General features: G+C 34.1%; 3 protein-coding genes across 3 annotated transcripts; all 3 read left to right on the top strand.

Moving 5' to 3' along the window:
- Nucleotides 1–9511: 9511 nt before the first annotated feature.
- LOC134237771 (uncharacterized) lies at nucleotides 9512–13935 on the top strand. Its single transcript, XM_062719914.1, has 3 exons — nucleotides 9512–10651; nucleotides 11672–11714; nucleotides 13035–13935. The coding sequence occupies exons 1-3, from the start codon at nucleotides 9569–9571 to the stop codon at nucleotides 13580–13582; spliced, it is 1674 nt and encodes a 557-aa protein (XP_062575898.1). The 5' UTR covers nucleotides 9512–9568; the 3' UTR covers nucleotides 13583–13935.
- A 20628-nt stretch (nucleotides 13936–34563) lies between these two features.
- Nucleotides 34564–39013, top strand: LOC134237770 (uncharacterized). The gene is made up of 3 exons (XM_062719913.1): nucleotides 34564–35380; nucleotides 38231–38494; nucleotides 38994–39013. The coding sequence occupies exons 1-3, from the start codon at nucleotides 34564–34566 to the stop codon at nucleotides 39011–39013; spliced, it is 1101 nt and encodes a 366-aa protein (XP_062575897.1).
- Nucleotides 39014–41582: 2569 nt separating this feature from the next.
- LOC134237773 (probable serine/threonine-protein kinase pats1) lies at nucleotides 41583–52225 on the top strand (the record flags this gene model as incomplete). Its single annotated transcript, XM_062719915.1, has 4 exons — nucleotides 41583–41616; nucleotides 46267–46824; nucleotides 48512–48609; nucleotides 51005–52225. Coding segments are annotated over exons 1-4 (1911 nt in total), but the record flags the coding sequence as incomplete, so codon positions are not given.
- Between the last annotated feature and the right edge of the window lie 4843 nt (nucleotides 52226–57068).

The following is a 57068-nucleotide window of genomic DNA, read 5'->3' as shown; positions in this document are numbered from 1 at the left end:
AATATGTAGTCCTTGCCTAAAATTGCAGATAATAGTTTAATCAGGCATTAAGATAAAGCATTTTTGTTGATTTTGTGGGGCATTTATGATATTCTTATATGTTGCACAATGGTAGCCTCGGCACAAGTGCAAAACAAAATTATTGTGCATATTTGTTAGATTGATCAATTTATCGTGATCTCTGGTACATATAAATGCTGGGGGCAGGTTTAATATTTACTTCTTAAAAACATTTTACGGGGAATTTAACTAACTAAAATAAGAAGGGTTTTTTCCCACTCTTTATTTCAATTTATACAAAACTGGATAAACATCACACAATTCCCCACAAAATTCAATTGGTGTTCAGTGAAGTTACTTAAGGAATGTTTTTTAGTTTTGTGTGATTGGTGTTATTGGTGTGTGAATCACACAGACTTGTCACGTAGGCATATTTCATGAAGCGCGCTTGATTCTCAAACCAATAATTCACACTAAACTGAAAAACATTCCTTATATTTACATTTTACATGTTTGGAGGCAACTAAAATATACTCAATATTTGAATTTCTCGCTGTCCTATATTATTGCATTTTACTAACGTCGCCGCAGTCTCATTGTGACGTCACAGTAACGCACGTTTCTCCATGTATATTTCTACGCGTGAGTATACACCAAAATGTTTTTCAAATCATTTTCACAGTAAGATTACTAGAAGAACACGGCGAATGTAAATATTACAATTTGAACAGTTTAATTTTTATGTGCAGCCCTATCCTAGCAGCATGGACAAATTTCAACCAAACTTGACACGAAACATCCTATAAAATAAATCAAAAAAGGTCACATCGGCTTTGAAGGTGGGATAATTAAAAATAAATAAAATATGCCATTTTCCAAAGTTTTCATCTCAAGACTCATTTGATCAGATAAAAATTAAGGTATGATTTTTAGCTCACCTGAGCCAAAGGCTCAAATGAGCTTTTCTGATAAAAATTTATCCTTTGTCTGTCGTCTTTGGTGTTGTAAACTTTTCACATTTTCATCTTCTTCTCAAAAGCCATCGGACCAATTTCAACCATACTTGGTACATAGTATATCCTTGGGTAAGGGGGACTCAAATTTGTTCAAAAGAAGGGCCACGCCCTCTTCCAAAGGGAGATAATTATGAATTAGTGAATTAGTGAAAACTTTTTTAAAAAAAATCTTCTTCTCAAGAAACACTGGACCAGGAAAGATGAAACTCATGTGGAATCATCCCCATGTAGTGCAGATTCAAATTTGTTAAAATAATGATCCCCGGGGCAGGGGCCGGACCAAAATGGCCGATCAAAGTTTTACATAGAAATATATAGGAAAAATCTTAAAAATCTTCTTAAGAACCATTGGGACAGGAAAGATGATACTCATGCTGAATCATCCTCAGATAGTGTACATTCAAATTTGTTCAAATCATGACCACCAGGGGTAGGATGGGACAACAATGGCCGATCAAAGTTTTACATAGGAATATGTAGAAAAAATCTTTAAAAATCTTCTTCTCAAGAACCATTGGGACAGGAAAAATGATACTCATGTTGAATCATCCTCAGATAGTGTACATTCAAGTTTGTTCAAATCATGACCACCCGGGGGGAGGGGGGTAGGGTGGGGCCACAATGGCTTATCAAAGTTTTACATAGGAATACGAGGGCTGTTCAATAAATAATGCCCTTTGTGCTCAGAAACAAGCAAAAGAAGCTTTTTAATTATTTAGTTTTCATGATTTAACTTATTAATCTCTTTTTGAAACACATAAATAAAACACATGACCGTAAGATTTTTTATCCAATTTCTGATTGTTTTTAGAACTCATTTGTGAGTATGACCCTTAATATACTGGAAAATGGCAGATCCAATGATTTCCTGGACTTGTTTCTTCCTTCTGAAAGGTGTTTTTTTTCAAGTTTGGAAATAGAATCAAGTCAAAAGGTCAAAGATCTGGCGAATACTGTTAATGTGAAAAAACATTAATTTTCTCTTTATCCCAAATATCCTTTTACTATTCAGGGCGTGTGGATTTGGCCGCTGTCATGAAGAAATTTAATGTAGTGGATTCCTGATTCTGGGTCCTTCCTCTCATGAATCTTTCGATTTTGTGGCAAAAATTTTGCTTTCTAGACTCCTCCAGAAACTAATCTGTCTCCCCGAATACGAATTTGAACAACAATACCACTAATATTAAAGAAATTGGATATAAATCTGTCTTTGTGCTCTTGCAATTCTTTGCACTTGTCAGTCCTTCGCTGTTTTTAGCTCTTCTGAGCCAAAGGCTCAAAGAGCTAATGCTATGGCCATTTGTGAGGTGTGCGTAAACTTTTTAGAATATGGACCATAACTCAAGAACCCCTTGGCCAATCAGTACCAAATTTGTCACAGGGTATCCCTTGGCCCAAGGGCTACCATTTATACTAAAATAAGGGTAGGGACCCTTAAAAAAGGGAGATAATCAGGAAAACAAAAGCAAAAGTACTGGTTGCTAAAAAATCTTCTTCTCCATATCCTCCAGGCAGATTTTCACCAAACTTACATACAAGGATCAGAATATGTCGAAGATTAAAATTTGCACAGGGAATTACCCTGGGGCAAAGGGTGTGGTCTCAAGGTCACTTCAAAGTTGACCTAAATTTACAATTAATGAAAACCTGTATATTTTGCTTACTATAAGGACTAGGATCATCAAATCTTGTAAGTTGATGCATCTTACGACTTCACATCATGTTAACTCAAAAGTAGGTCACAGTGACCTACTTCTTCAATTTTGCTGGGATTTGTTTTCAAATTGATTTGAAGGCATATTTTTGGACACTTTAAGGCCTATGGTCATCAAACTTTGTCAGTTGATGCATCTTGGGTCTTCGAACAATGTCAACATAAAAAAGTCATCATAACCTACTTTTTGAACTTTATGACTTATCCTTTTAAAAACATTAAATCCCATTTTTTCAGACACTGGGAGATTTAGAATCATCAAATTTTGTACTTTGATGCATCTAGGGACCTTAAAACATATTTATGAAAAAGTAGGTCACTGTGACCTACTTTTTAAATTTTGCCAACATTTGTTTTCAAATTGTTAAAAATGCATATTTTGATTACCTACAATCGCAGCACAGTTAAGGTTACAAAAAGGAGGCGGAGCCTAATTTGTACGGGAAAACTTGACTATGACATCATACACAATATACGTCATATAACATTTCTTTAAAATACCACAAAATGAGTTTATCTGTTAATTTAACCAATAAGAAATCATCAAACTACATAAAAACTTACTACAGCGTGTCGTTTTGTCGTTAGTTAAAGCCCACATGACAAGTTATAAACAAGTCAATGATTGCAATACACTTGTCAATATGACGTCATTTCTTACAACGTGACGTAGTTTGTATGCAGTGAGAGACAGATCAAGTAATATTTTCTCAACAAAATATGTACTCTCTAATTACAATGTAAATAAAATGTTATTACAGATATTCCATGGGCCAATAATTTGGATTTAATGTCTTCTTCACTATTTTATTTATATATTTTCTGTACATTACGTATTTAATTGACACTGCCGTATATTTTAATGCAAGTACATCGGAGGGTAATGTGGGGGGTCTTAATAAATTGATCTAGTGCAAGGGCATACAATCTATGGATCAAAGTAAGCTTTTACATTTCAACTATAGAACTATTAAGGTATTTGAAAAGTGCTGCGATCCTGATGAAATCTTAAAACAATTTAATTATATCAATATTTCATGCCACTGACCAGGAAAAAATACAGCATTCGGTCATACAAGTTTAATTTTAACAATTAAATTGCAGAATTTAGGCAGGATCGCAGCACTTTTTAGAAACTACAATATGTGTTGAAAATATTTATATACTTTTTTTGGAAAATTAAATTGGTTATGCCCTTGCACTAGTGATGTTTATGTGTAACATCAATCTTTCAGGTCAGGGTGCTAATATCGCGTGACTGCCGCATCACGTGACTAGTCTAAATATAAAATATAATTGTCTTCGATATATAGTTATTAATCATAATTACAATTATCCGATATAAATAATGTACTAAAAATACGCCATCCCGATTACGAATACATTTTTAAATACAAAATTTAGTCAATATTTCCATTGCGCACCTTAACTGTACTGCGATCATCAAACTTGGTCAGTAGATGCATCTTAGGTCTTTAAAAATGTCGACAAAATGATGACCTACTTTCGACATTATATGGCTATATTTAAGTATCTTAGGTATTTATTGGCTTAGAATCATCAAACTTTGTGACTGGATGCATATTTAGTTTTCGAAGAGTGACGACAAAAAGTAGGTCACGGTGACCTACTTTTGGCATTTTATGGCTTTATTTAAGTATCTCTGGAACTTATTGGCTTAGAATCATCAAACTTTGTGAGTTGATGCATCTTGGGTTTTCGGAGAGTGACGACCAAAAAGTAGGTCATGGTGACATACTTTTGACATTTTATGGCTTTATTTAAGTATCTCTGGTACGTATGGGCTTAGAATCATCAAACTTTGTGAGTTGATGCATCTTGGGTTTTCGGAGAGTGACGACCAAAAAGTAGGTCATGGTGACCTACTTTTGATATTTTGTGGCTTTAATTAAGTATCTCTGGTACTTGTTGACCTAAATTCATCAAACTTTGTCAGTTGATGCATCTTGGGTTTTCGGAGATTGTCGACCAAAAAGTGGGCCACAGTGAACTACTTTTGACATTTTATGGCTATTTTTAAGTATCTCAGGCACTTATTGGCTAAGAATCATCAAACTTTGTCAGTTGAGGCATCTTGGGTTTTCGGAGATTGTCGACCAAAAAGTAGGTCACAGTGACCTACTTTTAAATATATCATAGGTACGTATTAGGGAGAATCATCAAACTTTGTCAGTTTAGGCACCTTGGGTTTTCGGAGAACGTCGACCAAAAATGGTCATGGTTACCTACTTTTGATATTTTATGGCTATATTTCATTATATCTGGTACTTATTGGCTCGGAATCATCAAACTTTGTCAGTTGAGGCATCTTACGGTTTCATTGAATGTTCAACAAGAAGTAGGTCACGGCGACCTACTTTTGAATATCTCAGGTACTCATTGGCTTAGAATCATCAAATTTTGTCAGTTTAGGCATCTTGGGTTTTTGGATAACGTCGACCAAAATGTAGGTCACCGTGACCTACTTTTGACATTTGATGGCTCTATTTAATTATCTCTGGGTACTAATTGGCTTAGAATCATCAAACTTTGTGAGTTGATACATCTTGGGTTTTCAGAGAATGTTGACCAAAAAGTTGGTCATGGTGACCTACTTTTGAATATCTCAAGTACTTATTTAATTAGAATCATCAGTCTTTGAGAATCATCAGTCTTTGTCAATTAATGTATCTTGAGTCCTCAGAAAATTTCAATCAATAGGTAGGTCACTGTGACCTACTTATGGTATTTTATAATTATATTATAATATCTTCAGTCTTAACTGGTTAAATACTATCAAACTTTGTATGTTGATGCATTTTGGGTCTTATGATACTAAAAGAGTAAGAGGCTTCTAATAGAAGTGATAGATTGTACAATTTATCAGAAGAGCGATTCAAGGCCATTGGGCCTCTTGTTATCAAGTACATCTTATGGTAAATTTTGTTTTGATGATTTTAAGCAATAGATTGAAGTTCTATTATCTGTTTGAATATAAAACAAACGTGTATAAAGTTCTACAATTACTGATATTTTATAACAATTGTTAAGATATTCTTACACGCTGTCCTTTTCACTTATTTTTCAAAATATATAATGACCTTTGAGTACTAAGCTTTTTTTTACCGTCAAACGTTTCTTGAAAAAAGTGTAAAGTACCCCCAGTGATGTCTGTTGAATTTGCTTTGTGTCTTAAAGTCAATCAATCAATCATTATTAAATATTATTTGTTTAAATTTTGCAAAGAGTACATCGGTTGTTACAATTTTTTTTGGCAAGAACGGTACCCATTTTTGATACCCATTATATATTTTTTTTATCATCAAAATTCAACTGCTCATTTATCTATAAAACAGACATTGGTTGCTGCAAATGTCACATATTTCAGTGAATATTTCTTTGAGATTCTTAACAAGTTCAACAGCAGCTTTAATGAAGCTTTTATTTTCACTCTAGTGTACTTCTTCTTTTCATTCATTTTAGGGATGGCAATTTGTGACCGGTTAATCGATTAATCGGTCGGAACGTTGCTAATCGGTTAGAAAATCCGTAATCGGTTAGTCAGAAAAAATAAAATATATGTAAATTTGAGCGCAGTTTCCTTAAAATTCCTTCTGTTTTTAATAAAGGAAAGCGCTGCATAGAAGTTTATTTAAGTGTTTTTACACATCTTATAATTCAAAATATTTGGAGGTAATTATAGCTCTCCAGACTGAGATCGAAAGGGGTAATTGGTCACTTCATAAAGTGTTAATTACTGTTTTTAAAAAATCAAGCCGTTACCCAGATAGTCCTGTGGTTTTATTAAAGATACTAAAAACATCACCGTTAAGCACTTTTAATTAAAGTATGTCTATATTTTGCCGTTATCTATTAAATTATATTACTGTAAAGAATGTTGTAAATTTTAAATAAAGTTAGAGTTCAGACATAGTTATATTTATGGTGACAATGCAGAATTAACTTCTTCAACATCTGCGTTGGAAAATTATCCATGTCTTATTTCTCAAGCAAGATTCATGATTTTCTTAATTTTTTCTTGTCTATTAAAATCAAAATAAAATATACTCTTATGTACATAATATCCCCCGATCAAAATAATAAACAGAATGTAACTTCTAATGTCTTTTAAGCCATCTTGTGTGTATGAAAAGAAAATGTCAAAATGTATATCTTGATACGACTAACCGGTTAATCGGTCGGAACGTTTTGCGGTTAACCGATTAGCAATTCCGCAATCGATTGCCATCCCTAATTCATTTATAATGCAGTGTCTCAAATAGCCCTTGTTTTCTAGCTTCTCACAATGAAACTATGTGATGAAAAGTGGTCACATGAACTGTTATAAATTCATTAAAGATTAAATAATGAGAGAAAGTCAAGCTCATAATGTCATATGATATCGGTATTGGTATTATATGTCATACAGTTCATGACATTATTTATTGAACAGCCCTCGTATAAAATCTTTCAAAAATCTTCTCAAGAACCGTAGGGACAGGAAAGTTGAAAGTCCTATTGAGTCTTCCTCAAATAGTGTGCATTCAAGTTTGTTCAAATCATAACCCCCATGGCAGGGGTGGGGCCAAAATGCCGATCAAAGTTTGACATAGAAATATAGAGAAAAAAATCTTTAAAATCTTCTTCTCAAGAACCATTTGGACAGGAAAGATGAAACTCATGTGGAATCATCCTCATGTAGTGTACATTTCATTTCATTCAAATCATGACCCCCGGGGGTAGGATGGGGCCACAATGGCAGATCAAAGTTTTACATAGGAATATATAGAGAACTCTCTCTATAAGTTAAATGCAGAATTGATATGGAGACATTTTCAAGTAGTGTTAGAATTCAAGCCCCCACCCCACCCAAGCCCACCATCTCAGTAAACTTTTCAATTCTGATCTGATTTGTGCATTCTCCTAGTTGATGTGCTCAGGTGAGCGATGTTGCCCATGGGCCTCTTGTATAATAAAGTTTATGTATTTTCCAGTTTGTTCAAATCATGACACCAAGGGTGGGGAAACAGGGGATCCAACTTTTTTAAGGGGATCATTCATAGAAATATATAGGGAAGAAAAGATTTTGTCTTCTGAAGACAGTCATATTTAAAAGCAGATGCTAGTAAAATACATTCAATTTTGTTCAAATCATGACCCTCGGAATTAGGATTGAGCCACAATGAGCACTTACTAGGATTTACATGAAAATACAAGGAGATATAAATTTAAAATACAGTTACTAGTATTCTTTTCAAGGAAACGAGGAAACCTGATTTGTCATATTTATTTGGAATCTTTCTTCGTTGTAAAGGTATGCTATAAATAAAAGTTTTAGATGAAATATTAAGGAAAAAGAACCCTTTGGACCTCTTTCCATATGATGGCTTTAATAATTAAATTGTTCATAGTAGCAGGTCAATATTCTAGAATTTAATGAAGAAGATTTTTTCATGAGAATAAAATGACATTTTGAAAAAAAAATGTAGTAAAGAACAGGCAAATCAATAGATTCACTTGAGTGTTCTGGGCTTTGGCCTCATGTTATATTTATACCCCCCGCAAACGAAGTTTGGGGGGTATATAGGAATCACCTTGTCCGTCTGTCTGTCTGTCCGTCTACTTGTCTGTCTGTCCATCTGTCTGTCCGTCCGTCTGTCTGTGCAATCGTGTCCGGTCCATTATCTTTCTTACAGAGGTCCATTAGAATCTACTACTCCACACTAAGATTGCACATGACCTAAGGGTGTGTATTGACCTTGACCCAAGGTCATTTGGGGAAGTTCAATTGGCAGAAAAATTTGACAATTCGTGTCCGGTCCATATCTTTATTATGGATAAACTTAGGTTTTCATTTCACACAAAGATTGTCCATGACCCAAGGGTGTGTATTGACCTTGACCCAAGGTCATTTGGGGAAGTTCAAGGTCACTGGAAGTTTGAGAAAGTCTCAGGTAGAAAAAATTCACAATTCGTGTCCGGTCCATATCTTTCTTATGGATAAACTTAGTAGGTTCTCATTTCACACAAAGATTGCACTTGAACGAAGGGTGTGTCATGACCTTGACCCAAGGTCATTTGGAGAAGTTTAAGGTCACTGGTAGAAAAATTTCATTATTCGTGTCCGGTCCATATCTTTCTTACGGATAATCTTGGTTAGACTAAGGTTCTCATTTCACTCAAAGATTGCCCATGACCTAAGGGTGTGTCATGACCTTAATTCAAGGTCATTTGAGGAAGTTTATGGTCACTGGAATAAACATTTCATTATTCATGTTCGATACATATCTTTATTATGGAAGAACTTACTTCTGAAAAACCCAGCAGGGGGTATTTTGTCCCGTTTGGACAGTTCTAGTTTAATATATGTTTTGACCCCTCCATTCAAGCCCCAGTGAGGCAGGTTCCATAAAATCCACAATTTCAGTTCCCCTTCACCCATAGATGCCTTGTATAAAAATGGGTTGAAATTGGTTAAGTAGTTGAGAAAAAAAGCTGAAAATGTTCAAAGGTTAATATACAATGCAGGACAGATGACACATGACGACAGATGATAATTGATAGCAATAGGTCACCTGAGTTTGCTCAGGTGACCTAAAATATTGTTAAAAACGTGAATGCTGTTAGAATCATTGGAGTTTTCTGGCTCTTGGGCTTCGTATTACGTTTTAATGTATGACTTTATTTACTTTTTCAGGAGATAGAGAAGTATTTTGAAGAGTTCTGGGAGGCCGTGCCAGCTGAGGACAGGAATTGGTTGAAGGAATCTCTTAAAGAACGTACATATACAGTGGGTCTAGTTAAACTAAATGATAATACCAAAAGACACCTGGATTCCATGACAAAGTCCATAGTTGAACTATTTGCAAATGAGAACAATACAAAAATTGAGTTGCCTTCTTCATGGGCTTTAATGGAGCAGTTATTATATGAAGGAACCTGGAAAGTTTTGCCCCTTAGTGAAATTTGGAAGCTTAATGCATCCCTTCCCCATGAATACCAAATTAAAAGTGATGAGGAAATGTCTATGTTCTTAAAATGTTTCCATGACAATGGCCTTCTTTTATACTATAATGAAGAGAAATTGAGGGAACATGCAGTACATGACATTCAGTGGTTTGCTAAAGCTTTCAGCAAGATTATTGCTGACAAAAACCATATTAATGAAGACTGCAAAACGATATTGATAACAGAATGGAAATCCTTTAACAAAACAGGGGAACTTAAAGATAAAGTGATAGATGCTCTATGGAAAGATGAACCCTCATATCTGGAACACAAAAGTGAAATAATGTCGTACATGGAGAAGCTTCAAATGCTGGTACCTTTGGACACTTTTGAGGCTGTATCGGAAAGCGACATGTCATGGTATGTCCCATGTATGAATAAAAAGCAGTTTAAGTCCGACTTTTGCGAGGGAAGGTGGGAATGCTCCTCCATTTTATGCTTTCGGTTCACTTCTTTTGCCATGTTTGTGTTCTACAGACTGGTAGCATATTGTATGAGTTCTCTAAAATGGAGTGTTTCAAAAGACAAAGACAATGAAGGAAGTCCTTGTCTTTATCAAACGGCAGCAGTGTTTGATCACAATGAACACACGGTCGTTCTTGGCATATGCAATGACGATATACAGTTGCAAGTATTGAGAATCACGCCATTGTCTATAAACAAACACGTATCAAATGAAATTGGAGAATCCATTGAAAAAGCCATAGAAAAACTGACAGAAACATTCATTGGCACAAAAATATTCCACAAAGGATTGAAATGTCAAAAAATTATTTGTGATGAGAAAGATTTATCTTTCACTCTAGCAAGTGAGCTCTCCAATATCAAAACCGAAAAAGAAATACAGTGCAAGTGTCATATTCTGGAGAAACATGTGATAAATGTTCAAAGGACTCTGAGATACTGGGAAAAGGTAATTTTTACTCATATTAATGCCCATGACACACTTAAACTGAAGGGGTATGGAAGAATCATCTTGTCTTTCTATCTAGTGTTTGTCATACGTTTTCGTGAATGTTGCAAGATACCCTCTGAATTAACTGCAGAACTGTAGACCGATAAAAATTCGGATAGATAAAATACACAGAGTGAAGAATTGTTAATATCTTCATTATTTTGTTGCTCACCTCGCGAATAAACTCTTGTATTTTTAGTTCTCCTCTTTAAGAATGTTATCGTGTATTCAGGATACTTTATTTACCATATTATTGTAAGTCAGTTATTTATATACTGCATGAATTGAGGACAGATTTCCCTTTTATTTTGGTTATTTTCCAATCATGACATAGAGCACACAGCAGGTGTGACCCGTCGGCAGGGGATGCTCACTCCTCCATGGCACCCTATCCCACTTCTGATGTTTGGAGATCCGTGTTTGCTCTGCTCCTATATTTATTGTTTTCTGAACTTTTGTAATTAAATACTGTTTGTTATAGTGTTATCTGGATATCCTTCATGCCAAAAGGGGTATCTTCCAGTATAATAAAGTGCCCTTAAGCGAGATATTTTAGCGGGTGGTAATGATGGCTTACTTTGGCATTTTGATGATGGCTTGCTAAAATTTTAGATTTTAAGTAGTCAGTAATCTTTTTACCGTTCATCTGGGGCTGAAACCCTGTGTAAGCTAAAATATATGGTTTCTTATGTTTCTGCATAGTTGATTTCTTCCCATTTATAAATGATAATTTTGTTTTAGAAAAAAGTTATCTTGTCCGACATTAGGTGTCCTCTCACAACAAATTATCAGTAATCATTTTCAAATATAAGAAATTAAATGTACAACTATGCTCTTTCATCATATAATTAGAATACTAAACAAGATGAGTGTGGTTAATTATACCAAAGTTTCAATAAGACAGAAAAATTCTTGTACATGAAAAGCATAATAAGATTTTGAGAATATGATAACAAAAATAATATTTTTATCAAACAGGAACACCAAGAAGAGAATATAATTGTTGAAGAATCCGGTCAAAGTATGTATCAGCATTGATGACTTTCACCATTTTATTTTTCATGATTTTGATATTTTTGGGAAAGGGAACATTTAACTGAAATATGGATATCTCATATATTTTAAATAAGGAATATTATTTGTGGAATATTTATACCCCACGCAACTAGTTGCGGGAGGTATAATGTTTTTGACCCGTCCGTCAGTCAGTCAGTCAGTCAGTCAGTCAGTCCGTCAGTCAGTCAGTCCTCTTTTTTTGTCAGCGCAACTCCTCATAAACCGCTGCACAGAAGTTCGTCAAACTTTGCAGATATTTAGGACACAATGTGTAGATGTGCATATTAACAGGGAATTCCGATTCCATTATTTTTTCCGGGAATTTCTGCACTTTTTAACTTAGGCATTTGGCCATACCTTGAATATAGAGATGAACAGTTTGTCAGCGCAACTCCTCATAAACCGCTGCACAGAATTTCGTCAAACTTTGCAGATATTTAGGACACAATGTGTATATGTGCATATTACCAGGAAATTCCGATTCCATTATTTTTTCCGGGAATTTCCGCTCTTTTTAACTTAGCCATTTGGCCATACCTTGAATATAGAGATGAACAGTTTGTCAGCGCAACTCCTCATAAACCGCTGCACAGAATTTCGTCAAACTTTGCAGATATTTAGGACACAATGTGTATATAGATGTGCATATTACCAGGGAATTCCGATTCCATTATTTTTTCCGGGAATTTCTGCACTTTTTAACTTAGGCATTTGGCCATACCTTGAATATAGAGATGAACAGTTTGTCAGCGCAACTCCTCATAAACCGCTGCACAGAATTTTGTCAAACTTTGCAGATATTTAGGACACAATGTGTAGATGTGCATATTACCAGGAAATTCCGATTCCATTATTTTTTCCGGGAATTTCCGCACTTTTTAACTTAGGCATTTGGCCATACCTTGAATATAGAGATGAACAGTTTGTCAGCACCACTCCTCTTAAACTGTTGTACATAGTTTATTTTATCCCAAAGAGTTTTGCCTATTATTCAAGAAAATTTCTCCCCCCCCAACCACTTCAAATTAATGTTTGGATTTGTATAATGCCAAGAAATTTTGATTCCATCATTTATCTAGAAACTTCATTCCACATTTAAATGTCCTTATATGTAAGACATTTTGATGTGAAGATTTTGTTGCAATTATTGCCCTTTTTGATCTATACTATGTATTTAAAGTGCACTGTGCCTTTCATTATGTGCTTCACCGTCAAGTTTTGGGGGAGCGTGGGGTATGTGAGCTAGCTCACTTTTTCTTTCATTTATAATATCTTTTATTTTTAGCAACTGATTTGATTTTGAATGCGATGTCCAGAAAACTTCATGGGATTCCATCCACCTTCATGCTTGCTCAGATTTTTGAAGTCCATATAAAAGAAACTTCCAATGTTGAAGAGGATAGATTTAGAATTCTCTATAAATGGAAATGCAAAAATTCAGCCCTGGATCACCTAAGAGAGTTGGAGAGAATTTTGCGTGACGCTGGAGACGGTGAAGCAGCCGATTATATTGGGACTTTTCAAGTGTCAGACTTTGAATGTAGTGATATCTCCATACCTGCACAGCCTGTTTCAGAGGCTGACTTCGATATATTAAAGGGAAACCTTTCAAAGGATTACACTCATTTGGTGCGATTTTTAGGTCTGCCGCATGTATGTATAGAACAGCTCGAGGAAGACATGACATTTGTTAAAGAAAGGATACATAAATCATTCATGATATTGAAAGAAAGACGTCCAAATTTAAGCCGTAAGGACATATGTAGAGGTTTGAAGTTCATAGAACGAAGCGATATCATTGATTTGCTGAATAAGCATTGGGAATTTAAATAGGACGCAAAAGATATGGAATCGCATATATATAAAATTCGGTATATTACATTTTGTAAGGACCCATTGCATACCTGTGTAGAGCATTCATAGAGATAATTACTGATGATTAGTTATATCATATACATGTATATAAACATAAACTAGGCGGGACACACAGTCCGTATGCCAGACCATCGACTCCCCAAGAAACTTAACTTAGGTGAACTACTTGAAGGAAAGCTTGCCCCGTGGTGCCCCCCAAAAATGATTCTAGGACATCCTAAAGGCAAACTTCAAGGCATTCAGTGTCAACCATGACTCACTGGAAGTTGCAGCACAAGTCAGGTGTGGGTGGAGAGCCGCAGTTCACATTGGAGGGCGCCAAGAGCTGCGTGCGAAGCTAACACGTCGTCTGCAGCAAAACAAGGCATGCAGGCCAGGAAAGACAGCGCCAAGGACCAGGCAGCTGCCACCATCCCCTGACTTTACTGTCCAAAACAAGTCGTCTACACCTCCAATGTTCAGGTCAACCCCCTCCCATACAAAGAAAAGACAGTGGTCATCGTCCCAACGATAGACGAACAACACCCTGTATACATTATAAACATTACACAATCACAGAAGTTGGTGCTGCAGAAACTGGTGATTTTTTGTCTAAATGAAGAATAACATATTAGATGGTATTCGTGGGATTCGAGCCCTAGAAATAAAAATCCAAAAAAGAATGATTCTGCTTTGAGACTAACGCACTAACCAATATGGTACATGTCTTACGCTGATTGTTGGCATTTAAATCATGCTTGTGATATGACCCTTGACTTAACTCTTTAAAACTTATTGAAATGTATGCAACATACACTTAAATATTCACGTCATAGAAATAGAAATTTAACATTTACCCGCAAGCACCTTAAAGCGTGGTACACGTTTCTCTAAAGTTTAGCCTAAATAATATGACGTTATATTTTAATAAAGAAACTTTTCTTATTTTTTGAAATTTTCGCAAGAATGAAGTAGAATGAAATTGGCACTTAATTAAAGATTAAATGAACTTTTTAAAGTGCGTGTAAATGCGTGATTGCGGGAAAACAGTATATGCGTGATTTTGCTTTAGAAAAAGGAAATGATGTATGCGTGACTGCGGGGAAGGGGGTTAAAGGACTTGAACTATTTCTTGGAAAAATGCGAATATATTGCCATAAAAGTGTACTTTTAAGGTACTATTTGGTCTTTGCTCCATGTCTTTGTAAAAAAATGCATATTTTATTGCAAACTTTTAGGATTATCTTTAAAAAAATGGAACGATTGATTGATTGATTGTATATTGTTTAACGTCCCTCTTGAGATTTTTTCACTCATATGGAGACGTCACCATATGACGGTGAAGGGCTTCAAATTTAGACCTATACTCGGCACTCAGGGCCATTCAGCAGTAAGGGTTCTTTATCGTGCCAGCACCTACCGTGACAAGGGACCTACGTTTTTGAGGTCATATCCGAAAGACCCGTGACATTCACTTCTAGTGCCGAGCGCTTGGCGAAGGAACAGTCACTACCTTTGTTTACGTCTTAGGTATGACGCGGCGCCACGAATGAGAATCGAACCCGGACCTCCCGATCACGAAGAGAACGCTCTACCACTAGGCTACCGTGACCGGTAAAAATGGAACGAAGACCCACTTATATGAAAAATAAATTGTTAATTATGAGAAACTGATAGTTTTTTCAGTGTGTGTGTACTTTTCCATAGGCATACATTTTCAGTCTTTGTGTGATTTTTGTAAACTGTAGAGATTTTGCATTTAAGCATTAGATGAAATATCAAATAATATTAGGATATAATTGAGATTTAATTTTTCACTTCTTATCTGTCGATTTATAGGCACTTCACCCGCCTTATTCTCCAATCTTTTTCGGAAATGGTAAATTTGATAAACCAACATGCCAATATTGTCTCTTTATGTGAAAATTTAATCTGTTTAAAGGACACCTTTTCCCATAACAATGTGAATTCCCTTATAAGAAAATAGAAATAAAGTAATATTTCGTCCTTGCGTTACACTTCATTTTAAGGCCAATTGGAAGTCGATATGTAGTTTCCAAATATTTTTTTGTATATTGTGCTTTATATACTTTTGGTCTTATGAAAATGAAAACAAATGTATCCTTTAGTGTTACTTGAATGTATTTCTTTAAAATTGATACAATGTGAGGAAAAAAACTGCTATAAACTATTTGTTTATTGTTTAGAATGTGTACATAAATTTGACCTGTTTTTTTTTAGTTTTAGATTTTAATATTTTTTCATTTGATTTTTTCATGTTGCTAGATATATCTGTACATAACTCAAATGTTTCGGAGGTCCGTGTTTGTTATTTTGTATTGTTGTATAGACTTTGATGTTGAATACTGTTCGTTATCTCCATATCCTTCATACACAAGCGATATTTGTAAATTTAATTTAGAATTCTAAAGCATATGCTTTTGCTTCATTTTTAGGTCACCTGAGTAAACTCAGGTGACCTATTGCTATCCGTTTTCGTCCGTCGTCGTGCGTCGTGCGTCGTCTGTTAACATTTGAACATTTTCAGCTTCTTCTCTGCAACCACTGAACCAATTTCAACCAAATTTGACACAAAGTATCTATGGGTAAAGGGGAACAAAAATTGTGAATTTCATGATCCCTGCCCCCCTGGGGCCTGAGGGAAGGGACCAAAACTACTAAAATTAATGCAATCTTTAAAAGTCTTCTTCTTTACTCCCAAACATCAAGCAGACAAACTGTTTGCATGATTGTAATAAGCAATGAGTCCTCTACCAAAATTGTGAAATTCATGGCCCTGGGGTCAGGGGTTCTAGTGCTAGGGCGGGGCTAAATAATAAGGGAGTGAAAATGAATTATTTCTTTGAAACTCTTCTTCTCTGCTCATAGGTATTAAATAAACCTAATAAATACATAGTTATAATGAGCAAGAGTGCCTCTACCAAAATTGTGAATTTTATGGCCCCAGGGTCAGGGGTTCTGGTGTTAGGATGGGACTCTATTGATTATATAGTGAAAATACATGAATTCTTTGAAAATCTTCTTCTCTGTTCCTGGGTATTAAATAAACTATCTAAGTACATAGTTATGATGAGCAGGAGTGCCTCTATTAAAATTGTGAATTTTATGGACCCAGGGTCAGGGGTTCAGGTGTAAGGGTGGGGCTCTATTTATTGTATAGTGAAAATACATGAATTCTTTGAAAATCTTCTTCTCTGCTCCTGTGTATTAAATAAACTAACTAAGTGCATAGTTATGATGAGCAAGAGTGCCTCCATCAAAATTGTGAATTTTATGGCCCCAGGGTCAAGGGTTCTGGTGTTGGGGGGGGGGGGCTCATTGATTATATAGTGAAATTACATGAATTCTTTGAAAATTTTCTTCACTGCTCTTAGGTATAAAAATAAACTAACTAAGTGCATAGTTATGATGAGCAAGAGTGCCTCTACAAAATTGTGAATTTTATGGCCCCAGGGTCAGAGGTTCTGGTGTAAGGGTGGGGCTCTATAGATTATAATAGTGAAATTACATGAATTTTTTGAAAATCTTCTTCTCTGCTCCAGTGTATTAAATAAACTAACTAAGTGCATAGTTATGATGAGCAAGAGTGCTTCTATCAAAATTGTGAATTTTATGGCCCCAGCATCAATGGTTCTGGTGTTGGGGGGGGGGGGGACTTTATTGTTTATAAAGTGAAAATACATGCATTCTTCTTCTTCATCCTAGGTATCAAATAAACTAACTAAGTACATAGTCATTGATTATATAGTGAAATTACATGAATTCTTTGAAAATCTTCTTCTCTGCTCGTAGATATTAAATAAACTAACTAAGTGCATAGTTATGATGAGCAAGAGTGTCTCTACAAAAATTGTGAATTTTATGGCCCCAGGGTCAGAGGTTCTGGTGTTAGGATGGGGCTCTATTGATTATATAGTAAAAATACATTTTTTTTTTGAAAATCTTCTTCTCTGCCCCTGGGTATTAAATAAACCAAGTGAGTAAAAAGTTATGATGAGCAAGAGTGCTTCTACCAAAATTGTGAATTTTATTGCCCCAGAGTCAAGGGTTCTGGTGTTGGGGGGGGGGGCTCTATCGATTGTATAGTGAAATTACATGAATTCTTTAAAAATCTTCTCTGCTCCTAGGTATTAAATAAACAAGTTTACTAAGTGCATAGTTATGATGAGCAAGAGTGCTTCTATCAAAATTGTGAATTTTATGGCACCAGCATCAATGGTTCTGGTGTTGGGGGGACTTTATTGTTTTTAAAGTGAAAATACATGCATTCTTCTTTTTCATCCTAGGTATCAAATAAACTAACTAAGTACATAGTGATGATAAGCAGGTGTTCCTCAATTAAGATTGTGAATTTTATGGCCCCAGGGTCAAGGGTTCTGGTGGGGGGGGGGGGGCTATATTGATTATATAGTAAAAATATGTGAATTCCTTGAAAATCTTCTTCACTGCTTCTAGGTATTATATAAACTAACTAAGTGCATAGTTATGATGAGCAAGTGTGCTTCAACCAAGTTTAATGGCCCTATCATCAAGGGTTCTGGTGTTGGGGGGGGCTCTATTGATTATATAGTGAAATTACATGAATTCTTTGAAAATCTTCTTCTCTGCTCTTAGGTATTAAATAAACCAACTAAGTGCATAGTTATGATGAGCAAGAGTGCCTCTACAAAAATTGTGAATTTTATGGCCCCAGGGTCAGGGGTTGTGGTGTTAGGGTGGGGCTCTATTGATTATATAGTGAAAATAGTTATACATTAAATCTTTGAAAATTTTCCTCTCTGTCTCTGGGTATGAAGCAGATAAACTACCTATATAGTTATAATGAGCAAGGGCCCTATTCTTACAGAATTGTGAATTTCAAGGCCCCAGGGTCAGGGGTTGGGGGGGGCTCTGATTATATACTGGAAATGAATTAATTGTTTGAAATCTGGTCCTTTGTATTTATAAAACATTTATTTACTTTTTGATAGGCAATTTTAAGGGTGCCTTTTAAAAATTTGTGCAATCTAGGGTCAGGGGTTTTGTGTCAGAGTGTTAGGGGAACTACTGATTATTGATGAATATTACTGATTAGTTGGAGTGCATTTTTGTTCCCCTACCCTGCATATGGGTATTCAGTAACCAAGCTAAGCGACTGCTAAGTTTATTGTCATGATGATCAATGGTGCTCTTTCAAAATTGTGAATGCCATATAGCATCTGGCTTAAAACATGTTATTGAATCAAACTGGAAAGTTGTTGCTTAATGCTCAGGTGACCTATAAGGCCCGTGGGCCTCTTGTTTGTGCACAATTATCACAATTTTGTTTCTTTTTAGTTTGTTATTTGTAAATGAAAGTATTTATGATTATTGGTCACTTAATTGAGCCCTTCAGTTCTAATCCTTCCTCTCGTTTGTTAAAGGTACTTTGACACAGATTTGAAATTATTATTTTTTTCTATAATGTTTCAACTTATATACTTTAATAGCATTTCACACAAAAATTGATTAAAAAAATATTTCATTTAAGGAATTTCCACCCTCACAATTTTATAGGTTCAAAGTATAAAAACTGTATTTATTTTCATTCAATATACTTTAAACGATCCATTTATTGCAAAAAATGTATAGGTCACCATATTATTTAAGATGCGAAACAAAAATAAACAGAAATGTATGTCAACATAAAAAAATTGGACATTTTTTGTAAACGGTATTAAGAAAAATATGTAAAAACTAGAGCCGAGCTCGTTGCAAAGCAACGAATAGGTCTTCCGTTGGAACTACGGATAAGAAGACGTAACCTTGAGTCTAGGTCAAGCCACATTCTAAAGTTCTACAAGTGAAAAATTAAACCTTTTAAGAGAAGCAACTTGCAATGTTTAGCTAGGAAAAAGACTGTAAAGGAATATATGTGACCTTGAACTTTCCAAGTGACCTTGAACTCTCCAAATGACCTTGATCTAAGCAATGACTAGCTCTCGTTATAAAAATATTATCCATATGTTACCGTCTGGAAAATTTCAAACATTTTACATGTATTTAGATATTCTTTCTGTCCATGCATCCAACCATAAACATCTTATCCTTGGGGACTTTGAACTCGAGTCAAGGTCATGCCCCACCCTGCATTATATCAGCAATGTTTCACTAGTAGAAAAATGGTAGCAAATTTACAGTTTCACTGTCACTAATCGTGACTCGTCCAAATGTCTGGATATGTTCAGCCATGAGTTTTTTTCTGACTATAATCGAGGCAAAATGATTCATTGGGTTCAACACAATGTCGAGACTATATCTCTACTTGTTTGTACTTATAACAAAGGAACCATTTCTATTTTTTGTAAACATGATGACAACACCGTTCATTCAAAAACGATGCACTTAATTATGTATCACATTGAAGTCTACTTGTGTGTCCAGTTATATTGAAATCAAACTAAAACTGTAAGAGGAGTAGCATTTTTAAGGAATTATATACAGAAATTTATATTTTTAGTAACCATAGCAACACCGTTCATCGAAATCAAAAACGGATGCACGATACTTTGTATCTTTGTGAAGGTTACTTATGTGCCAAGCAATATTGAATTCAGACAAAAACTGTTGAAGACGTCGCATTTTAAAGCAATTAAAAACCGATGCACTATACTATGTATCTTAGAGATGTGTACTTGTGTGCCAAGTTATATTTAAATCAGACCAAAACGGTATGAAGAGTAGTATTTTGAAAAATTGTTTATAGACAGACAGACAGCTAGCTAGACAGACGAACGGATGGCAGACACTTTACTATCGCATCCCACGGACAGGTGGGACAGATATTTATATATCGAAATAACCAAATTAAATAAAGACATCATTTTTAAAGCATTAAATCGTAGCAAAAAAGAAAATATCAATGGATGCGACACTTTTCAGACGAGGGAAGAGATATGAACCTCTCATAAATACGGTACACATGTATCAGATCATTGCACGTCGGCAATCTAAAATGACACATATTATTTTTTTTCTTTGTACATGTATAACTTAACCCCCCCCCCCCCCTAATTTCTTAAAAAATGTTTTGTACAATCAAGAAAATCGGTTACTTTTCATAAAGACTACGACGTTTCTTTCATTTTCAAGAACCGTATAATAGCGAGAGTAGCGAGCTCAATAGAATAACGTGTAAGAAAAGAAGTTCGGAATTGTACACACGTCAAGCAAATTTTGTTGTGCAACATTCCCAGAGCTCCTTTACTACCCAATGTCCTTTGCACGAACAAATAATAACACAAGTAACAGCTTTTTAAAAAGCTTGGCTGACTATGTCATCAATATCTATAGAATCTATGAGCATGATAAACTATAAACGTTTACATTTGGGGGGGGGGGGTTAAATTATTTCACTGGAGTAAATTATGGAGATGTTGCAGAAAACATAAACCATATATAATACTGTTTGTATCTCAAATAAAAAATGAAATCATGATCATGTCCCGCTGTAGATTCGGTCCCGGGACGAAAAGATGAACTCCTCTGTCCGCAAGTCTAAAATGGTTTTAGAGGATGACGTAAATAAGGAAAAACATTTGATTCATGCTTGAAAGCATGGCTACATATAAAGGTGGCAACTGAAAATATGATAACTATACAAGAAATTGGGGATCTAACAATTATGATTGACGTGAAGAATATGATTGATAGTATCAAAGATTGTTGGAAACGTGGGAAAAATAATTAAAGCTTTAAATGACCCAACAAACTTGATGGCGATATATGAATGCCATGGTGCGGATTCAGGAAGTTTTTCCCAGAGATGAGGGATCAACATCAAATGTTTTATTACTTTAAATGATGTAACTTCTAACTCACTTCACAATGTCACCAAATTGTTTGTTTTTTTTTTTTTTTCAAAGTTCGACCAGGAAAAAGAACAGACTTTACATAATTCTTGCAGTTTTCATTTTCATTCAATAGAATAGTCCAGAAAAAGGGTGTAAAAACCTACACGTGACATTTTGGCGCAAAATAATAGCGTTACCCCTTACCTAGAAGACAAATGGACTAATCCAGTAGTATAAAAACGCAGAAAAACGGTCATACGGACATATATCAGTATAAGAACTCGCATGAAATTAATATATGCTAGCAAAAGGCTAGAGAAAATAGATACTTCAATGTATTGTATTAGCAATAAATTTATTTTTCTGCTAACAGAATAGATAACTGTTGCTGCTGAAATGCATGTAACAAATCCGATGATTATCAGCATGCACAAAATTTTGCTGGCTAACTGTGACCTCTTCGAACCCTATTGATCCTTAGCGTGACGTTAGGCAATAAAAGGCTTTCAGTTTGAAGAAATATTTCAAAAACTTTCCCGCAATAAATATACAGTTATTACTAGCTTACTCTAAAGTCTTCTATCGTACATATGTACCAGCGTACTCTATTTAGTGGGACCGGTTTTTTCAGTGGGTGGCTCAGTACAACTCGCCTGTCAACTGGTTATTTTTTTTCTGCAGCTATACTGTGTATGAAGTTTGATTATTTTTAAAAATATCTTGGTTAGTTTGTTTGAAACTGAGCTTTGAACTTAGCTAAAGGCAAAGTGTAACGGAAGGAGATAAGGCAGGATGGAAGACGTCCGACATGACAAACATTATATTCCAAGCCATATTCATGGCGGGGCATAGAATGATTATTGGTTTACATAAAAAAAATAGGTTGTGACTTTCTTTCGGAATTCAACACCAGCCTTAATCTACATGTATATAAGCACGTACAAAAACAAATCAACCAACTAACATTCTCGGCTCATGCAGAAGGAAGACATTGTATATTCATTTTAAACATGTTAAAGAGGGGGGGGGGGTACTTATAGTGATGAAAGGAAATTTAACCACGTGTCGGTCCATGAAACATGAAAGATTTTTTTGGAATGTTTGTATACAACAGCGTGGCTTTCTTTGAACTAAATTAGAATTTATTGAAATATTTATAAATAATTCTTTCAGGGACGCCGTAATATATTTGGTAGTCTCTGTAATAACTGTTCGGATATAGTACAAGCCTTTAGATCGCTTAGAAAAAAAATTGACGTGTTGGAAAAAAATACACACAATTTTTTTCCTAAGCGATCTAAAGGCCTGTGGGATATAGTGTCTTTTGAAGGTACAACACCTTTTTCTTTTAATATTACCAAAGGATTTGCTGATCCTTTTTTTCCGTATAGTCGAAATGCACGGGAAAAGTGAAAAAACGTATATAACGTTGGATGTTTCCCCGTGAATTAGAAATGTCACCTCCACTTACAGCTACAATGCATGCGTACATGTAAGTTTAATATTCATAAAACAATATCCACCTCCAGTCGATAAAAACAGGGGGGGGGATTGCAAACCAAGCTAGTGTTTATTCGGCTATCAAAATACATAAGACTTACAATGACTAAATGTACAAGCGATTACGATTGATTTAAACAAGCTGAAATAGAGTGAAATGAAATGATATGAAAGAAACGACATATTTTAAACCCAAATTTCCATTTGTAACTATCGGAGTACACAATGGATTTTCATATATGCCCACTGTTCTCTGCAACCACGTGCTTGTAAACGAACCTTTAGACACAAAGTGACAAAGCTGGATATAACCTGTTTGCTATACCGGTATTACAAATACCTGAACAATAGTATATTGTAAATTACTTTTTATGTTCAATGTTTATTCAATCTTTAAAAAAAATGATACCTCGGTAAATGGAGAAACAAAAGAGTGATCATGGTAAAAATAAAACGTACATGTAAAATATTACCTATCACTATCCATCTCTAATTATAATTATTTGCCGAAGCCACTTCTCAATTACAATTGAAATAAAATACATTAACACAGAATAAAGTTTTTTTTTATTTTGCGAGAACAGGCCAAAGAAAGCGAACACAGTTCAAAATGATTTTATGCACCAGTGTTTGGAATTACGATTAAATATGAAAGATGGGTAAAATAATCTTATTGGATCGCGATGTAATTAAAAACACAGTTTTCTATTAATTGTTAGGTCTTTCTACACAATGGTCTAATACAATCACAAACACTTGCTTTGTTTATTTTGCGAGAACAGGCCAAAGAAAGCGAACACAGTTCAAAATGATTTTATGCACCAGTGTTTGGAATTACGATTAAATATGAAAGATGGGTAAAATAATCTTATTGAAACGCGATGTAATTAAAAACACAGTTTTCTATTAATTGTTAGGTCTTTCTACACAATGGTCTAATACAATCACAAACACTTGCTTTGTTTATGTCCACAGGTGCCCGGTACACTCGTGACCTACATGTAGATCGACAGCGTGGGATTGGCGGCTTTGATTACATAACTGTAAAATATCTCGCTGAACAATGGGATCGTAATATGTATACAACTAAAGATCGTGAATTATTTAAAGTATAAAGTTTAAGATTAATTATATAGTTTGTTACAATGATAAACGTAGAAAGGTAGATTTTATATCTTCCGCTTTAAAAGACGTGTTCACTATAAAACTAATTAAATTTTGTAAAGAAAAATAGACAAAGTAGTTGTAATACATGATTTAATAGTTAATCATAAAACACCTTTAAAACCTTATTTTGAAGAAAATCAACATTAAATACCATAGGGTATATTATTTACAGCAAGTTATACGCATGTTGAGGTCAGATTTACTTGCCGAATTAAAACGCTAAATGTTTACCTGACCTGCTTTCGACTGCATATTATGCAATAACCCCGGTATATTCGAACAAATAAACATTCCTATCAGATCAAAAGGGTGTTAAAGAACAATTTTGCTCGATATATCTAGATCGAAATATTTACCGTTTTTGAGTTATAAAGCAAAAACTTTCAAGCTCCAGAGATCCCTTATTTTAGGGGCCAGCCCCTTTTCTATAGCATTAAATGAAAGCCCTTGCAATTATACACAACTTTTGTTCAACATATCTTAACAAAATATTTTTAGTTTTCAAGATAAAAAGGAAAACATGTGTAAATTTTCGCTCTTTTAGGCGTTCTATTTTTTGACCCCTGTATATCGCCATTTTGAATAGAGAAATCGAAAAACAAAAACCGATGTGCACAACTTCAATCCTTCTGTTATCAAAAACCTGTGAAATTTCTGCTCCAGCTCTAGTAGTCTCTGAGCCTTTGTCTGGAAATGAAAGCCTATAATTTTTCGTTTAAAGGGAAATAACTCAAAACCGGAAGTGACTTTTTGAAATTATTGACAACATTCTGATAGAGTTTATTACCGTCTATAATGTCTGAAAATTTGAACAAAATCCATTTAAAAATGAGCGAGATACGAGGCCTCAAAGTTGGCGTCTAGGAAGAAAAAAAAAAAAGAATAATAAGAATAATCTTAATCTTCAGAATCAGTAGAAGGTCTTCCGTTGGAAACGGAAGACCTTAACTATTTAAAATGCATAATTCTGATGCTGAGTGTTCCTAAATACTTCCTACTTAAAAAATTCTTTTGAATTGTGAATATCAGGTAAACTATTTTACATAAAAGCAAATGCCTGAATGAAGAGACCTTAGAAGGAGTTATTGCCCTTGTAAACATTTTTTAAAGATTTAATACTTGATTAAGTATAGGAAATATGCATTTTCTAAATTCTTTAACTATACAATATTTATCATCACACCTATTGTAAAGCATTCTTCCAAGAGATATTTTTCTAAAAGGTATGAATTTAACAGTTTTCGCGAAAACCTATGACATCATACGAGGGTGGAATTACCTTAAAGGTTATTAAAACGTCAAATTTGTTGATGGGTTTGATTGACACATTCTTGCACTTTCACAAATTTTAAACTTATTCTACACTAAGATACATAATTCTGTGTATCGGTTTTTTATTTCGATGAACGGTGTTACCGTGGTTACTAGAAATAGAAATTTCTGTGAAATTCTTTCAAAATACTACTCCTTCTACATTTTTGGTCTGATTTCAATATAACTTACCACACAAGTAGACTACACTAAGATACATAATTCTGTGTATTTTTGATTTCAATTAACGGTGTTAACGTTGTTGCTAAAAATAGAAATTTCTGTGAAATTCTACCAAAATGCTTCTCCTCCTACATTTTTGGTCTGATTTCAATAAAACTTGGCACACAAGTAGACTACACTAAGATACGTTATTCTTTATATTTGTTTTTGATTTCGATGAACGGTGTTGCCATGGTCACTAAAATTAGGAATTTCTGTTAAAAAATCTCAAAATGCTACTCCTCCTGCATTTTTAGTCAGATTGTAATATAATGTTGCATGCAAGTAGACTATACTAAGAACATAAAGAGACTTAATCAAGGATCATTATTCTTTCTATTGCTGTGGTAAAGTTTTAATTCCCAACTTCTTAAGAACTTTTCTCTTCCTTTGCTATAAGTACAAACCAGTAGAGCTTCAGTCTCGACAGAGACTTCTGGTTTTCAAATTAGTTTGGTTTTGACACTAGATCGTCTATATACTTAAACATAATGAATTTTCATCATCTTTCTAATAAATGCCTTTAAAGATTCTCTTTTTTGTTTGCTTTTGTAAATACCTCAGAGCAAAATGCTCAAAGCTGAAAAAAACAATCTATTTAGATTTTGGAATGCGTTACTTTTAATATAACTTAGGTCTTCACTGGTTCAAATTGCCAACCTCCAGTTTGTGTTGCTCATTATCTGAAAACGAGACAACACTACCCGACAATCTCTTCCCTTAATAATCTTTAGTAGACTGTACCGTAAAAAAGATGAAGGAATAAGATGCCCAAAAAGTTTTACTGGGGAGGGGGTAAGTTGGACTGAATGAATGGCTATAAGACAATGTACTATCTTGCACTTGAGTTTGTACCTGACATTGATTCTCCGTGATTGCAAACTGCGCTTGTGTAGAGTTTGTAGCAAAATGGATACACACGATGTCCTTCTGTGGTCTTACCATACCCACCCTGCAGCACCGTGCTATACTGCCTCAACTTGATCAGTTTTGTATATTTTTTGTTTATCGTTATATCAAGAACGTTTCACAACTTGGTCACCATGACTTGCCGGTCATATGTGCATATGTAGATTCATATTTAACGTTGACAGCAAAAAGATGCTTGAGTTTCTTGTTGTCAGAATCTATGTGATTTTTGGAGATCAGGTCTTCCAACAATCTTTTGGGAAAAAAACATGCATGGGTACCAATTGCGCTCCGTTATTAGCAGACCTAGTTTTGTAATCATATGAAGCAGAATTTGTGCAAAATATTATGCGTGAAAAGAAGAAAACACTTGCTGTGGCCTTCAATTCAACATTTACATATATCGACGACGTATTGTCAATAAACAACAATAAATTCCATTTCCTTGTCGATTCGATATATCTTGGTGAGCTTGAGATAAGAAACAACCCTTTAAATATGACATAAGTCTTGGTATCTTTCATTAGAAAACCTCAGCACTACACTTTTAGAGATCTCCCAAAGAAACTGACTAATATCATTTCCCATTACCTATATGTGACATTGTACAATGTTGCCTTGATTGATTCCAGTGTTTTGGTAATGAAAAAATTTCAAAATGACTGAGATACTATCAATTAACAGAGGTATTTCCATTCTTATGTCGATACGATATATCCTGGTGAACTTGAGATAAAAGTTACCACAGAGTCTGACAAATTTGTTCATATTTTCACAGTTTACTTCAAAAAGACGTTAATGGTAATATAACAACCAAGCTCTATGATAAACATGATAATTTTTCTATCAAATTTCCTTACTTATGCAGCGATATACCTTCCTCACCTAAATACGAAGTTTACATAACTCAGTTGATTAGATACGCAAAAGCATGCTAGACATACATGTATGAATAATATATACGAGGAGGAAAATTATTGACAAACAAGTTGATTAAACAAGAATTTCAGGAGGCTCGTTTGAAGTCATCATTTAGTTCCATGGTCGAAACAATGACCTTGTGATCGAATACAATTTATAATTGAGTCAAATGCTGACTAACGTTTTTCATACTTATTGCTAGTTCATTATTTATACACTTAATTGACGACGTTTTTTTTCCGTTTTCCCCCATTATGACAAGAAGCGGGTGTGATCGGTCGGCAGGGGCTACTCACTCCATGGCACCTGATCCCACTTTATTAGTCAATAGGATACTTTAATCATTATCGAAATTGCTTTACATACTCGGGGATTTAAATAGTTTAAAAATATAACCAAATAATTCGTTCTTTAATATTAATATAGAAGTAGTACTGGTATACCTTAATTGATTAATTGACTGATTGTATAATGTTCGAGAGTTTTCACTTTTGTCGCCATTTACCATTGAGGGCAGAATATCTCATTGATATTATAGTTCATAAAAAATAAAATTTACAAAGAGGCGAGGTTTCGTCAAATATTGATATAATAAATAAAAAAAATCTTCATTGATAATAATAACTAAACTGAATAGCACTCTTCTCACCGTTGAGGAACAATTTAGCTGGTCTTACAAAAAATTAAGTGGAAAATCTCTAACAATCGAACGCATGACTATCAAAAGTTGGGAAATGAAACCATATTAACGAATATTAAGCCAACAAAATGATGAATAATACTCAGCTGATAAAATCGGTTAAAATCACTTTATCACAGTTACCTCATTACCTCCTTGTATTATCTCAGTTCATATCTTATTTCTGTACAGCGCAAATAAACTTATATTTAGTACATTTAAAACATTATCAAGTTCAAATATCCTTTCCGAAGTCATTATGTATCGTTTAAGGTAGGTCCAAGCTTAATATCTTGCTTAATATTGCCTAACATAATTTTACCATTATGCACTCCAACATAAAAATAATTTGTTTTAAATATCTATAGCAAAATTATGTGTAAGCTTTAAGAGTATACAAAATTACATGGGAATTACGCCCCCTCTCTCACCTTTGAACAAAGATGTGGACGTTTGTGCATACATTGCACTAACATACGCCTGGCTACGCACCAGACCCGAATTATTAACCAATTAAATATCGTGTCACCTGCTAGATAGGAAAAAAGGTTAGCGTTTTGAAATTTTTGACAACTTCCCAAAAGTGCTGAGCAGTTGTAAAGAGAACCCAGAAATCACCACATTACAGGTTTTTTACATTTCATTCAATTGCAAAAAATCATAAAGCCAAAAATAATTTTTTTTTATACTTCCTCTGTCACCGCTGCATATAAGATAAACCACTGCCATATTGATAAGGGAAATAATTCATTTTACCATCTTTTCCAAGTGAAAATTTGACTCATTCCCATTTTCCATACATGTATATGATAATAGATACCAGTGAGCTTTGCTAAGCACATTTTTGTCTGTCTTTCATCTAGCTGTCTGTCCATCCATCCATCTGAAATTTTTCACATTTTCAACTTCTCCAGAACCACTGGGTCAATTCCTCATTCAAACTTGTGATAAAGAATCTTCTTTGCTAAGTTTTTTTGAAGGAGGACCCATGCCCTCTTTCAAGAGGAGGTGATTAAAAAAACTGTAAACCAGCAAATTTTGGAAGTTTGAGGAAAAGAAAGCCAGACCCTGGGGCCATGAAACTCACAATTTTGAAAGAAGCAGCATTATCTAACATAATCATATACTTGATTAGTTTATCTAATAAACAGGAGCAGAGGAAAAGATTTTTAAAGAATAAATGCATTTTTTCTATAAAATCAATAGAGCCCTGCCCTCAATCCAAAACCCTTGACACTAGGGGCCTTAGAATTCATATTTTTGGAAGAAGCATTCACGCTTATTATAACTTTATACTCAGTTTGTTTATTAAATACCCATGAGCAGAGAATATTTTCTAAAAATTAATGCATTTTTACTATGTAACCAAAAGAGCCCCGCTTTAACACCAGAACCCCTGACCCATGGGGCCATAGAATTCACAATTTGGGAAGAGGCATTTTCGCTCATTATAACTATGTACTTTCAATAGCAAATTGTTTGTTTAATACCTTGGAGCTAAGAAGATTTTCAAAGAATTAATGTATTTTCACTATATATCCATAGGGCTCTGCCCTAACACAAGAAACCCTGACCAAGGGGACATAAAATTCACAATTTTGGAAGAGGAATTCTCGATGGAATTCTGGTTCCTGCCGACAAAGCAGGTAACAACATTGTCTTCGTTTGTAAGGCTCATTATATAAATTGCATTTTAGAAGAACTTGGATTTAATGCTACAAGTGGTAATCCTACTTATACATATACTACTCTTTCTAAGAAAGAAATTCTTCAAAATCACCTGTCAGTTTTGAATACTTTTAATATTCCGCAGAGCCAAAATGAATTCGAACTACCTTATATATATTGGATTCCGAAACTTCATAAGAATCCTTACAAACAAAGATACATTGCAGGTTCCAGTAAATGTTCAACCAAGCCTCTTTCGTTACTTCTCACTAAAATATTGACAGTAGTGAAGCAAAAACTTCAAGAGTACTGTACAACTATATATTCAAGAAGTGGTGTAAATCAGATGTGGATACTTAAGGTAGATCGCGGGTTTGCTGACGTCACAATAGGATTCGACGTAAAAAGCTTACTACGTTTACAGTATCAACTACAAACAAGCAAAAAGTATTTCCATCAGTACATTAAACCTTGTTTTGTCTGTAAAAATATTTATTAATATGTAATTAAAGATAAAGGATTAATCAATAACTAATCAATACTAAATTAAATCAAGAGTTAAGATAACGTTAATGTATGAAAGGTCAAAATTTATTCAAATAATATGACTCTGTGTTTCCTTGAAAAAAGTGTGACAATTATGGTAAATTGTGACAGTGTTTACGTGAACATTTATTGCCAATCAATTGAAAATGAGGATAAAACATGTTTTATTTTCAGTGAATTGTTGATTACTTCGTGATTCTGAGACGTACGAAAATAATGACGTCGCACTAACGTTATATAACGTCTTAATGAAATTATATACGTTTGTTACAAATTTGTAAAACTTCAAAGTTTTTTTGCGAGAAAATGAGCGAGAACACATATTAATTTTTTTTAATAGATCGATTCTAAATTTATCTCACTTTCATTGTGTTGAGTAATATAAAATTCGTCTGCGCCGTTTTTATATTATAAGCATGGTTGTGAAATGCGTTTACCGATGAGAAAGGCGCATTTACTATATATTTCATTGTAATAGCGTCACCAGTTCTCATCAATATTAGTGCCTTTGAAATACAATAGCAATATAACCACGCAGACGAATCTCACAAAAATTTCAGAAAGTAAAATTTGAAACGAGAGGATTCAGTTGACAAATTTTCAGAGTATGTTTTCAGGCAGACAGTAAACCCGCGATCTACCTTAAAAATTCTAAAGATTTTTTGGACAATTTGAAATCACAAGACTTTACAAAAATCAACAGCATAAAAACTTACGACTTTTCAACTTTATACACAACAATTCCGCACGACAAATTAAAATCCAGGCTTTTTGTTATCATTGACAGCTGCTTTTTCAACAAAAATGGAACTCGTAAGTTTACTTACCTCGTCATTAGTCATTTGAAAAATTATTTTGTTAAAACAGATTCTGATTGCACACATAAGTACTCTGAAGTTGACATCAAGAAGATGCTTGAGTTTCTGATTGACAATATATATGTGGTTTTTGGAGACCAGGTATTCCAACAATCTATTGGAATTCCCATGGGTATAAATAGCGCTCCGTTATTAGCAGACTTATTTTTATATTCATATAAAGCAGAATTTATGCAAAATCTTTTGCGTGAAAAGAAAAAAATACTTGCTGTGGCCTTCAACTCGACATTTAGATATATCGACGACGTATTGTCAATTAATAATGATAATTTCCATTCCTACGTCGACACGATATATCCTGGTGAGCTTGAGATAAAAAATACCACAGAGTCCGACACTTTTGCTTCATACTTGGATATTTTACTTGAAAGGGACACAAATGGTAATCCAAAAACCAAGCGATGATAAACGTGATGACTTTAACTTTTCTATCGTCAACTTCCCTTACTTATGCAGCAATATACCTTCATCACCTGCATACGGAGTATTTATATCTCAGTTGATTCGATACGCAAGAGCATGCTCTACGTATGACCAATTTCTTAAACGAGGTAAATTATTGACCAGCAAGTTGATGAAACAGGAATGTCAACAGTCTCGTTTAAAGTCATCATTTCGTAAATTCTATGGTCGATACAATGACGTTGTCAGCAAATACAATTTATCATTGAATGAAATGCTGACTGACGTTTTTCATACCAATTGTTAGTCCATTATTTATACACTGAATTGACCACGGATTTTTTCCGTTATTTCCTGATTATGACAACGAGCACACGGCGGGTGTGACCGGTCGGCAAGGGATGCTCACTCCTCCATGGCACCTGATCCCACCTCTGATGTATCGGAGGTCCGTGTTTGCTCTGCTCTTATTTTGTATATTTGTTTAATGGACGTTGAGATTGAATACTGTTCGTTATTTCCATATCCTTCATTATAATTTTGTACTTTGTTTGTTTTATACCCAGGAGCAGAGAAGTTTTACTAAGAGAAAAATGAATTAATTTTCACTATATAATCTATTTCATGGGTACCAAACTTGCTTGAAATTTTGACTCCCTAGTATATTTTAAAGACTTCTCTTTATAATGTATTAGGGGGTCAAAAATTCAAGCAAATTTGGTGCCAATGATCTATTTAGCCCCGCCTTAATTAGCACAGGAACCCCTGATCCTTTGGTCATGAATTTCAAAGTTTTGGTAGAGGACTCAATGCTGATTACAATCATGCCAACAGTTTGATTGCTTGATTTTCGTAGTTAATTGCATTAATTTTAGTGATTTTGGTCCCACTCCTCAAGCCCCAGGGGGACAAAGACCATGAAATTCTCAATTTTTGTTCCCCTTCACACGTAAAATTGGTCAGAATCGGTAGAGCGGTTGCAGAGGAGGAGCTGAAAATGTTCAATTGTTAATGCATGGTGCAGGACGGAGGATGTACGACGACAAACGAAAACGGACTGTTATAGGTCACCTGAGTTTGCTCATGTTACCTAAAAATATTTTGCTATAAAAAAGCAAAGCTAGATAATTTGCAATGATATGGAAGTATTCTTAGGTAGTGCAGATTTAAGATTGTTCAAATTTTGATACTCCAGGGATAGGATGGGTCACAGTGGGCCATCTGAGTTAAAAATAAAGATATAAACAATGGTCAAGGGGAAACATCTTTAAAAATCTTTTTTTTTTCTGAGATCAGAAAAGTTAAGATTAGTCATAATCTCCTCGGATAGTGAAGATTCAAATTAATTCAGATCATGACACCTGGGAGTAAGTTTGGGTCACATAAATGCAATAAAAATTTAACATGGGAATATATAAATATTAATTAAATAAACAAATCTATAAATGAAGAACAGCAAGGTGACTCAGGTGAGCGCCCTGTCCCATGGGCCTATTGTTATATTCACAATGTTTATCTTATAAAGATTGCATTTTATGGATTAACTCCTTTAAAATAAAAAAAATTGTTTTTAAATCATTTTGAGCTGATTCTTTTTTAATATAAGAGTACAAAAAGTAAGAATAGGTAGATGTCGCCATTTTGTTGACTGTCAAAACAAAAAGATTGAGAAACATATAAGTAAAAAGCTGCTAAAGTAAGATTCATTTTTTGGCCTATTGAACCGAAAAGAGATACAGTACATGTGTTTATGTGCATGTTTTGTTCCGGTGTGGTGTTTGTGGGTGTGTGTCATAGGCGTAGTCACAGGGAGGGGGCAGCGGTGGCACTAGCCCCCCCCCACTTTCAGATCGGGGGGGGGGGGAGAGTATGTCTGTGCCCCCCCCCACTTTTTAATGAAGAACAAAATCACAGCTATTTTGTAATAATATATAGTTATATAATAAATTGTGTAGAAAAATAGAAATTGAAAGTAACTTGCCTTCGAAAAAAAAAGTTGGCTACTAACCCCCCCCCCCCCCCCCCCCCCCGAAATAGGATTTTCGAGTTTGGGGAACTTTAATTTTTTTTTTTTTTTGCTTGTCAAAGACTTTCTGGACTTGAGCCTCCCCACTTTTAAGTTTGTGACTACGCCTCTGAATGTGTGTGTTTGTATTTAAAAACACATGTATAATTCTAATTTTAGAGAAAAGACTTGTTTTTTTTTCATAATTGAATGAAAGAAAGTAATTGATCTAAGTTTTTTTTCTTAAGAATGATTAATAATAATGTGTAAAAATGTGTTTTTTATTAACTGAGAAAAAGCAAGTTGAAAATAGGCAATTTTTTTGTTACCAGATACAAGAAATTGATGTGGTAATCAATTATTTAATTTGTTACGTAATATAACTGTATATATTTTTTTTAAAAACTTAAAAAAAAGAAACTTTGATCATGCTTTAATACAGAGTGTATCTTATTTTCTTTTTATTAAGAACATCAAGATTGAATGCTGCACAACCTTGTAATTTTATTTGTAATTCTTTTGTAAATGATAAAATTGACTCAATAAAGGTTAAAACAATGTTATAGAATGTCTTATATTATTACCTTAAAAGTTTTCCATCATTTCATTATTTATAATTAGGTGTTTTAATTGATGAATGCTTTGTGAAACAGGTTTGACTGAGAACACTTGGAGGCTGTTATAACACTGAGATGAGTACTCAGTACAGTGGTTATCTTTGTATTAATTCTTTTCTTTTCTATATGTTATGTAAAACCAAGACATTTGTTAAATGAATATACACATATTGTAATGTAAACAGAACCCTGTTATTGATTTAGACAATTGTAACAAAGTTTTGTTATTTACAGATAAGGAAGAAACCAACACGAGAATCTGAAACCAGTGGATAGAGATGAAATAAATGTCAGGTGTCAATGATGTATAGATTGGTGTTACACAAATCTGTCACAGTGTCGGGTGTTAGACGTGGTCGTCACATTACCCAAGTGACACCAGACCGGTTCTGGGTCGCTGATGGTGATGGCAATCTCATACTGACAAACATGGCGGGTGATGAACTACGTCATATTACAAATATAAATAGAGGTGTCCGTGGAGCACATACTGTGACTGGGGACTGTTATTTAATTTATATAGACAGTGACCGAAACGTTATTAAACTGTCTACAGATCACAAAGTAAAGATGATACCGTACACGTCACCATGGATACCAAAATGTGTCTACAGCTCCCCTTCCACTGGAGACCTGCTGGTGGTGATGTATAGAGGTGATACAGATACAAGCCAGGTCAACCGTTATACTAACACAGGAGAACACATACAGACCATAGAGCATGACAACACAGGTCAGGAGCTTTATAAATATCCTATCTACATCACAGAGAACCGCAATGGAGATGTAATTGTGTCTGACATTGGCCGTTATGCTGTAGTGGTGACAGATAGTAGAGGGAGACATCGCTTCTCTTACACAGGTCCTACATCAGGATCAGGACTAGATCCACATGGAATCTGTACTGACGCGCTGTCACACATCCTGGTGTGTGATTGGTACACCCAGACAGTACATATACTGGATTGTGACGGGCGACTCCTGTCACTGATAGAGATAGAACAACACGGGATAAACAGACCACTGGGTCTGAGTTATGATGACAGAACTCACTGTGTCTGGATGGGATCAGACGACAACAACACAGTGAACATTCACAGACTGGAACACTCCCTGACTGGTAAGTATTACATCAGTAAGATCAGATATTTTGTTTTACATGACTGTGCAATGTTACGTGTGTACAATTACTGTAAATGTATCATATTTACCGTGTATGATATTTGGCGGAAATTGAGTTTTGAACAAGTTAGCGTAGATTTAATCCAGCGCATTTCTTATCATTCTTTTTTATGTATATAAGTACAAAACATTTAGCGTTGTACTTGAATTAGCGGAAGTGTCTTCCCGCTAAAAGCGGTAAAAAGAATAAATAGCCAAATATAATACGTTTACAGTAATTATTATTTGTGTTTTTTTTATGTTTTTACAAGACATTTACTAAAATTTTTATTGTATTTAGTGTAATTAAATTACATAATTGATTCTATTATAACTTGTTGCATTAAGTAACAAGAATTATTACCAATACATGATATGAGGATACATAAATCATAAACTGTTATTTATTACTTTGATTTCTTAAGTAAATACATTTCAGATAAAGTGCTTATTATTTAATTAGTTCAGAGTTTTTAATATGTACTTGGTTTAATAATAACTTTGTTATTTGTTTGTTATGTTTGACAAACTACTGATTCTGATAAAGTCCATTAAATTTGAAAGTAATTACAACGTCAACATGTTTTCTGTAGATTTCGTAACCGACTATCACAGTTAAAAATATCACAGAAAGAAATAAATTAAAGATAATTAAAAATGCAAAGATGCTAGTATGCTACATCACCCATGATCACAAACAATGTGAAATTTTCTGTCCTTGACTCATAAATTACATGTACAACAACTCTCAATGTTTGGCAGTAATTATCAATGTTGTCCACGAGCTTTATGGACAGCTCTCTTTGGCTAATAAAACAGATGTACAACAACTCTTTTTTGGTATATAGAGGATATTCAATGTTTTATAGTTGAATATGGCATTTATTTCACGAGGGGCGGGATTTTTTATATTTTCACGAGTGCGAAGCACGAGTGAAAATATAAAAAAAATCCTGTCTTACAAAAAGGAACACAAGAATAAAACGTAATAACCTGGTTTGGTATGGGGACACACCCCCTTGACAACCAGCTGATTCATCTGTATCTATGCAGTCCCACATTTCCTGTCCTTGGAATTACATGGAAAATTCTAAATTTCATAAATGTACTTTTAACTTCAAACAGTAGCTCGCTCTTACCTCGTGTAAACAAAAATCATGGCTGCTAGATCTGTGTATCAGTTGTTACGTCCCCTTGTTTCAAATTACTTTCGTTACTACGGATGTATTATTGAGCGGCAAATATGAAGTCATAAAAAGCAGCACAATTTTACATCCACAGTTGTTTGATTATTTAAAAATTAAATAATAAGGAATGACTCTAATTATTGGCCAAATTATTCGATTATAACCTGGTTTGGGTCAGTTTACGCTTCTTAATAATCCGCTTCGCGGATTATAAAGCGTAAACTAACAGAAACCAGGTTATAATCGAATAATTTGGTCAAGAATTAGAGTCATACCTAAAGTAAACATAGATTTAGCAACATATGTTTGGTAAATTTGACAGTTTTATTCGTTGCCAGAATGTTTTTTTTTTTTTATTTTCATATATCTTATATTAGGTCAAGGGAGATTTTCTTTACAGCAATCTTCGTTATGGTAAGGGAAATCGAGAGCATTTCTGATATTCGTCACACTGTGACAGGATATCATTTTGATATCCTTTCACAGTGTGACAGGATATCATTTTTATTCAATGAATAAATTACAGTGTTTCACGGGTAAAAATGTAATAATATCTTATATTGGGTTGACATTGTATTGTCCACTACTATATGTAACAAAGTTAGTAAATCAGTACCAGTCCAGTTGTCTGATTTGTAGGTCAATTTAAACGGGAAAATATACTAGAGAGGAACGATGAGCAATATCCAATCATTCAATCAATCAATGTACAGGAAAAAGAAACTGTACAGTTTTCAGATTAACGAGTTGACAGTGAGATACAGACAGCATTTATTAATATTAGGACAGCTCTGTCTAGAAATGTTGTGTATTTCTATAGCAGGTGTTTAAACAATCTACACTATGTGCTGCGTTGATATTCTGCATGTGCATGATGTATTTTACAACTGTATTATTTTTTTTTTGCCAAAATGAAAATGAAGCCAGGGTGTGTCCGTCTGTCCGTAACAATTTCTTTCCGCAGATGCTTAAAATTCTCTTTGTTTAGGCATAGCATATGGTAGATTTTAGTCTTGTTATAATTGTTGTCAATATCCTGTTTTTCTGTTTTTGTCTGACCTCATTTTCCCTAGACCTGATCTCATCTTCAACAGGCATGACATCATCTTCACAAGTTCTGACCTCAGTTTCACTTTTTCTGACTTAATCTTTACTAGTTCTGATATCATCTTCAGTATACCTGACATCAACTTCACTAGCTTTGACCTCATTTTTACTTGTTTTGACCTCATCTACACTAGACCTGACCTCATCTTCACTTCTCCTGTCCTCATGTTGACTAGACCTGACCTCATCTTAACTACAACTGACCTCTACAAAACTTCCCCTGAACTCAAATACAATGACCTTTCCTTATCATTTGACCTAACATCAAACTCACTAACATGACCTAACATCCTTGGATTTTTGGATGTATTGATCATTATTGCTAGAATAAAACTGACTAATCTATCCAAATTTTCTTAGTCAGAGGGGTATTAAGTTCTGTATCTTCCATAAAGCACAATAAACAAGTCGGGTTAAGATTTTTACTTGTTTTAAGCTCTGTTGTCAAAAATATGCGTTTTGTTCTTAAATGTTAAGAATTAAATCTGTTTATTTTATTTTTTTTTGTTTTGTAGAGTTTCTGAAAAAGGAGGAAACCACTGTTTGTCATGCCCGAGGAATACTTGTTGGATGTGGTGAGGCTGGGAAAACAACTCTACTGAAGCGATTAAGAGAGCAATGTCAGAATCGTGGTGAAGTGAAAAAGTCGACTAAGGGACTAACAACACTGCTGAAGCGATTAAGAGGGAAACGTCAGAATGTTGATGAAGTTACAGAGTCCACCAGGGGACTAGAAATCCATCAACATCTCTTCATTGTTAGAGATGGAATTTTAGAAGGTAAAACAATTTCTGTATATTTTCACTTTCAGAAAGAAACTTGAATGGAACATTAATTCCGAAAACGGTTCGGCAAAATAGCATAGATTCTCAAAATGTTAAAAATGGAATATTTGTCATTTTTTGAGAATTTAACAGAAAATAAAAATTGTCTACGAAAATTTTTCAAATCATATGCGTGTTGTCAAACGTCAAAAGTGTCCCCTCATGAAAAAATTGGAGCGGGGTCTCAATGCTATTTTTAGTAACATGTATCTAAAAATATATATATTTCAGAAAAATTAAAAAAATGAAATTTGGGCAGAATTTAAGATGCCATTGCTATGTAATTATGAAATATACTGTGAAAGTCAATGTGTTAATGTCAGACACTGGACACCAATAACTACCATGCATATTATTTTTACGGATTTCCGTTTTCTATTTATAGCTTCAAATGCCTAAACATAGACATGTCTCATAAAATGATAAAAAATTACATTTTTTCTTCATTTTTAAGCTCCACTGAATCATGAATAATAACAATATGGATCTTTCCAATATTTCATCAATAAGAACAAAGAAAAGCATAATATCTCACAAATTATTGAAGACAGACTCTCATGTCTATAAATCGTACAAATGTCTGAAAATAGACACATTTGAAATTCACTGTTTAATGTTGATTTTCCACAAATTAGATATGGGAAATTTACCAACTTACTGTCATTAAATGTAAATGATATTATGTGACTGACAAGAACAAAAGAACATTCAATGGAATGCAGCATGATAAGTAAGTTTATCCATTTCTATTTATAGTAACACATGTTTAAAAATAGACGTGATGCAAAATATCGGGAAAATGTCGTTTTTGTACTTTTTTTTCTAAAATTTTGGATGAATAATTGCTGACTATGTATATTTAACTGCTATTGACATATAGTGTCCAACAAGTAAAAGAAAGCCTTATATCAAATAAAGAATGAGAAGCAGAGGTTTCCATTTCTATTTATAGTAACACATATTTGAAAATGGACGCACTGCACACATTTTAGATGAAAAATTGCAGACTATATGTTTTTAACTGCTAATTGGCATATGGTGACCAACAATTAAAAGAAAGCATATACGAAATACAAAATGAGAAGCAGAGGTTTTCATTTCTATTTATAGTAACACTTGTTTTTTAAATAGACGTGATGCAAAATATCGAAAAAATGTCATTTTTTTCTAAATTTTTGGATGAATAATTGATGACTATCTGTATTCAACTGCTATTGGCATATAGTGTCCAACAAGTAAAATAAAGCATATCAAATACAGAATGAGAAGCAGAGGTTTCCATTTCTTTTTATAGTAACTTGTGTTTAAAAATAGATGTACTGTAAACTATCGGAGAAATGTAATTTTGTGTACCTTTTTTCTAACATTTTGGATGAATAATTGCTGACTGTCTGTTTTAACTGCTATTGGCATATGGCGACCAACAAGTCAAAGAAAGTGTTATATCAAATACAGAATGAGAAGGAGAGGTTTCCGTTTTTATTTAAAGTAACATGAGTTTAAAAATAGGCATACTGTAAACTATCGGAAAAATGTAGATTTTTGTACTTTTCTTACTATTTGGATGAGCAATTGCTGACGATATGCTTTTACTGTTATTGGCATTCAGTGACCAACAAGTATAAGAAAGCATATATGAAATACAGAATGTAAAGCAGGGGTTTCTATTTCTTGTTTATAGTAACACGTTTGAAAATAAACATGCAAAGAAGAAGTTATGGTTTTAGCTTTATTGCGCCCTAAAACTGTAATGACATCAAAAAGTTTTGAAACTGGCTTAAATAATAGTTTAATAAATGACTCTGATAAATCAGGAAAGAATATGGCATGAAGGTTTACCATTCTGCAAATATGACGTCATTAATGTGAGGCATTTCTCTATTTTCAACAGAAAAAGCCTCAAAATGGCACATTTCAGAGAGATTTTCCTGTAAAAAAAACAGTGTCCACAGCCGTTGCCCACGTTGATTTTTTGACATTTTGTGCAAAATTCAATAACAAATCATATATCTCAAGATCTTTGTGGGCGATTCCTATAGACAAAGTTATCTGAAAGAAAATTCCATTGAGATTTAGTGTCTTCTGCAACTTTATAAGAAAATACGGGAAAATGCACATGTTTATAACGTCATTATTACATTTAAAAACTTATTTGAGAAAAAATACTTGAATGAATTTTCTGCATTGAATTTCAATTAATCAAAAAGCATGAGTTTTCAACTTTTTCACCAGTTTCATTCTTTTTTAGAAAATCACTGGGCAACACTTGTATGAAAACCATACCTTCTTCTTTTCGAGAAAATGTAGACTTTCGCACTATTTTCTTACATCAGGGATGGTCAAAGAGCAGACAAACGGCTTTTATTTGTTATTTACAGAATGTGACTAACGAGTATAAAAATGCTATAGCTAAAGTGTATAATAATAATATGTAAGGGTATTTTTACATTTCTGCCTAAAATAACACATATTTATAAATAATCAGGAATATAAAGAATGATTCGTTTTTCTAAAAATTAGGGATATGGAATTTGCAGTCAAACTTTCATTAGCTGTAACTGATATAACTAATTGTATTCGGCGCGCCAGCGCGTCCACCTCATTCCAATACATTTATCACAAAACTATGTTCTCCCTGCATTTAAACACTCAAATAGCAGCGATTTTCTTTATAAATTAAGCATTATCGATTATACTATTGTTGGTCGACAGCCCAAGCCCGATTGATTTGAAGTTGGATCCAGAAAATTTTCGCTAGGAGCTGGTGTTTCAAATCACTATGTCACTTTAAACTAGAACTGTCCAAACGGGACTAAATACCCCCGCTGTTTTTTTTTCAGAGGTGCTAAATCATGAATATTTAAAGGATCTTATTCTACGAGAAATAAGAGAGAAATGCTAAAACATTTTAAATGCAAATGTAATTGCTCATATTTTCATAAATGAAATGCAGGCGCATCCTAATAAAAAAACCCCAGACTAAATATACGGACAAGACACGAATTATGAACTTTTTTCTGTCAGTGACCTTGACTTTGCGTTAATGGCCTTGGACCAAAATCATGACAGAAAATCAGGTAATCAGCAATTTTTGTTTTAAGTAGTAGATTCAGGTTAAGCCATAAAAAGGATATGGACCAGACACAAATAATAATTTTTGTAAGTGACCTTGAACTTCCCCAAATGACCTTGCGTCAAGGTCATGACACACTCTTAGGTCATGAACAGTCTTTGTGTGAAATGAGAACCTACCAAGTTCATCCATAAGAAAGTTATGGAGCGAACACAAATCATGAAATTTTTCTTCAAGTGACCTTGAACTTCCCTAAATATCCTTGCGTTAAGGTCATGTCAGAATCTTAGGTCATGGACAATCTTTATGTGAAAAAGGAACCTACCAAGTTTATCAATAAGAAAGATCTGGACCGGACACGAATTATTAAATTTTTCTTCCAGTGACCTTGAAGTTCCCCAAATGACCTTGAGTCAGGTCATAACACACACTAAGGTCATTGGGAATCTTTGTGTGGAGTAGTAGATTCTAATGTTCCTCATTAAGGAAGATATGGATCGGACACTTTTGCACAGACAGATGGACAGCTAGACAGACGGAAAAGCTGATTCTTAAATACCCCGAAACTTCGTTTGGGGGGGGGGGGGGGGCGGGGGTATAATAAAGTTGAATATTCCAGAGATCCAGATCCCCTTTGATCCATGCATGTCTTTACCACAATTTGTTCAAAAGTAATCTGAAATTTGCCAATTTTTTTGAGTTGGCTTACTTTCGATTTCTCTCTCTCTCTATACATGCATGTTTGTATTTCTCTAGACATTAACTGAAGCATCAAAAAAATATTTGTTGTTTTGGTTTTTATAAATTTATTTTACGTATAAACATACATGTAGGTGTTGGAATGGGGGGTCAAAGATAGACATCACATAGGTAATAAATAATGGGGAGAAGATTTAGCCCCCCCCCCCCTTTCAGCAGGCATTTTGCAGTGTAATAGAATAAGACTAAGTGGTAGTGTTTAAAAAAATGGTACTGAAAAAGGTTCAATCCCCCTCACATGAAATAGGATTTCATGTTTAGACCCCCCTCTTCACTTTTAATTTGCTTCCGACATGAATGTAACAAATTAAAAATTCACCAGTAGTTTGCTATGACCCTAGAGTTTTATCTCCTTTTTTAGACTTGATTTTCATGACAATTAGTTCTAGGGTCATAAAAAAATTGAACCTCTTTTAGTACCATTTTTCTTTCTTTTTTGAGCCACAGCCTTCTAGGGAAAATTTTCTGGATCCACCTAACGAAAAAAATTTCAATCGGGCTTAGGCTGTCAACCTAAATATAATCGATAATGCTTAATTTATAAAGAAAATCGCTGTCATTTGATTGTTTTAATGCAGTGAGAACATACTTTTGTGATATATGTATTGGGATGAGGTGGACGTGCTGGCGCGCCGAATACAATTAGCCATGTAAGTTACAGCTCATGAAAATTTGACTGCAAATTCCATATCCCAAATTTAAGAAAAACGAATCATTCTTTATTTTCCTGATTATTTATAAATATGTGTTACTATGGACAGACATGTAAAAATACCCTTAAAACATTATTCTTATACACTTTAGCTATAGCATTTTTATACTCGGTAGTCACATTCTGTCAATAACAAATACAAGCCGTTTGTCTGCATTTTTACCATCCCTGATGTTAGAAAAAAGTGCGGAAGTCTACATTTTCTCGAGAATTTGCAGCATGTCTATTTTCAAGCGTGTTACTATAAATAGAAATCTCTGCTTTACATTCTGTATTTCATATATGCTTTCTTTTACTTGTTGGTCACTGAATGCCAATAACAGTAAAAGCATATAGTCTGTAATTGTTCATCCGAAATGTGAGAAAAAATTACAAAAAAATACATTTTTCAGATATATTGCAGTACGTCCATTTTCAAACATGTGTTACTATAGATAGAAATGGAAACCTCTGCTTCTCATTCTTTATTTGATATAAGGCTTTCTTTACTTATTAGTCACCAAATGCTAATTGCAATTAAAACAAATAGTCAGCAATTATTCATCCAAAATGTTAGAAAAAGTACAAAAAACGACATATTCCCGATATTTTGCATTAAGTCTATTTTTAAACATGTGTTACTATAAATAGAAATGGAAACCTCTCCTTATCATGCTGCATTCCATTGAATGTTCTTTTGTTCTTGTCAGTCACATGATATCAGTCACAGTTAATGACAGAAAGTCGGTAAATTTCCCATCTCTAATTTGAGAATTAGTGGGAAATCAACATTAAACAGTGAATTTCATATGTGTCCATTTTTTAGACATTTGTAATATTTATAGACATGAGAGTCTGTCCTCAATAATTTGTGAGATATTGTACTATTCCTTGTTCTTATTGATGAAATATTGGAGAGATCCATATTGTGATTAATTATGATTCAGTGGAGCTTCAAAATATAGAAAAATTGTCATTTTTCATCATTTTATGAAACATGTCTATGTCTAGGCATTAGAAGTTATAAATAAAAAACGAAAATCCCTTAAAATAATATGCATGGTAGTTATTGGTGTCCAGTTTCTGACATTAACACATTGACTTTTACAGTATATTTCATAATTACCCAGCAATGGCATCTTAAACTCTGTCCAAATTTCATTTTTTTGATTTTTCTGAAATATGTCTATTTTTAGAAACATGTTACTAAAAATAGCATTGAGATCCCTCTGCAATTTTTTTCAGAAGGGGACACTACTAATACTGACGTTTGACGACACGCATATTATTTGAAATTTTTCTGTAGACACTTTTTTTTTATTTTACCTTATTTTTTTCAAAAAATGCCAAATTTTCCATTTTTCACATTTTGAGAAACTATGCTATTTTGCCGAAGCGTTTTGTAAGAGTGGGGTCAATTCTGAAATAACTGGTTATATGCCCTGTATTCTTTAACAGTCGATGTTTTCTTATAATACAATGATTTATATTTGAGTTCACTACATGAAGATAAAAATGCATTCATATTTCCTCAACTTTCATGTTTTTGTTTGGTCAAAAATGGCCGAAAATGGCCAAATTCAATGGATCCGTCTCCATGGCAACCGGGTGCACGTGGGAAACTTCTAACACCATATTTACTAGTTTTTTACCAAGCTGCACCCGTGGTGCAAATTTCATCAAATTGGAGACATGTGGATTCCAAGCCCTATAGTTAATTTTTTGGTGAACAGAGAATGCATGTTAAGGGATTCTCTAATTATATACAGAAAATAAATTAAAGTTTGAAAATCTGCTTCTTGGTACTAATCAAACATTTATCATGATTAAGGGTGTCTTTTCCAAAATTCTGAAATGTGTTGAACCCAAAGTAAAGGATTCCTTCGAGGTGGGGCACTACTGATTATTGCTTATCATTAATGAATAGTTGAAATTCATTTTTTGTTCCCCTATGGATATTTCGTAACCAAATAAAGCATGCTAAGTGTATAAGTATGAAAAGAAATGGTGCCTCTTTAAAAAGTGTGAATGACATGGCCTCTGCTTTACCACAGGTAGTGTATTGAACCATATTCAATTGTTGGAAAGTAAAAAAATTATTACACCTCATTATAAATATTCTGCACAACGCGTTATCTGATTGGTTCTAGGTTATCACGTGATCGGGCCGTCGTCGGCACTCTTTTCATCATATTCCACATCTTAGGAACACCTAGTGAAATTTCTCGCAATACACTTCTCGTTCGTTGATCGAAAATTCCAGAGAGTAGTAGACGTCGAAATAGCCTGGATGACGTCACAAAACTGATGATAATGTGTTGACCAAAGGGTTTTATAGTAACTTTACGTTAACAATGATAGTGAATGTGAGAGCGGTGCCTAATTTGAAAGTTTAATATGTTTATTTCAAAGTCTTTGCTTGTTTCGGTATGATAAACAATTCACATGAATGTTCGGGAGACATGAAGACTTATCCAGCCACGAAATATCATATTCCCCTTGGGCGAATCCCTCGGGGAATATGATTTTTCTTGGCTGAATAAGTCTTCATGTTTCCCAACAATTCATGCAATTAATGTATAATGTTACATGATACTTAGGTGACATATGAGACCCCTAAAGCTTGTTCATATGAAAGATCTCATCCTCCTCCAAATAAAGATGATTAACAAATACAGTGGTTAAAATTTTGTGGAGGCATTATAAATCCCCAGGGAACATATTTATGTTGGGGAGGGGGGGGGGTGAAATTCAGACTTTTATGAAAAAAACACAGTTAAGAAACAAAATAAGTAAGCTTCTTAGTAGGCGTAGACTCGAGATCAGAAAATTAAAACCAGCCTCCATTTTAGGCATTTATTCCTTTTTTAACATGATCAAGCCATTTTGCACAATTGAGTGATGTTGCCCATGGTCCTTTTGTTTGTTTTTAAATTATTATTATTAGGCATACCCACAATATATTTCACATTTAATTCAATGTAAAATTACTCCATCATTAATCTGTGAAGATATATGGGAACAAAATTTAATTACCTGTATGTATAAACTGTGAAAGTGTATGTTTGTTCTTAATCCTCATCTTCAATTGTAAAAGTGCATGTTTGTTTTTAATCCTTAGCTTGATAAAAGATATATATTGCCACTAAATGATGTGGTTTAAAAAGATTTTATTAACTAAATAACCAAGTTCCTTTTTTACAGTGACTGGTGATGACTCACAATTGAAAGCATTTATCAGGATAAATGCTGAAGAATTGACACCAGACCCGAGCAGTGCAGATGACACCTCCAACTCGAATGAAAATGAAGACAATATGGATGCAAAAAGTTCTGATAAAAACACTGTAGTAACAGACAGCAGAGATGTAAAGAAGGAAAGGAATCATGAGGTGTCTAGTTCTCCAGCTAAAGGCAAAGAAGAAAAGAAAGAAGAGAATATGGAAAAGTTTATGTCCCCGAGTGAAGGCCAAGAAGAAGAGAATACAGTAGAAATAATGACCAGTGTTCTCTCCTCAGAGGCACAAGCAATGGTTGAGTATGACATTTTTGAAAAAATCTTGTCTGAGAAAGAAAAGTTTCCAACAGTAAGCATGCTGGACTTTGCTGGTCAGTTAGCGTATTATGCTTGCCACCAAATTTACGTAACACCAAAAGCCTTCTTCATCCTTGTGTTGGACATGACTAAGAGGTTTGAAGATGTTGTCAGTAAAGAGAAAGATAACCAGGAAGAATCAATTTTCTCTGTGTGGACTTACAAAGGTAAGACAGGAAACGTGATATCAAAACGTTTCAAATGTAAGACATTATACAAAAATGGACTTGAGTGTAGGTCGAAATGTGGTTATGTGTAAAGGATTTATGGCAATTAATATTGACCGAAGACACAGAAAGTGATAGCGACCGAGCCGTTTACTGAAGTCCATAATAGTTATATTATATAATTACTCAAAGTAAATGCACTAACTAACACAATTCTAACTAAACGGATTTGGCTGTCATTACATTACAATTGTTAAAAACACTCTTCCTATATTATGATGTCATGTTCTTACGTAACTTCAATGCATCTGAACGGTGTGTCGTGCGATATCACTTTCGCCGAAGCGCTTTCACGTCCCTATTGCAAAAGGAGGACTATCATTTGACATCCTTTCAGCCAATAAAAATTTATGAAAATAACCTTCTGATATAGTATAATGTCATAATATCAAAGATTACATAGGTATAATTATATCATGTTGCAGTTCTAAAGTATTTTGATTTACATCAATTACTTGTAATAACGAAAACCGAATTTAAAAGGAGAGGTTAAATTCATTAAATTATAATAATGTAAACAATAATAAAACTCGGTTAGTATGAACACGGATATTGCGATTTCACGGAAATGATAAACGCATCTTTGATCTCCAACTATATAAATGTAATATATTTCTTATACATGCTATACGGATATAATGAATTACGGATGTATCGAAGTAAATTCTTTGGCCCTACTTGCTTCGTAATAACCAAGTTTTACTAACATTTTTCATCATTTACATTTAAATACCATCAACCATGTGCCCTTCTTTTTCCCTGTTTATTATTGCTGACATATTGCTGAGCAGACCACCTGCTTGTCTGGAGTTTACCTAAAACAGAGAGAGAACTCAAACTATCATTATATTTGCTGGTTTTGTACCAAGGTGCAACTATGGGGCAAATTTCATCAAAATCGGAGAAATGTCGTTTCCAAGACTTTTTGATGATTACATAGAATGCATGTCAAGGCTTTTAATTCTAATAGGGATGTCATCTCGGTCAATATTTGAGAATCGTTTACTCCGACGTTTTTCCGATCGTGTACCCAGTTACTCGGTAAAATATATAATTTTATTATATCAAGTGTGTTCTTGAGCCCCGCTGGGTCCTGTAAAACCCAAAGATGTTGTTTCATAGTTATTGAGTATACAGTCATGCAAAAACCATATTTCCTTAAAATTATGTTTCCCTAATATAGCACCTGATCCCACCTCTGATGTTTCGGAGGTCCATGTTTGCTCTGCTCTTATTTTGTATATTTGTTAAATGGACGTTGAGATTGAATACTGTTCGTTATTTCCATATCCTTCATAGATTAAAGATTTGTTTTCGCAAAAGAAAGCAAGGTGTTTTGAAAATTAATGAGTAATCAAAGACTAAAGCAGGAAAACAGCTTTTTTTAAGTAAAGCTACAAATTTCCACTGTTGTAAGTATAATCCAGTAGAACTACAATCACACACCAGTCTGTTTTATCCTATCATGATACTGTACAGCACGGAATGCTCACTACTCCATGGCATCTGATCCCACCTCTGATGATTCGGAGGTCCGTGTTTGCTCTGCTCCTATTTTGTATTGCTTTTTGGATTTTGATATTGAATACTGTTCGTTATCTCCATTTCCTTCTATTTGTTCTTTCAGACTACCTAAAGTTCTGGATAACCTCAATCAAGACATTTGGAGGTACTAAGGCACCAATGTTTCTCGTTGTCACGCACACAGAAAGAAAATCTACTGATGTAAGTATTGGCATTATTATGCTAACAGATCTATATATTTCAATCTGAGCGAAAATAAGAAATAGAACAAATAAAAATACATTTGTTTGTTTATGTTTGACAACCATCTATTGAATTTTTCACTCAGACACTATTTTTGGCAAGCAAAGCAAAAGACGTTTTTTATATCCACTTTTGTTGCTGTTATCACATTATTTTTTTGTTGGCCGTTTTAGCTTAAAAAAATTCAACTGCTCCAAATTTATCACACATGATAAGATTTCCTGATCATATTGTGTCACTCGTCCGTCTAGCTGTATAGTTTTCTATTTGTTTGTTCAGAAATTCGACTTTCTCTCAATAAGTACTGCGGAGTTATCTTATTTTCAACACAAAATCATCACCCAAATTCAAAATCTTTTACACAACATTGTGCCCATAAATTATTTCAAAAATACTCAACCATGAATGACTTCCTTTAATAATTCTTTGAATCCACGAACATTTTAGAGAAAGTATAAAATTTTAAGATGTACCATGTTAAGGCCTCCTTATGTCTGGTGCTGCGTAGCAACAACACGTTTTATTTTTTCACATTTTGACCCCCATACAAATCTAATCAACTGCTGTGTTAAAGTGTCTAAGATTTCTTCATTTGGATTTGGAAATGAAATAAATAGATGGTTAATAATTTGTGTTTGGTCCATATCTTTCTTATGGATAAACTTGGTGGGTTCTAATTTCTCAGAAAGTTAGCCACTGACCGAAGGGTGTGTCATGATCTTGAACCAAGGTCATTTTGGGAAATCCAAGGTCACTGAAGGAAGAATTTCATAATTCGTGCCCGGTCCATATCTTTCTTATGGATAAACTTGGTGGGTTCTCATTTCTCAGAAAGATTGCCCCTGACGAAAGGGCGTGTCTTGACCTTGACCCAAAGTCATTTCATTATTCGTGTTTGATACATATCTTCATTATGGAGAAACTTACTTCTGAAAAACCCAGCGGGGGTATTTTGTCCCGTTTGGACAGTTCTAGTTTATTTTGAGCTAAATATGATTTCATTTCAATATGTAGTCCTTGCTTAAAACTGCAGATAATAGTTTAATAAGTTATTAAGATGAAGGTTTTTTTCATCACGTGGGGCATTTAAAATATTCTTTTATGTTGCACAATGGTCGCCTCTGCACAAGCACAAAACAAAATTATTGTGCAAAATTTGTTAGATTGGTCGATGTATCGTGTTCTCTTGTACATGAAGAGTGCTGGGGGCAGTTTTAATATTTACTTCTGAAACAATTCTTAAAAAGAATTTTACTAGGAATTTAACTAACTAAAATAAGAAGGTTTTTTTTTTCAATCTCTATTTCAATTTTTACAATTATATACTGGATAAACTACACACAATTCCCCACCAAATTCAGTAAGTGTTCAGTGAAGTTACTACAGTTTGAACAGTTTAATATTTTACGTGCAGCCTTCTCCTAGCATCATGGACAAATTTCAAACAAACTTGGCACGACACATCCTTTAAAATTAAGCAAAAAAAGGTCAGATCGTCCTTGACACAGGATAATAAGGAATAAATAACATAGTGATGCCATTTTCAAAAATTTTCATCTCAAGATTCGTTTGATCAGAGATTCGTTTGATCAGATAAAAATTAAATGTATGATTTTTTCATAAAGTTTATTTTCCAGGTTGTTCAAATCATGACAACAAGGGTTAGGGTGGGGAAACAATATGAATATGGGATCCAACCTTTACATAGATATATACATGTATAGGGGAAAAAACTTAAATTTTTTTTGTCTTTTGAAGAACAGCAGTCATAATTGATTATTTTGTATGTCCCCTTTGGTGAAGGAAATGGGAAAAAAGGATCAGAATTGTTTTTAGAAAAAAGGAGAGAAGTCTTTAAAAGAAGTGTTCCTATAACAGCAAAGCCATATTGGTCACACATGAAAGCAACTGCTTGTAATATACATTCAATTATGTTCAAATCATGACCCTTGGAACTAGGATTGAGCCACAATGAGCACTTATTAGGTTTTACATGGAATACAAGAAAACAATTTAAAGAACTAGTATTCCTTTCAAGGAAACAGGGAAGCCCTGATTTGTCATATTTATATTGAATCTTTGTCAGTTGTAAAGATATGCTATTAAAGTTTTACATACAATAGTCACGTAAAGAATCCCTTGGGCCTCTTTTCATTATATGAATTTAAGAATTAAGGTTTGTTCACAGTAGCTTATCAATATTTTAAAATTAAATGAAGAAGTTTATTCATGAAAATAAAATCATTTTGAAAAAAAGTGTAGTGAAGAACAGAAATGTCAATAAATTCAGGTGAGTGTTCTGGCCTTGAGCCTCATATTATGTTTAAATGTATGACTTTATTTAATTTTTCAGGAGATAGAGAAGTTTTTTGAGGAATTCTGGGAGGCAGTACCAGTTGAGGACAGAGATTGGTTAAAAGAATCTCTAAAAGACCGTATATATACAGTGGGTCTAGTTAAACTAAATGATAACACGAAAAGAAATCTCGATTCAATGACAAAGTCCATAGTTGAACTATTCACAAATGAAAACAATACAAAAATTGAGTTGCTTTCTTCATGGGCATTAATGGAGCAGTTATTATATGAAGGAGCCTGGAAGATTTTGCCCTTGAGTGAAATTTGGAAGCTCAATGCATCCCTTCCCCATGAATACCAGATCAAAAGTGATGAGGGAATGTCTATGTTCTTAAAATGTTTCCATGACAATGGCCTTCTTTTATACTATAATGAAGAGAAATTAAAGGATCATGTAGTACTTGACATTCAGTGGTTTGCTAAAGCTTTCAGCAAGATTATTGCTGATAAAAACCATATTAATGAAGACTGCAAAACGAGATTAATAACAGAATGGAAATCTTTCAACAAAACGGGTGAACTTAAAGATAAAGTGATAGATGCTCTATGGAAAGATGAACCCTCTTACCTGGAACACAAAAGTCAAATTATGTCGTACATGGAGAAGCTTCAAATGCTGGTACCTTTGGACACTTTTGAGGCTGTATCAGAAGGCGACATGTCTTGGTATGTCCCATGTATGAACAAACACCAATTTAAAGCGAACTATGAAGAAATAGGGGAATGCTCCTCCATTTTATGCTTTCGGTTCACTTCTTTTGCCATGTTTGTGTTCTACAGACTGGTGGCATACTGCATGAGCTCTTTAAAATGGAGAGTTTTAAAAAACGAAGACAATGAAGGAAGTCCTTGTCTTTATCAAACAGCAGCAGTGTTTAGTCACAAACAACACACTGTTGTTGTTGGCATATCTAATGATGATATCCAGTTACAACTATTGAGAATCACACCACTGACTATAGACAAAGGCGTGTCAAATGAAATAGGAGAATCCATTGAAAAGTCCATAGAAAAACTGACAGAAACATTTATTGGCACAAAAGTATTCCACAAAGGATTCAAATGTCATTACATTATTTGTGATGAAAAAGATTCATCTTTCTCCCTTGCAGATGATCTCTCCCAAATTAAAACTGATGAAGAAACAGAGTGTATGTGTCAACAACAGAAAAAACACGTCATAAATGTGCAAAAGACTCTGAGTTTTTGGGAAAAGGTAATTATAAGTAAATATTTACAACCTTGGTAAACAAAAATTAACATTAGAAAAGTATGTGAGGATCATCTTGTCCTTTCTTTTGTTAGTGTGCTTGCATTTATATTGGGGCTTTAACTGTGGAAAATCAATGTTAGATCACACAGGCTGAGAGGCTGGTTATAACTTATGTGAATCATCATGACCTGATTTTTACCAAAAACCTAGGACAAAAATTTTAACATTTGTGTCCAGGTCATCATTGATTCATGGAGACATTGGAGGTTCAATTTGATTGATTGATTGATTGTATATTGTTTAACACCCTTCTAGATGAATTTTTCATTCATATGGAGACGCCACTCTTTCCAGTGAAGAGCCGCAAATTTTGTTCTATACTTGGCATTCAGGGGCATTAAGCAGGGAGGGACCTGTGACACATGACCTTGGTTAAAATAGTCTCATCTTAGTTTGTCTGCATTTATGTTGAGGCTTCAAATCATTGTAAAATCACAACGGCAGAGAGACTGCTTATAACTTATGTGTATCATCATGACCTGATTTTTATCAAATACCAAGGACAAAATTATTAACATTTGTGTCCAGTTCATAATTGATTCATGGAGACATTGGAAGTTAATAATTCGATTGATTGATTTCTATATTGGTTAACGTCCCTCTCGATGATTTTTCACTCATATGGAGACGCCATTACTTGCCAGTGGAAAGCTGCAAAGAATGACTGCACTTAAGCTATGAGAGCTGGATCCCGATGTTTTGCGAAAAATAAAATTCCAAAATTCATTCAATTTATGTTTTATACGTATTAAACAATATCTGAAGAGCAGGTTTTGGTATAGTATATAACATGAAAGTATTAAACAATGCCGAGCAACTCTAGCTTTTGAGATGGGGGTCTAATAGATTTGCCTCATTTCTATTGTTATTCATATGCATACCAGTTTTCAACGACTTTGTTTACATCGAGCTACAACTTGGCCTTTTTTTCTTATTTGCACAGAATATGTATTTTAACTTAAACTTATACATATCCAAAGGACAATGCTGGCCAAGTTGCGGCTCAAATTTAAATTAAAAAAAATGTCCCCAAACTAGGGTTCAGATAGCTACTAAATTAACCGATCACCGTGCATCAACGATTGCTATTATAATCACCTTAATCAATAATCACCTGACATTCTGCTGCTCGATACGCTAACACTTTCATTGAACATTTCATTGTGTTTAAGCTCTGTTGTGACGGTATCTATCGTACTTCGAACTTCAAACTATTGGAAATTTTTGTGCACATATTAATAAGGTTTGAAGTTAATATGTCTCTTATTTAACTTTATGCTTTACATAAGGGGTGTTTTGAAAGAATTCTGGTACTGACAGTGTCAAAAGTAAGTACATGTATACAGGTATAGGCTTATGTCGCCTATGTATTATGGTCTGTAGAGCGAGACATCTACCCCATCCCTTAACATTAGCATCATTTAATAATTGTGCACCATAAAATCGACAAGATCTCTCTCTTCTCCATTTAAATTCGTAGGGCGAAAAAATCATATGTGCTAATGTTTACATTCCACAACCATGCAGTTTAAATGACTCCACCTATTTGCGGATACCTTAGATTCGAAAGTGGACCAGTTCAAGTTTCCGGAAGGCTTTTACATGTTCTTTTCAATTACATTTTCTGTAATTACAGAAATACACATGACAAAAAAATCTAGAAATAAATATCAAAAGCATATGCTTGCACATTAATCATAGATTAATTTAGCGATATATTGTAATGTTAAGCTTAAAATGGGTAGCCGAAAAGGTTCCAACTCTCATAGCTTAAGTGCAGTCATTCTTTTGTCCTATACTTGGCACTCTCGCCCATTGAACAGGGAGGGGTCTTTTTTATGCCAGCACCTACTGCGACACAGGACCTCGGTTAAAACGGTCTCATCCGATAGACCGATCTCAGCGCCCCACAGTGGGATTCGAACCCGTGACGTAAGAATCAACTCCTTACTTTGCGACTGTAGAGCTGACCATCCAAACTCTGTGCCATGTGGTCGATATAATTTGTATTCAGGTTTTTAATTTCCTATAGATGGGTCTTGATCTAAGCCCAGGGTCATTCGATCAATTTAACAAATACATATATTTCAATTTCTTTCCTTACCATACATGTATCTTCTAAAGGTGAAAGTAGAAAATGTTCCCCATTGACGCAAACATTGCTTATAGACGTTATGAAAATACAATTTTTCAAATGCAAAATAGAGTAAGTTCCCGCTTTAGTTTAAGATTTTTCAAGACATAAATTTATATAATAATTTTGATGAAAACCCATCAAAGGCTCTTTATAGGTCACGCGTGGCTCTATAGGTTATATTGCTATCTGTTTTTGTCTACCTGTTTACGATGTGCGTTCTGCTAAACAAGAATAAGAAAGGTGATCAAAAAGTTAGCGACCTGATTGAATCATTTCCATAAAAGAAACAATATTTGTTTTCAGTGTTGATTATATTTTGAATTAGTTATCTCCGATTTTAATGCATATCTACCCCGTTCTGCTCATGTGCGAATCACTCGAAAGAGGTGTTCAACTGACCTTTCCTTAGCGTTTTATGAAGAAAATTAAAAGATTTTTCTGAGTTTTACATTTCTTTCCATGTAAGTTAATTTTTATAACAAAAACAGTTCATTTGTCAGAAATGGTCTAATCTCGGCAACAGAATGGCTGGATTAGAATATCTTTTACAAAAGTAAGCATGGCAACCATCAAAATCCTTTTCGGGAGAGATGTTTATTTCAAGGTTGATAGAGATTGGGCTCCTCCTTTTAATCATATGTAATATGTTTAAACTGTAAAGTACAAGATATCCTTACCTTCTTCACCTTCACCTATCCCTTGACTACATGGATGTCTTTGGGGGACTTTCGAAGACCTACCCCCCACTTTTATCCATAAGTCTCAGTTTTCAGTCGCTCTTTTGGTTTCTGCAAGACTCAGTCTAGTCCATTCAGGCATGTTGTCTTCCCACCTCTTCTTTTGTCTTCCCTGTCTTTGTCCACATTAAAGTGTCATTTGAAGGTTAGACTTTGCAAGGCCACTTGAGTGTGAAAAGTGGCCGTACCATTTAAGTTTCCGATATAGTCTATGATATCTTAGGTATTTAATAATAATATTATTGTCAAGATATTCAACTATTTTTCAAAGTGTAAATTGGACATCTTTGATTGTTAATTGCTTAATGAAAAACACATTTCTTTTCAAACTTGCTTTCACACAGAACAAGTATCACTTTTAACCATCAAACGATCAATCCAAACATTGATTTAATGTATAGGAAGCCTTGTCTAAATGAATTGGGTACAAATTATTATAAGCTACTGCAAAGGCATTTCAAAGACATACCAGAAATTGTACATTCAAATTCGACTGAGATAACCATATTTTGTCAAAAGTGCCCTACCTACTGACGTCATTTTCAGATTGTGACGTCACAAACAAGAAGCAAAACTTTATTCAACATATGATATTTATAAAACATGTGTATGCTAAGTGTGTACCATTTTTTTATTTGAATCGTGTTTTTTTTAGATATAGAGTAGTTCGCGAACTTTTTGATAACCCCTCGTATAGTACTTTTCAAAAAAGGGAAACGAAAGAGAAAGAGCCATCTTATGTATAAAATGACCCTGTACTTATATCAATTAATAAACTATCACCCTCTTTCTCATTTCATATATCAAAACAAAATAAACACTTAAAGCCCTCATTTTCTTTAATAAAATTTCATTTTAAGAATCCAGATATTGGAAATTTGCAGAAAACATGACTATGACTACCTTCAGCAAAGAATTAAAATTTGAACACGATCCAAAAAATAAATTATAGTTAACTATAGTTAACTAAAACAAACTAAACTGAACTATATATTTTTTTGTCAGGGTAGTGATGATGAGGAAGGGTGCTTCGTAGCTAATGTGCTCAGATTAGGGATCTGACCAATGGACATCTTGTTTTTGTTCCTTGTGCTTCTAACTTTTACGTTATCACAATAATCATGTTAGTGTAAAGTTATAATTAGCACTGATGCTCTTTTAAAATCTTTTTAACATTGGCCATTGGTTTAAAACATGAACAAAATTCAATTGCTATAACGTTTTTATATGATGCACATGTGACCTAAAGACCCATGGGCTTTTTGTCTAAATTGTGACCCCTGGAGGAAGGACGATGCCACAATTGTACATTTTGTTTTGAGGAAAATATCTTTGAGAAAAATCTAATCAAGAACAAGTGGACCAGAATGGCTTAAACTTTTGTGAAACATACTGGGAAGGTTTCAAGTCTAGATTGTTCAAATCATGACCCCTGGGTAAAGATGGGGCCAGAAGAGTACGAAGGGGAATCTGATGAAGAAAACAAGAGCTTAAGTTTTTCTCATGTGAGAATTGTTCCCTATGGGCCCGTTTAAACTATATTTCCTTAATACAATTATCTTCCATCCTACTTTTCTTCTTTTTACATATGCAGAACCCTTTGAGATAAAAAATCAATGGCATCAGTTTTACTTCAGATTTACTGACCAGTTCTAAAAGCACGGCAAACCAGTTTACCAAATAATAATAAAGACTTTTTTCTCGTATGTGATTTTATTATTGAATGGTTGAATAGTTACAATAGAAAATTTTCTAAAACATGCTTTTCTAAAAAGTATTATTAGCTTTTTTTCATTTTGTATAGCTTTGCTAAATTCTTTAACATAAGGAATTATTCTACACTTTTCTTATCTTCTTGCAAATTTTAGTTCATTACTATAGCTTTGATACACTGTAGCTATGCGTAACTGTT

This window comes from Saccostrea cucullata, unplaced genomic scaffold (genome assembly GCF_032062105.1).
Source record: "Saccostrea cucullata isolate Sc308-1 unplaced genomic scaffold, CSIRO_AGI_Scuc_v1 ctg3277, whole genome shotgun sequence".
Taxonomy (NCBI): Eukaryota; Metazoa; Mollusca; class Bivalvia; order Ostreida; family Ostreidae; genus Saccostrea; species Saccostrea cuccullata.
The sequence above is the reverse complement of the archived record's forward strand: the minus strand, read 5'-3'. Positions and strand labels throughout refer to the sequence as shown.

Excerpts from the sequence above, each read along its gene's own strand:
- LOC134237771 (XM_062719914.1), top strand. The coding sequence starts at position 9,569 with ATGACAAAGTCCATAGTTGAACTATTTGCAAATGAGAACAATACAAAA. Across the intron at positions 10,652-11,671 it reads CTCTGAGATACTGGGAAAAG|GAACACCAAGAAGAGAATAT; the intron begins GTAATTTTTACT and ends TTTATCAAACAG. Across the intron at positions 11,715-13,034 it reads TGTTGAAGAATCCGGTCAAA|CAACTGATTTGATTTTGAAT; the intron begins GTATGTATCAGC and ends TTTTATTTTTAG.
- LOC134237770 (XM_062719913.1), top strand. The coding sequence starts at position 34,564 with ATGTATAGATTGGTGTTACACAAATCTGTCACAGTGTCGGGTGTTAGA. Across the intron at positions 35,381-38,230 it reads ACTGGAACACTCCCTGACTG|AGTTTCTGAAAAAGGAGGAA; the intron begins GTAAGTATTACA and ends TTTGTTTTGTAG. Across the intron at positions 38,495-38,993 it reads TAGAGATGGAATTTTAGAAG|CTCCACTGAATCATGAATAA; the intron begins GTAAAACAATTT and ends TTCATTTTTAAG.